At 37.4% G+C, this 72,089-nt stretch overlaps 4 pseudogenes; 3 read left to right on the top strand and 1 right to left on the bottom strand.

Moving 5' to 3' along the window:
• LOC143412035 (TRAF3-interacting protein 1 pseudogene) overlaps positions 1-8,806 on the bottom strand; it is an 11,104-nt pseudogene extending 2,298 nt beyond the window's left edge.
• A 189-nt stretch (positions 8,807-8,995) lies between these two features.
• LOC143412034 (phospholipid phosphatase 2 pseudogene) lies at positions 8,996-9,869 on the top strand (annotated as a pseudogene).
• Positions 9,870-50,495: 40,626 nt separating this feature from the next.
• LOC143412033 (melanoma inhibitory activity protein 2-like) lies at positions 50,496-52,073 on the top strand (annotated as a pseudogene).
• A 5,232-nt stretch (positions 52,074-57,305) lies between these two features.
• On the top strand, positions 57,306-59,008 carry LOC143412032 (protein lin-54 homolog pseudogene; annotated as a pseudogene).
• Positions 59,009-72,089: the final 13,081 nt, after the last annotated feature.

Below are 72,089 nucleotides of genomic sequence, written 5' to 3'. Positions count from 1 at the left end.
AATTTGCAAATTTCAAGAGACAGATGATATCCATCCTATACAGATGACATAGTGTACTGATATAATGGTATCAGAAAACACTTTGGACACATGATTGATCTAGTGTGGATATGCAACTGTTTCAATCATTAGGTAGAAAAATCAGTTATTACAAGGACCACTTTTTAATGTAGTTCAAACCTCATCAAGCATCTAAGTCTTCATTATTTCTCTCTGTAAAAGGGAATTAAATCAGTCTAGCACAAAAACAACTTGAAGAGTAATTCCAACCTGTAACTCTCGATTACAAATTACATGCACAACTTCTAAAAGCACATTTCTTTATCCTTCATTTAAAAAAATACAATTATCTAAGCAGCATTTTGTATTGTGTTCTACTGTCCTCCCTCAATGTATATACATTTTGTAATTGTGTACTTGTAAACCCAGAAAGGAAATGAAAATGAAATATCAAATTACCAGAACAACAAAAGCAAAAGTACCTTATAAATCTACTGAAGAGGAAAACATTGCTCCAGATGACTTGGGCTGTGCATGATTCTTTGTGCTGAGATCTAGACAAGTTTGAGCCATCATTCATGTGGCTTTCATGGTGCATAATAGCCTGTAAGAAAGCAGAAGTGATACCTTCATTCCCTGTGTCCCCTTCCCAAGCCAGTGTCAACATCATGTGCTCTGAAATCACTGAGAGTAACAGCAAACAGAATCAAAAGGCAGGTAAGACATCCCAATGCCATTGTGTTCAAATTAAATAACACACACACACACACACACACACACACAGCTCCCTGTACAAACTAGCTTTCAATATATTCAGTTATTGTTTTACAAAATGATTCAATAAATATTGAATGAAATAAAACAAATAGCAGGGAATTTCAACATATTTATATTCAACAAATGATCTCTGGCCTCAGCAAACTGTGAACAAGCATCAAAAGGGGAGATTACACATTGCCTCCCATTACTGTAGCATCATAGGCTTCACAGCAGTTCTCGAGAGGCTGACCAATCACCAAGCACTGAGCAATGCTTCCAGAGCCTCGAAGTTCAAAACCAAATATTTTTATTAGCTCTTCGAATAGGTTCTATGTTTTAAACTTTGTACAAAATGGTAACATTAGGAGAGGTTAGTGCATGAATCTGAAGAGCATAGTTCAATGAATGTTACAGAGGGAACATACATCTAACCAACACCCAATCAGGAAGAAAAACATCAGGGAAATTTAAAGTCCTGCTCCATGCCCTGAGCTCCCTCCTGCCCCATCTTCAAAGCACTCTCCACTTTCCAGACTCCAGAGCAGTCACGCACTGTGAGTAGAATCACACAGCCTGTGAGCCTGAGAGTTTGCCCTCCTGCAGGGACACTTCCAACAAGGTAGCACAGAACACTTAATCAAGCACAAGAACTGAAAACTGAAATTAGTGATTACAACTAAAATTACATACTACCTAGAAAGCAAGTAAAGAGAAACTCCCAACACCAAACTGAATGAGACAAAGATAATTTGCAGTCAAAGGCAAGATTATAGCCAGGCAAGATGGTGCACACCTGTAATCCCAGCTACTTGGGAGGTTGAGGCAGGAAGATGGCAAGGTGGAGGCCAAACTCAGCAACTCAGTGAGACCTGGTCTCAAAATGAAAAGAAAAAAGAACTAGGTATGGAGCTTTTTGGTAGGGCACTTGCCTACCATGTGCAAGGTTTTGCATTTGATCACCAGCACCACACACACACACACACACACACACACACACACACACACACACAAGATTATACCATTCCATACCTTCATTAAGAAGAAATGACTAAAATTATAGAGCTCATTACTCATTTTAATACTTCAATAAAAAGAAGACTAGATAAAGTTAAAAAAATTGAAGTTAATGAATCTAAAAGGAGAACTAATGATCTAGAACTAAAGCACTAGAAAGGATGAATAAACACAAAATTTGATTCTCTGACAAGGTAATTTAACCTCTCTCTAACCAAGCTAAAAATAAAATAGGAAGCAAAATCAAAGATGAGAAATTTTTTAATAGATGAAAACAGACCAAAGAAAAATGACATTCATAGGGCATGAAAATGGTATGAAACACAAATGTAATTACCAATGAATAAAAATAATTTAATTTTCCTTATGAATGTATATTCAATAACTCTGAATAAAATGAATACATACAAATCTAGTAGCATTTCAATATAACAACACATTATGGTCAACTAGAGCTCATTCTATGAATGTAGGGATTTTTCAACAATTGAATATCTCTTAACTTATTATCAATGAAACAAGGACCTTAAAACATGATTTTTACCTCCTTTAATTTATCAAATTCAGCAATTATTACTATTTAAAAGCTAAGTAAAATCAGAATAGCAAAAGATTACTTATATATAAAAATAACATCCATTGTCCTAAGGTTGCAAAACTTGTGACTTCTATGAATCAGGAGTGAAAAGATCTCTCTGGCCAAAGAGGCAGGGGCTAATTTGGGAGGGAATGCTGGGCAACTATCCTGGACAACCTTAAGGAAAATGGATATGTCTCCCATGGAGGTATGTGTCTGGCACCAGTGCAACCATCTGTCAAAACTCTACAGCTAAGTAGGCATTGATGTTGAAATTACAGAAAGTTTATCCTTACTAAATGCAAATAAGGAACAGCCAGAAGCTACTATGAAGTGGCAGGAATATGGAAGTGCCACAGAAACAAAATGAGCATTGTTGATGGTGAACAATGGATTGTGCATCATGCTACTTCTCTGTTATCTTGGTTGCCTTTGATGTATTTAAATTTATTCAAATTCATTATCTCACTGCCTCTTCTCAAGCACCTTGGCTCTACATTCTGTTATGACTTGTTCAGTTAGTTAGTTAGATGCAGAATTGACATTAGAAGCCTTATCCTCTGTGAGATTCTGAATTTTGTACTCCTTTGATGAACAATACCCTGTGTCAAATAAACTGTGCTATGTATGTCCATCAGAAGATGCATAGGTTTACAGATTGTGGTTGATCACACAATGGAGCCTTAAAGAAAGAAAGAAGGCCTGCAGTTCATGACAAAACAAGGGAGTCATAGGGGGCCAAGAGAAGTGGGCCAGTTCCACAACAAACACTGTGGGACTCCACTCACATGAGGTCCATAGATGGTCCAACTCATAGACACAGAGAGTAGAAGGGGAGTTGCCAGGGGTGGAGGATGGGGACCTGTCAATCACCAGGTCTAAAATTTCAGGGATACAGATGAAGTAGTTCTAGAGAGCTGTGCTTGTGGATATCCAGGCCACACTGCTGTGACCTGGAACTTAGTGAAGGAGGCTGCTCCCCTCTTCAATATTCTTACCAAATTCTAACAAAAAATAAATAAATTGAAGTACAGTCACTTCCACAGAGGCCTTGGAATATTTTCTAAACAGAACCCAATATCTACTTCAGAAATTAAATTCATATGTGTATCCATAGGTGTTTAATATTTTCTCCAAATTTAACAAAGATGTTTGGTCATAAAAGATTGTTTTTACAAAAGTCATACTGTACATGATTTTAACTGGGACTTACATCATCCTGGGCAAAGCTTTCAACAAAGAGAGACCACCCATGCCTGATCATTCAGAGTGCGGGGACTACAGGGAGGGCAATGATTTGTTTGTGACCTTCCTGCCACACCTACCATCAAGGTCATTGAGTTCCCAGCCTGGGGACCAAGGCATGTAACGCACAGGAGTGTGATTTGGCCTGATTCGCTCAAGTGTCCATAAGCAGAGGTTTCTAGAATTTTCTGAAATGTTTTCTTGTTGCTCTGGAAGTTCAGTCTAGACCCACGTGGAGCTGGGATTGGTTACGCACTGATCCACCCCACCCAGCAAAACATGCTGTGCCATCACTGTTGGCAGCCCAGGATACAGCAGGTCCTCAAGTGTGAATCTCCCCTGTGCAGTCGCCATGACCAAAGGCAGTTGTTGTGCACGGCCTGACCACTTTGCATGTTTTTTCTCCATGTTTACAGTTTTGTGAAAGCAAGGATTGAGTTCAACTGATCTCAAATTCTAAGGGCCTAGAAAATTATCAGCCTGCAAGTGTGGCTCAATAGCAGTTTTGTTGATTTCTTCCTGAGCAGGACTTCAGCTCACTCTGAACAGAAGATACTGTAACATTGGGATGTGCTTGGCTGCAGTTATAGAACACCTAACAAACGCTTTTAGGATTTAAAAGATATCTTCTTGTCCCATATGAACATGACTCCTGGAGCCCTGAAGTCCTAGGGCTGGGATGGCATCAGTGTGATATCCTGTGGATACAGGGTCTTTCTGCAACTTTCTCAGCACATCAGGTCTTCATCTCTTGCCTGCATCCTCACAGTCACAACATGGATGCCAAGGTCCCACTCTTCAGTTCCTAGAAGGGACAGTGAGGCTTCTTAACTCTGTTCAACATGCAGGCTTGTCTCAATAACTTCACCAATGGAGACCAATCACCTTCCCTACCTAAAAATACCCCTCAGTCACCTGCCACCCTTTTACTGTCTAGCACAACTTCTGATTATGTCCTCCACAGCATGAATGTATCACAATGCAAAGTTACTCTTTTCAAAGTAAAAGAAATTACTAACCCAAAGGGATGCTCTGAAGGTGAGTCTTCAGCCTGTGACCTTTTAATGGAGAGGTGGGGGATCAGAGAGGCCCTTGTGCTATGCCCTCACATGCAGAAAAGGAAGGCTGGTAGAAACAAGGCCAAACCCAGTCCACAAAGTGAAACTGACCAGATGAACAAATTTAAGGAGAGATCTGTGTTCCAATTTTAGAAACTCTGGAGTTTGACCATGTTCAGTCCATATACCTATGCATGGTGGTAATCAGCTAAAGCTGAGTGGCAGATTCCTGCATCCTGGGCTCTCCAGTTTGCCACAATCCCCACCCTGCTCTACTACCCTGTGTGCCAACTCACCCCTCTGCTCATTCATGTTCCTGGCCTGGCCCTGGAGGTGGCTGGGCTTATGTTCCTGCTTTGGTGTACAAAGAATATTCTTCAAATTAATTTCCCCTCACTCTTGTGACCTGGACATAGTGAATAGATATGGTTTTCTAATGGGAGCTATGAGATTAGAGAGGTAGAGATGTGTCCAAGGTCAAGCAGGTCACTCCCCATTTGCAGGGGTCCTAAGCATGCACTTGAGGTTCCTGAAATTGCAGGCTACTCCCACTATATGGAAAGAGCCAGGAATCAGAGCCCAGGTGGGAGACAATATGGCTGTGCAGAAGGGGCCCAGTGGAAAGGAGCAAGGGGCTACAGGGCAAGACCAGGGTCAAAGCCAACTTGTAACAACTCCAACAGTTCCCAGCAGCTTCGGCTCCAGCTCCCAACACACTGATCCCTGTTTGTGGTGGTATGCGGAGCCCACAAAGGGACAGAAATAAGACACTTGAAAAGAGAGAGAGAGACAGAGAGAAGTGTAAGAGGAAGACAGACTTAAAGGGACATAAAAAGAGGCTGAGGGAGGGAGGGAACAGAACTTCAGAGAGCAAGGGGGAAAGAAGGGAAGGATGGAGTGGGAAAGAGTCCAAGAGCTTCAGAGAGCTAGGTGACATTAGGCTCCAGGGACCAGGACTCAAGACAAGAATCTACTTCCATGTCCCAGGAACTCATACAGCTTTTTCCTGGGTTCCTGACACTTGACTCACAGGACTGTGAGTGCTGTGAACATTGGACACCACAGACCTATGACTTCAATGGGTCCCGTCTGCCTAGTCCATCTTTGGCTTTGTCTCCCAGACTGTCAAGGGTCCCACTCATGGAGAGAAGAGACAGCCCTTCCTTCCCGCTCTCCCATGGGTAGAGGGAATCCCGTGAGGTTCTGGTGGGAGGTGCTCCCCCAATCCCTGCACAGGTTCTGGGTCCTGCAGTGTGGATTCAGAGCAGATGCCCTGCCCAGAAAGTGCAAGGGAATATATGTGCATCTTTTGTCTCCATGGAGACCTGCAAGCAGGGCAACTCCTTGGCAGCTGGGTAGTAAAGTTTTTATTTATTTATTTATTTATTTGGTAGTGGGGATTTAAATTGGGGGCATTCAACCACAAAACCACATCCCCAGACCTACTTTGAATTTTATTTAATTACAAGGTCTCATTGAGTTGCTCAGCACCTTGCCTTTGCTGAGGCTGTCTTTGCACTTCCAATCCTCCTGCCTCAGCCTCTTGAGCTGCTGGGATTACGGGTGTGCACAACTATAACTAGCTAAACTTTTGTCTTTGCCAAGTCTTTTGTGCAAACACTATAAGTAAATCTGCCAGGTATTCTGAGGGACAGAAGTTTTCCTCCTGGCCACATGGAGCCTGGTGATCCAGGAAACCCATTTGGAACCCTTCTACAGAGAAGTTTCAGAAAATATGCAAAAATTTAAAGTGCACCCTTACCTTTAGCCCCAGAATGCAAACTCAAATAATTTATGTATTGTTACTGTGGAAAAATTTTAAATTTTATCTTGAAATTGATCTTTGTAATCAAGGCCCCCACTGGCTGGGGCAGATCTCAGGTCCCTGGGGGAAAGTCAGTGGGCACCATTTCTCTGCTCAAACCCATGCCTATCCTGGGGGCTGCTTAGGCTCATAAAAAGCCAGATCTCCTTGCAGAAATGTCCTTAGCCCATGATTTCAGTGGATTATTAATTTTTTTGCTATTAACCTCTAGGATTTATATACATTTTGGAAATTAAGAGTTTGCAAATTTTTTTCCCGTGTTGAGGTTTTTTTCCACCCTGACATTTGTCCCCTTCTGCAATTTGGGTTAATGTTGTCTACTATCTGTTCTTGCTTTTGTTGCCTGTGCTATTGATGTTGTATCAAAAAAAAATCATTACCAAGACTAATGTGAATGATTATTGTGAATGACCGGCCAATGGAGGTTTTGACAATTTTGCATTGCAATTATCAGAGCATGACAATTCCATTTTCCAACACTGTCAATATTAAGTTTTCTCAGTCTATTTATTCTTTGTAATTGATAGGCAAACATACACATGTACTTTGTGTTTCCTTTGGATTTCTATACTGTTGACATGGAATGTCATCTCAAATGTTTGGCATGTCATTTTTATAAACAGCCTATATTTGGCATTTCACATTTTTAACGGGCTGTTTGTTTATTTTTATTGACTTGCATGAACTCCGTATGAGATTAAGCTCTGGTGAGCTGTGCAGACACCACAGGATCAGAATCAAAATATTGTTTTTAAGCAATTGGCAAGAGTTTTGCCTCATGCAGAGAGCCCTTTGCCAGCTCGGGAATTCTGCTCAGAATTCTGTGATCAGAGTTAGTTTACTTAGATTTCTGGTGGCTCCACAGCCACACAGAAGCACCTCAGAAAGAAGCATGCAGCAGTGCTCCTTAGAGGATTCTGGCTCCTATTCAATGACTCTAAGGTGTGAGTCAGGACAGGGTCAAGAAGTGAGGCAGCTTGGTGATTGGGCATCTTAACTACTTTTATCTCAGGGGTGGGAAGATTAATGGAGAGTCACAGTCCATGTTGGTAAAGAGGCAGCTGTCACTCATGTTACAGAAAGGATGGACACAGTGATTTCTGTGGCTTCAGAGTCAGTCTCGGCCTAATTTTTTATATGACCACCATGTAGTCCTGTCTGAGGTTTTCATTCTATTAGCATTGCTTGTGTTGACTTGAGGAGATCATGGACGAGCCATCTACGGGCAGGAAGATCATTTTTCCTTTCTCAGTTCCTCTCAGGGTCTAGATGTAAACAGCACTAATTTATTTTATCAATGGTCGTATTGCAGAAGGCCTTGACTTTTGGTGTGAGGAGGTTTATACCTAGTATGGTAGATGATATTTAGATAGGAGGTATTCCCCAAAAGCTCATGTGTGAGACAATGCAGAATTGTTCAGAGGTGAAATGATTATATCATGAGAGCTGTTACCTAATCAGCAGATTAATCCATTTGGTGGATTAATAATTTGAAGGGGTTAATGGGTGATAATTATAGGTGAATAGGATATAAGCAGGTCATTGGGGGTGAACCTTTGGGTTTATATTTTGTCCCTGGCCAATGAAGCTCTCTCTCTCCCTCTTTCTCCCAGGGGCCATGAGTTGAGAAACATTCCTCCATCTTCCACCATGTGTTCTGCCTCACCTCAGGCTCAGAGTGATAGAGTCAGCCTAGAATGGACTGATCTACTGAAACCATGAGCTGAAACAAGGTTTTCCTCCTCTAGGTTGTTTATTGTGTATTTTGGTGACAGTGACGGAAAGCCAACTCACAGGGTGGATAAGAGAGCCACCAGGACATTTGGGTGCTGGAGTGCTCAGCTGAGCCTCATGCTTGGGGTCTCAGCAGTCAGTCAGTCTTTGGAGAGATAGATGATCCGAGTCAGGTCTAGGAAGAGGCAGTTCCAGAGGTACTATTGGACTGAACTCGATTGTCAAACCAAACCAAGACGTATACAGATAAAAATAATCATTTTCTCAGTTTCCCTACGAAATTTTCCTTCACCTACAAAGATATATATTTACATTCATATTAATATAGACAAAAACAAATGGTGTTTGAATTATGAAATTGTATTATGTGGCACATTTTCCTGCAGCTTGCTTTAACACTTAACAGTTTCTCCTGGATGAGCCAAATGGCCCATACACAGATATATAACTCACTTTCTATTTAGAACCCCATAAACTGAGGTTCTAATTTAATTTGCATTGAAATGTGTTAAAACAGAAAAGGCTTTTATTTTTCATCTTTTTTTTTTATTTTTTTTATCAAACTACGTTTCTATCCAGTAACATGGCATACATGTTCGCTTACTGAGGTATTATTACGTCAAGAAAGTTTACAATATGCATATTTTAATTGTTGATTAAATGTCAGTTTTTATAGTTTTGTTTTTGTTTTTCCTATCACTGAAAGCATTCTGTGACCCTGTGGACCTGGGATGTGCTGTGGGTTGCGGGGAAGGCCGGGCAGTGACATGGAGCACAGCGACTCTATCCTGAGCCATCCTGACCCTGGTGAACGCCCCATACAAGCGAGGGTTCTACTGCGAAGATGACTCCATCTGATGCCTCTACCACTGGGACACCATGGACCATGGGCTCATGGCCAGGGTCACCATGATAGCCACCATCATCCTGGTCTCCGCAGGGAAAGCCTACCTGGTGTGCACCGACCGCCTCTACTCCTGCTCTCTTTCAATAAGACATGGCTGTCCTCTACAAGGTGCTGGACACCTTCCTGTTTGGGGCAGCCATGAGCCAATCCTTGACGGACCTGGCCAAGTACATGATCAGTTGTCTGCGCCCCAAATTCCTGGCCGTCTGCAACCCAACCTGGAGCTGGGTCAACTGGTCTGTCTACGTGCAGTTGGAGAGGGTGTGCAGGGGGAGCCCTGCTAATGTCATCGAGGCCAGGCTCTCCTCCTACTGTGGACACTCCTCCTCCGGGATGTAGTGTATGTTGTTCTTGGCGCTGTCCTTGCAGATGTGGCTCTGCGGGAAGTGGGCGCGGCTGCTGTGGCCCACTGTGCAGTTCTTCCTGGTGGCCTTCGCCCTGTACATAGGCTACACCCACTTGTCGGACCACAAGCACCACTGCCGCGATGTCCTCGTCTGCCTCCTGCCAAGGTCACTGGAAGCTGGCATCACTTTTCGGTATGTCTCAGACTTCTTCAAAGCCCGACCCCTTCATCCCTTCCTGGAGGAGGCAGCAGAGCGCAAGCCCAGCCTGTGATTGAAGTTGACTGTGGGCGAGGCTGCGCACAATCACGGTGGCTGCCAGGTCTTCCGAACCAGGACCACCAGGTGGTCATCTATGGGACCTGGTCAGCAGGAGGGATCAGAGAGGGCCCAGGTTACCAGCTAGCGACAGTGGCAAGCAGTGCCCCCATGGTCCAGGTGTCCTGTGGGCTGACCTCCTTGGTTCTTGAACCAAGAACCTCCTGGTTCTTGCCCAGGAGCCAGGCACCCCACTGCACGGTAGGTGCGCACATGGGTTTCTAGAAAAGCAAACGTTTGTTGAGGACCATGCCGCCAGAACAGCCCCCTGCTTCTCTCCGGCATGCACATGGAGTTATCTCATGCCCAAAATACCTGAGCAGCCGGCCTGCAGGTTATGGATCCCAGGGCTGTGACAGAAAAGAGGTCTGGTGGTGGAGGTAGTGGGCTGAGTGCACTGAGGGAAGGCAGCCCCTTGTTGCACAGCCAGGCACCTGAGCCTGCAGTGGCTTCAAAGACCAGCCAGATTCGCTCCATTTCCTGAGTCCTGCCCTCTCCCCTCCTCAACCCTCTGTATGCCCCCAAGGCCTCAGAGCCTCTCTATGTGTGATGAAGGTCCGTCCCTCTGAACTGCCTGTCCAGCAACCCCCCTCCCCTCTGCACAGACCAGGTTCCAGGCCCTGTAGGAAGCACTGTCCCTACATTCCCTGTGCCTCCATGGGACTCTGGCCTGAGCCCTGCGGTCCTGACCCTCTGCCAACACAGCTGGTTCTGAAGCTGTATGCTGGATTGGTGCCTCTCAGCCATTTCAGAACTTTCTGGGCTTGCCTTTCAGTGGGAGACTGAGTCAAAAATTTTGATTTTTACCAAAAAAAGAATTTGTTTTCCATTTATATATAACTGGTTATCATTTGAATGTTTGACTTTATTATTGGCCATTATCTCTTTTCTCCTTAGTAAGAAGACTATATATCCATGCTTGTTCAGTATAACTTGAGTTATTAGTCAACATTTTGTCACTCTAATGAAATACTGGAGGCAGGCTACTTATGAAGAAAAGAGGTTTATTTAGCTCACAGTTTTGGAGGTTCAAGAACATGGTGGAGCACCAGCTCTGTTCTGTACAGAAAAAGCAGCAGTCAAGATATCAGCATGTTTGGATCAGTTCCCTAAATCTCCATTCCTGCAGTGGTGATGTGAATGGGTCCAGATGTATGTCTGGACAAACAGTGGCCTGCATTACAGGAAAAGTACACTAGGCTCGAAATCCCATTATTTTGTCACATACAGTGAGCAATTCTGTTTGTTGCCTCATAAGTAGAAATTAACTCATCTCTTAAGGTTGCTCACTATAAAAACAACCCTGATAAAATGATGTGTAGGAAAAGATCAGGTTCTTGAATATTTAGCATATCTAGCAAGATGTGAGAATGTGAGAAACCCTTGTAGGAGTGACCTTCAACACTAAGCCTCAGCTTTCGTGTGATGTTAATAAGAAAGTTTGGCTATTGTAAATCACTGTGACATTTATAGTCCTTTGGTAATTCAACAAAGTTGCAGTAGTACAGAGGAAGTCCATTGATATTTGTATATTTATATTACATTTTGCCACTTTACCTAATTCTCTTATTTTAAAAAAGTGTTTTAATTTTTTTGTTTCTTGGGCTTCCTAGGTATTATAGCATCTGCAAATAATGCAAATTGCCTATGGTTTTTCAGTACTGAAAGTAACTCATTTACTGGAAAAGGAAACATTCCTTATTTTCATTGATTTTTTTCCTTCTGTATTAACACAAGTTTCCAAAAACAATTTTGAATAATAATGATGATAGTAAATATGCCATTTATGAGGTTATTATATCTTACCTCCAAACCTACCATTTGATACTAAGTTTGTGATACTTACTTTGGAAATTTGCAATTCAAATCACAATTTTGCTTTAGATTTTGGTTCCCCACTAAAGTCTGCAGATAGAGGCATTGCAAGGAGATCCCAGGCTCGGGGGTGACTTAAACATAAGGAAATAAAAATAAGTTTGTAGGGTATGTGACAGACCCAAGGAGTCTATTTCAGGGAGTCAAAATGGGAAATTGAGGGGATTTGTTTTTCTTTCAAAGTGAGTTTATTAAGACATACAAATTTTCACATTCACATTAATTATGTAATAAGTTTAAAATTCTATACAATTGACTTAAAGGAGAAGTATGATCAAACTTTTTCATCAGCCTTCTGGAATGATAATCAAAGGTTGAAAATATAAACTACACATCTATTGTTGACATATGTTAGGCAGCCTCCTCCTTGTGTAGTCTGTATAGTGTTTTTTTTTTTTTTGCATTTACTTTGAAAAATCTGATTTTCTCTTCTGAATCCAAAAAGAAGTGTATTTGTGTTAAATTTAGAATGTTTAGCTTTTCCATTTGTCTTTCAAAATACTTTCCAGACTGTGCTCAGAATTGTGTAAAAGTTACCATCCAATACCATGTTTTCTAAGAAAACTTTTCTTCAAGGCACTGGCAATTTAAAAATAAAAGAATTTAACTACTATTGGAAATCTCTGTGACAATGGGTCTCAAGAGCTTAATCAGATTTCTTTTAAGACAGAATTTAAAAAAGAATTTTGAGGGACTCATACCTGAAAACTCCAATTAAACATAAAACCTCCCAACATCCAAACTTTTTTTGCATCATTTCAATAGATAGAAAAATTATAAAATGGAATTTTATTTCATTTCATTTTATTTCACACATACATATAAATACACCATTTTAACCATCATGTTTGCTAGCAGAATCATGAAATAAAAACAAATTCTACATTCAAGGGAAAGAGTCCATCTTATTCTTTGTTGTTTTCTACCTCTGTATTTTAAAATCATGACCAAAGGCCAAGAGTCGATCCATTTATCTGAATTGAACAATCAGTAGGTTCTACTATTTCTACATATAGCACATGTGTCTTTTAACAAGCCTAGGACTCAAAATGTTGGAGCATTTCTAAAAAAAAAAACATATTTAGGAATACTTGAGAATTCCAAAGTGACTCTGAAAGCCGCATCCCAAAATCTAATAGACATTCATCATGGGCTATTCATGGGTACTGAAGTATGTCCAGCATGTACACAAAATTACTTGTTGAAACTGACATAAAACAAAGAGCAATACTTAATATTAACAGAAGCTGCATAATTAAGAATAACCTCCTTTTGTTGCTTATTTCATGAACTTTTAAATTTTCTCACCAAAAAAGAGACACTCAAGCCAATTTTTCTGATTTCAGTCATTGAAAAATTAATCCATTTCTTTCAAATCCATTATTAGTGAAGAATGTTTTGAAGGAAAAGGTTTCCCACAGAACATAATACAATTTCTCATTGTTTTTCAAATTTAGAAAGAACTCATGCCTGGATTTGATATTTTTTCAGATAGCAAACAATAGTGACAGGATTCATAAATAGGATTTTCTGACACACGCAGGAAAAGTCAGCTAACACTCACAACATTCCAACCACTCTTTTTTCAATCAAAAAGATGGCTGAGCATTAGTAATTATTAGTTGTCAGTACAAGCACACATTTAAATCTTTATTTTTGGGGCAACATTTTAAATAGACAAATTTTATTCCACTTCCAGGGCTCAAATCAAACAAACAAAAAATAAATGAAAATTACAACGGGTAACAAGGCCCATAGGCCAAAGTTATTTTTAACCAGTAACTGTAACCTACTGCCAGTAATTATTTACAGCAACATCTTTTCCATTTTGAAAATAAGTCTTTGCAGGAGCGTTTCCTATCTTGATTTCTGCTCAACAATGTTTATCATGTTCTGAATTCACCAGTAATTGGTGTGTGCTGAAGGCTCATTTATTTCTTACAAAATGTCATTAACTCGCTCCTGTCCTCTTCAGTTTGAAAGGGCTGCTACCCATGGGAGCTATTAAAATCTTCATAGAATTCTGGACTCTGTGTTTAATGTCTGACTATCAAGGGAACAAGGGAACAATGTGCTTTAATGCATGTTTTCTCTGTCCATATATAAGAAGCTAAAACTTTCATTTTGTTAATAAAACTTATGATTGAATAAAAATAAACACTGATTTTTAGTGACATTTGAAGCACTGTATTTAGTTTTGCGTGAATTACCATAGCAAAAGAGTCCAAATGAAATGTTAAAAAGCAAAGCAAAATTGGAAAAGGAAACATTCCTTAATTTTAAAATGGTTTATAATTCATTTGCTGATTATGTTTTCACAATTTATAATCTTTAAAACATTTATTTGAAAGGAAAGCAACAATTCCAACTTTCTCACTGAATGCTTCACTAATATATATGAAAATATGAACTTTGAAATCATCACTACATTCTTGAATTTTCAAAAACACAATGTTTTGTCACTTTACCTTGTGTTTGTATTGTTATATTATTGAGAATTGATTTTGTTTTTCTTTCTTTAGACTTTCTTGCAGAACAACAGTTGAATTTCTATAAAGTTAGATTTTTTTTAAGAGAGAGAAAGATTTTTTTTAATATTTTTTATTTATTTTTTTTTTAGTTTTGGTGGGCACAACATCTGTTTTTTTTTTTTTTTAATTTTTATGTGGTGTTGAGGATCCAACCCAGCGCCCCACGCATGCCAGGCCAGTGCGTTACCGCTTGAGCCACATCCTCTGCCCAAAGGTAGATTCTTACGTTTTGAAAAATGTTAAAAATTATTTTCATGTGGAAAATATTGGAATCCTGATGCTCTGCTCTAACCCCAGGGGTGACACCTTGTTTGCTGTGTTTCTAGCGGTCTCTTTCCCTATCTGTTGAATTTCCCAAGCCCAGGCACAGAATTTGAGCAAAACTCCTGTCAGAGCTATGCTGACAGGAGTGCCCACGCCCTGGAAGCCCATGGGCCTGAGGCAGCACCGGCCATCTGCGCCTGCGCCCAAGGACCGGGGCTCGGTGCCAAGGACTGGGAGGGGCGCTGAGGACCCACCTCTCTCCTGCTGTAGTGCAGGGGCAGAGCCGGAGGAGAGCGCCTGCGCCAGCCTGCCTGACCTCCTGACCTCCGGGATCGCCGCTGGTCTTCCCTCCGCCATGATGCGCCTGCTGTAGGAAAACTGGAAGTTTTCTCGGATTCTTGCTGCTTCCTAGTTTTCCTGTGCTCGCCGGCAGTCCCGTGGCCGTGTTGGCTGTGAGCGTTTGAATCTTGGAAGATCAGGGGAGACGCTGGACATGGCAAGGGACAGGTGCCTGTTCAGAACGGGAGTGTGGCCTTCTGGGAGGGAGGCACCAAGGTGCGGGAAGGCCAGGCCTGACCGGGTGGGGCAGGGTCCGCACCTTCTCCCCTAGACGCTTAGAGAGCCTGGAAGTCAGGGGGACATCCAAATGGACAGGCCTTTTAAAAATTCCTGGTGAAGGGATTTAGGTGTCTGTTTCTCTCCCCCCAGTACCTCAAGTGGACATGTGAAGTCTGGGATGTAGAGGGTCTTCAGAGACTGGGAATCCTTATGTCTGGGCTTCCTGTGACATCCCGCCAGGGCCCAAATCACTAAGGACAAGCTATCAGATAACCACCTGAAAGAATTCCTCCATGCAAGACACTTCGCAGGGAGAGTTCCACTTTTTTACAAAAGGCTGTGGGCTTATATACATCTAAGGAGAGATGGCGGGGCTTAGGTAAATGACGGGTCACTCGTTTATTGGTAAGTTCCTCCAGATGTCAGTTCTGGAGCCCATGAAATTAGTTCTTATTGGGGCTAAGGGTTCCTGCCAGCGAGATTTTGAAATTGGCGCCAGAAGGAAAGGGAGAAGCAGGAAGAGAAGCTCCTCAGGTGCCATGTTGGGGTTTTTGGGGTGTAGCTGCCATTATACCTTTTCCCAACACCACCTGCCCTCAGTTTCCTGTTCAAGCTAATTTTAAATCTCCTTCATTGCAAGAGTGCCAATATAAATATATGGACATTTTTTTCTTCCTATGTTTCAAAGCTGCTAGTATCAAGTTCCATTCTGAACCACCAATCTATAGAGAGATAAATATTCGAATTTCGTACTATGAATTTAGACCAGTAAAAAGATGATTTTGTCTTCTTCAACCCACTCTGGCGATATTTTCCAATATTTAGAGACATCTTTCGTTGTCACAACTGTGTGTGAGATATCTAGATGGTTAATGCCAGAAGCATCCAACAATTCATCCGACCACCTCCTAACAAAAAAAAAATTAACCAGTTGTAAAAGGTCAGTGCTGCTGATGTTGAGAAATTGTATAAATCTCTCTTATCACTTCATTTATTTCTTCCCTCCTTTACTCTCCTCTCCTGTCCACTCTGCTCACATCACTCTTTCTTTTTGTGTTATGCTTCTATCACTGGAACAGAATATCTGGGATTAAAATTAGGAAAGATTTATTTTGGCCTAGGATTTTGGTGTGGGTCAATCCATGACTACTTGGCCCATTGCTTTGGATCTGTAGTGGCACAGTACATCGTGATGGGGAGTGCATAGTGGCTGGGGAGCAGAGGGAGAGAGAGAAGGAGTGGAAGAAGGAGATGGGATACCAATAAAGCTTTAAAGGGCATGCTGCAATGACCAGACTTTCTTCCACTAGGCTTTATCACCTGAAGTTTCCAGCACCTACCAATAAAGCCACAGGCTGGCATCCAAATTTTTAGTACATGAACCTTTGGTGGACGTTCAAGATCAAAACCATTATTCTGCTCTGCTCTCCTCCTCTCTTTTCTTCCCCAAAATTTTCTGTGTTCTCTTTCTCTTTTTAATCTGTCTTTCTCTTGGCTGTCTCCCTCCTTCCCTCTTTATTCTTTCTGCTTTCCCCAATGGAGATGGTAGTTTTAAGTGACAAATGCCTGAACTGGAACAAAAGGTTTTGTTTTGCTGCTTTTAGTTTGTTGGATAGCTGGGCTAATTTGGTTCATTAATTGCACAGAAAATAATTCTTGAAACTAGTGACAATAACTTTAAATAGTTTTGGTTGGCATTGATCTAGAGCTTTTGTTATTTTTTTAACTATGAAAATTTTTTCTTATAAAATAAATGTAATTTGGACATTATACAGTCCTGCATTGTAACAGGTTTGCTAGTATAAATTTTCTTTAATTTTTTTGTACATGCTCTCTTACAGTTACTTGATTATAGTTCAAAGATCCTTTTTACATGAGTTTTTATATGTCATTGTCATAAAAACCCTGTAAAATATGTAGCACTATATTATCCTCATTATTTGATGGATAAAGAAACAGACATAGGTCAGAGGACTTTCCATATTGTTGAAGCAAGTCAGTGATAAGGAAGTCTAAGATTTGGAGGTAGGTCTTGATGCCTGGGACCCTTTTAAAGTCACCAATTATTTGTTAGCCCATTTAATCTTCCTGAAAACCCTTGAATTGAGTAATTGGTCCCACTTTATAGATAAGAAAGTTGGTTTAGGGAGATTACATTGTGTATTCAAGATCACCAAACTCATAATGTCATTTTAAAAAATATTTCATTTTAGTTGTAGGACACAATAACTTTATTTTATTTTTATTGGCACTGAGGATTGAACCCAGCACCCGCTGCATGTGCTCGGCGAGTACTTTACCCCTGAGCCACAACCCCAGCCCCTCATAATGTAACTTTTACTGTTTGCATTCAGCTGGGTTGCCTCTTCAAAAAATAAAATTGTAATTTTTTGTATAAATTCACCTAATCTTTGGTTACATGACTAAATAGGTCTCTTGACACATAGTGTAAATTGCCACTTGAATTGGTTGGTAAATTGAGTGTTTGTAATACTGCTCAAAGTTGAAACTCTGAAAGTTCACTGAGTTTTGTTTTATCATAAGGTAGCACTGTTTGCTATTTAGAATATATTTTTTGAGACCACTGAATCCATAAGTAGTCCAAGAGATAGCTCTCAGCTGTATTTTGAGCATAGTTAAGGCAGGTGGTTAGCATGGTAGGATTAATGTTGCCAGTCTGATACAGATGGATTTATGCAAGGGTTAAGCCTCCCATTTATCTCATTTTATAATTTGATCCTATAGATATACGATATATCTATAGGATATATCTATATATAGGATTTAGTTTTTCTCCAGAAAATATCCCCCAATTTCAACAATTTTCTTTGGAAATAATGTCATATTTCTATTTCTTCACAGTACTGCGAATTTTCTCTAAATTTCAATTACCTTTTTTAATAAAAGTTCTGTGTTACTTAAACAGGTCTATTTATTCATATTATTATAAGGTGTATATACTTACTCCTATAACTGTATAATATACAACAATTATCTGTTGTTCAGTGATTAACTTTGAGTAAATATAATATGTAGCCTAAGAATTTGGCAATACAAAAATCTAGATGTTGGTGTTCACTATGGCATTTCAAAAAATAAAATAAAATAAGATATAATAAAAAAGTTTAGAGTGCATTTTTTGCAATATATGCCCATCATTAAATGAGGCATATTTTGTACAGGTATATATATACATATACATATATATATATATATATGTATATGTATATATATACATATATATGATATAAATGATATAAATTGGGTAGCCATTGTTTATATTATGTTTGAGGCTGTTTCTTTCCACTGTAACCTAAACCTCAAACTGACTTGACTTTAACAATAGAGTAATGATAATAATATAGTTTTTATTTTCTTTCTGGAACATTCAGAGTTTATTCTACTCTAAATGAGCATGTCATTTTTGTGAGGTGATAGGAACTGGTGATAGTTATTTTATTTCCTAACTGGGGAATTTAAGACTTTGTTACTTTGCCCAAATAAATCCAAGATAGGATTTTGAATTTGGAGTTTCAGGTTTTACAGAACCAAGCTAGATAATCATTTTTATTAGGTTAAAAAGAATATATACTTAATAGTTAAGCTGTATTTAAAAGATTATTTGATGTTATTCAATTCTTCGTATAAGTTTTAGTGGTTGGATATTATAATATTTTATATAGTACATTCATTGGCTGTATTTGGGCCATTGATAATATGAAATTGTGGGTTTGGGAGGAAGGGAGAGAAGGAGTCTGACCTTTGCTACTGTGCATGTATATTGGACAAGAAGAATTGTACTTTTTTATAAAAGATGAAGATTCCAAATTTGCCATTATATTGGATTATTTTATATTTTTCTTACTTCAGTGAGGAAAAATACTAATGTCTAAATACTCATTTATTATAATAATGAGTGAGGAGATCACCATCAAATATTGCTGAAATAAAGCTGAATTGCATACCCTGAGCAATGGAGAACTCTGCTTGGAGATCACTGTTCTCCCAGCAGGCAAAAAAAAAAAATGTTCTTATGTGGAATTTGGAAAAGCTTGGAGTTTTAAGATTAGTGATTTTCAAAAGTTAGACAATTTAAGGATTGGTTAACATTAAGCTTGGAATTTTAGAGACTGACTGACTTTGAGGAGGTTACTAAATCCAGGAAGTTGCTGATTAGCTGATTTTCTAGACTGAATGGAAAAGTTGAGTCAACCTTAAAGATTGATTGGTCATGGCAAATTTAAAACTAGATTTGGAGTTAAGTTGTTTCTAGCTTGGGGCAAGATCAGAAAAATAATCTTTTTCTTTCATGAAGTTGAAGAATAGTTATTCTTTATTCTCTACATTTATATTAAACATATTCATGTTAACTATTGTGATAATATAGTTCTGATTTTGCTTTTGAACCTTTAAAAAAAGGGGGATATAACAAATAATACTTATTTTCAATCTACCAATTTCAGGATTATTTCATATTTGAGACTCAGGCTGCTTCAAGAATTATTAAGAATTATTAAATGTATTTTTTGGTAGAAGTACTGTAAAAATAATGGTGAAGACTGAGTTACTTTTATGTCTGTTATTCTCTGGTTGATCATGTGTTTGCCAAGATTAAAGTTAATAGATGATGAATTATAGATGTGAAAGTTTGTTGCTTTTTTGTTTTTATTAGAAATATAGATAAAATATATTACTTTTGGAAGGAAAGTTAACTAGCAATTGTTCCTGTTAACATTTTAGAAGGTTTGATGATTATATCATGTCTTTTATATGATAAGGTATGCTGAATCATTTTAGTATCTTTAAATCATTTTGCCACAATTATTATATCATAGCACTATTTATATAAATTAATTCAGTTATTTAATATTTATAATATATTCTTCAGAATGAAATAAAATGCTACCATTGAAATACCAATGAAATAAAATGACTACTGGAAGTGTAGCAAAGCATTTTTTAAAATTGATTTATAGTAATTTTATTTAAATTTATTTTTCTTGTATAGATGTTAAGATAAAATGGGGGCATTCTTTATCTTGGAAGTAAGAGAAGCCAAAATGAGTTTTTCATATAATTTCTTTGTTAAGTTCAAATTTTATTTTAAAGTACTATATTTACATATGTAATAAGTTCAGAGTAATTTTTAAAATAGTGGGTATTTTTTTTTTTTGAATCCTGTACTTCTTTTTCTTAACCTTGGATTTTTTGTCATACCTTGTACCTTCCAGATAGGTATTATCTATTAGTGAGGCTATAATTGTGATTCTGATAAAACAATATTATATGAAATCTCTTGAAAAAAATGTAAATCCTTACTCTTATTTTTATTTAGATGCCAAATTTCTTAACCTGTGATGATTAAATTACATTAATCTTAACCCAGCATTAAGATTGGTATTATAGTATTATTTATGAAAGAGCTATTGTTTATCTACCACATGATATTCAGTAATTTTATTCTTAACATTTAAACTTTAAAAATTTATACTTAGATTTTTGTGAACAAGGCGGCGGGCGCTGAGAGATCAATTCTGTGACCTCTTCAGCTGTGCGGGCAAAGGGAGTCCTAAACGACTGAATGCTCAGGATCACTTGGCAATGCTGGGCTGAAGTGGACCTAAGGCGAGCAGTTTGCTCCCCTCAGAGCCCACACCGAGCTCGGAGCAGGTGAATTCAGGCTGTCGGCGTGCAGTCTCTGGTTGATTGTCTGCATCTCGCCACCAAACCACTGTGACTCAGCACTACAAATGCTCCAATGGAATAGAGAAACAACTCTTCGGTTCCTCTGTGAAACTTTTGAGGTGATGCCAACTGAGCCTCCATAGGCATCGGGCCCAGAATTGAGGTGGGACCTGGGAGAGTCAGACCTGACCCACCCTTCGCATTGGACACCCCGGCAAAGAGAATGAATAGCCATCCTTTGCATTGGACACCATCATGGCAGAGAACTGACATCACCAGAATTTGGCAGAGGGGATAGCTTCATAGAAACCAGCAACTGCAGGTGTGTGACCCCCAGACCCCTCCTCTTCACACAGCAGGGAAATCTCAAGGCCCCCCCCCCAGCTCTCCCGTGAGTGCGATTGTCAGACCAAGAGAGTCAGGAGCTGCGCCTGACCCCAGGCTACTACTCCCACCAGCGCTGAAAACCAAAGTCTCTTGCTCCAACTCCCGGGGACGTGGCTACCGGAGGGAAGCAGGCAAAATAAGCTGACAGTCCCCAGCCCCACGCTCCCCAACTTTGGGGTCTGGGGGAATGGCAAACAGAGAGAGTGTGCCCAGTCGTTTAAGAAAATAGGGCTCCCGGGAGAGGCAGACTCAGTGTGTAGCCAGTTTTGTGGTGAACGCAGTGAGTGGGGCCTGGCTGGAGGAAAAGTGGCTAAATTGCTGGAGACCAGGAAAGGCCCTGGGTGCCCAGGATTGGAGAGCCGCCCAGTGGGGAAGGAGGAGCCGCCTCACAGGGATTGGTTCCTGTGTATGGAGAGGAGAAGCTTGGACTGGTGGGCACAGCTCCACCTACTGGAAGAGAAGTTAATCAAACTTTAAGACTGCATAATTTTTTGTTTTGTTTTTTTGTTTTTTGTCTTTTCATTTCTTTTCAATTTTCTTATTCCCCTTTTCTTGAATTCTACCTATATACCCTCATTCTCTTTAGTGACTTCTCTCCCCTTCTAATACCTTTCCTCCCAAGCATTACGACGCTGTTTATGTGTAATTTACTAAATGTGTATAGGTAAATGTTCCGAGGCATTATATAGTGCTACCAATTCTCTAGCTACCCCCAAATACTCTGGAACATTCTCCTGTTAATATCCCTTGTCAATAGAGCAATGTTCCAAGGTTGCCAAGATATACCAACCTCTATACCATCACAACACTCGACCTAAACATAAGTCCCAAGACCAAACCGCAGATTGCTATATGACATCAGAAACCGTATGCATTTTATGAAATGAATGAATCTGCTTTAAAGTGCAATAAAATTCATCATCTCTAGTCATAGTCTCCCATCACAAAGGAGAAACACCCCAGAGATGCACAAAACCAAAATAGGAGTAAACAGTAACTCAGCAGTCAAACAGAGCCGGAAGTAACATGAGCATCATGAAAAAGCAAGGAAGAAAAAGAGTACAAACAATGCAGGACAGCCTAAATCTACATGAAGAACCTAGAGGCATTAGAAAAATGGTCAAATAAAGAACTCAAGGAATACCTTATACAGAAGGAATGGAATCTTAAAGAGGAAACAAGACAGCAAATTCAAACAATGAAAGAACACATTGAAAATGAATTACATAAACAGATTCAAGAAGCAAATAAGCAACGTTACCAGGAGATAGAGATTATAAAAAAAATCAAACAATAATCCTAAAAATGAAGGAAACTATAAACCAAATTAAAAACTCAAACGAGAGTATCACTAGCAGAGTGGATCAAGTAGAAGTCAGAACATCAGACAATGAAGACAAAATATATCATCTTGAAAAGAGTCTAGCCAACTCAGAAAGGCTGGTAAGAAACCACAGGAAAAACATCCAAGAGATAAGGAATAACATTAAAAAAAACAAACTTAAGAGTCATCGGGATAGAGGAAGGTATAGAGGTCCAAACCAAGGGAAGGGTAATCTGTTGAATGAAATAATTTTAGAAAATATTTCAGATATAAAAAAGGAAACGGATGTACAAATTCAAGATGGATACAGGACACTGAGCATACAAAATCACAGTAGACCAACTCCAAGACACATTGTTATGAAGATATCCAATATACAGAACAAAGAGAATATTAAAAGCTACAAGAGAAAGGAGGCAGATTACATTCAGGGGTAAACCAATTAGGTTAACGGCTGATTTTTCATCATAGATGCTGAAAGCGAGAATATCCTGGAACAACATATTTCAAACACTGAAAGACAATGGATGACAACCAAGAATTTTGTATCCAGCAAAATTAAGCTTCAGGTTTGACAACGAAATAAAAATCTTTCACAATAAACAAAAGTTAAAAGAATTCACAGCCAGAAAACCAGCATTGCAAAGCATCTTGAGCAAAACACTACATGAGGAAGAAATGAAAAACAACAACCAAAACCAACAGTGGGAAGTACCTCAGTAAAGCGAGAGAGGGAAAAAAATTAATCACGGAGAAACAAACCAAATTTAAAAAAAAAGATAAATAATCAAACATGGCTGGAAGTAAAAACCATATATCAATAGTAACTCTAAACATTAATGGCTTAAACTCACCAATAAAGCGACATAGGCTGGTAACCTGGATTGAAAATATAGATCCAACAATATGCTGCCTTCAGGAGACACATCTGATTAGAAAAGACATACACAGGCTGAAAGTGAAAGGTTGGGAAAAATCATACCATGCACACGGTCCTCGTAAGCAAGCAGGGGTGGCCATCCTCATATCGAATAAAATCGACTTCAAGACTAAGTTAATCAAAACGGATAAGGAAGGACATTATACACTGTTAAAAGGAACCATTCAACAACAAGACATAACAATTATCAATATTTATGCACCAAATAATGGTGCTGCAACATTCATAAAACAAACTCTCCTCAAGTTCAAGAATCAAATAGACCACAACACAATAATTATGGGTGACTTCAACACACCTCTCTCACCATAGGACAGATCCTCCAAACAAAAGTTGAATAAAGAAACTATAGAACTCAATAATACAATCAATAACCTGAACTTAACCAACATATATAGAATATATCAACCATCTTCAAGTGGATATACTTTTTTCTCAGTAGCACATGGATCCTTCTCAAAAATAAACCAGATATTAGGCCATAGGGCAACCCTTAGTAAATATAAAGGTGTGGAGATAATACCATGCATCTTATCTGATCATAATGGAATGAAACTGGAAATCAATGATAAAAGAAGGAAGGAAAAATCCTACACACTTGGAAAATGAACAGTATGTTACTGAATGATCAATGGATTACAGAAGACATAAAGGAGGAAATCAAAAAATTATTAGAGATAAATGAAAATACAGACACAACATATCGGGATCTACGGGACACAATGAAAGCAGTTTTAAGAGGGAAATTCATTGCCTGGAGTTCATTCCTCAAAAAAATAAAAAACCAACAAATAAAGGAGCTCACACTTCATCTCAAAATCATAGAAAAGGAAGAACAAAATCAGCAAATGTAGCAGAAGGCAAGAAATAATTAAAATCAGAGTGGAAATCAATGAAATTGAAACAAAAGAAACTATTGAAAAAATTGACAAAACTAAAAGTTGGTTCTTCGTAAAAAATAAATAAGATCGACAGACCCTTAGCCATGCTAATGAAAAGAAGAAGAGAGAGAACTCAAATTACTAATATATGGGATGAAAAAGGCAATATCACAACAGACAATACAGAAGATAATTAGAAATTATTTTGAAACCCTATATTCCAATAAAATAGAAGATAGTGAAGACATCGATAAATTTCTTAAGTCATATGATTTGCCCAGATTGAGTCAGTAGGATGCACACAATTTAAGTAGACCAGTATCAATGGAGGAAATAGAAGAAGCCATCAAAAGACTACCAACCAAGAAAAGCCCAGGACCGGATGGGTATACAGTGGAGTTTTACAAAACCTTTAAAGAAGAATTAATACCAATACTTTTCAAGTAATTTCAGGAAATAGAAAAAGAGGGAGCTCTTCCAAATTCATTCTATGAGGCCAACATCACCCTGATTCCAAAAACAGACAAAGACACTTCAAAGAAAGAGAATTACAAACCAATATCTCTAATGAACCTAGATGCAAAAATCCTCAATAAAATTCTGGTGAATCGGATATAAAAATATATCAAAAAAATTGTGCACCATAATCAAGTAGGATTCATCCCTGGGATGCAAGGCTGGTTCAATATACGGAAATCAATAATGTTATTCACCACCTCAATAGACTTAAAGATGAGAACCATATGATCATCTCGATAGATGCAGAAAAAGCATTCAACAAAGTACAGCATCCCATTATGTTCAAAACACTAGAAAAACTAGGGATAACAAGAACTTACCTCAACATTGTAAAAGCTATCTATGCTAAGCTTCAGGCTAGCATCATTCTAAATGGAGAAAAATTGAAGACTTCCCTCTAAAATCTGGAACAAGACAGGGATGCCCTCTGTCACCACTTCTATTCAATATAGTTCTCAAAATACTGGCCAGAGCAATTTGACAGACAAAGGAAATTAAAGGCAAAAAGATAGGAAAAGAAGAACTTTAATTATCACTATTTGTAGTTGACATGATCCTATACCTAGAAGACCCAAACGGTTCTACAAAGAAACTACAAGAGCTAATAAATGAATTCAGCAAAGTGGCAGGATATAAAATCAACACGCATAAGTCAAAGGCATTCCTGTACATCAGTGACAAATCTTCTCAAATGGAAATGAGGATAACCACCCCATTCACAATATTCTCAAAAAAAAATAAATAAAATACAATGGAATCAACCTAACAAAAGAGGTGAAAGATTTATACAATGAAAACAACAGAACCCTAAAGAGAGAAATAGAAGAAGATCTTAGAAGATGGAAAAATATGCCCTGTTCATGGATAGGCAGAACTAACATCATCAAAATGGCGATATTACCAAAAGTTCTCTGTAGGTTTAATGCAATGCCAATCAAAATCCCAAAGGCATTTCTTGTAGAAATAGATAAAGCAATCATGAAATTCATCTGGAAAAATAAATGACCCAGAATAGCAAAAGCAATTCTAAGCAGAAAGAGTGAAACAGGTGGTCTAGCGATACCAAACTTCAAACTATACTACAGAGCAATAGTAACAAAAACAGCATGGTACTGGTACCAAAACAGGCAGTTGAACCAATGGTACAGAATAGAGGACACAGAGACCAATCCACAAAATTACAACTATCTTATATTTGACAAAGGTGCTAAAAGCATGCAATGGAGAAAGGATAGCATCTTCAACAAATGGTGCTGGGAAAACTGGAAATACATATGCAATAAAATGAATTTGAATCCCTTTCTCTCGCCATCCACAAAAGTTAACTCAAAATGGATCAAGGAGCTTGATATCAAAACAGAGATTCTGCGTCTCATAGAAGAAAAAGTTGGCTCTAATCTACATATTGAGGGGTCGGGTTCCAAATTCCTTAATAGGACACTATAGCACAAGAGTTAAAAACAAGAATCAACAAATGGGACTTACTCAAACTAAAAAGTTTTTTCTCAGCAAGAGAAACAATAAGAGAGGTAAATAGGGAGCCTACATCCTGGGAACAGATTTTTACTCCTCACACTTCAGATAGAGCCCTAATATCCAGAGTATACAAAGAACTCAAAAAATTAAACAATAAGAAAACAAATAACCCAATCAACAAATGGGCCAAGGACCTGAACAGACACTTCAGAGGAGGACATACAATCAATCAACAAGTACACAAAAAAATGCTCACTATCTCTAGCAGTCAGAGAAATGCAAATTAAAACCACCCTAAGATACTATCTCACTCCAGTAAGAATGGCAACCATTATGAATTCAAACAACAACAAGTGCTGGCGAGGATGTGGGGAAAAGGGTACACTTGTACATTGCTGGTGGGACTTCAAATTGGTGTGGCCAAGCAGTATGGAGATTCCTTGGAAAGTTGAGAATGGAACCACCATTTGACCCAGCTATTCCCCTTCTCAGACTATTCACCAAAGACCTTAAAAGAGCGTACTATAGGAATACAGTTACATCAATGTTCATAGCTGCACAATTCACAATAGCTAGACTGTGGAACCAACCTAGATGCCCTTCAATAGATGAATGGATAAAAAAAATGTGGCATTTATACACAATGGAGTATTACTCAGCACTAAAAAATTACAAAATCATGGCATTTGCAGGCAAGTGGATGGCATTAGAGCAGATTATGCTAAGTGAAGCTAGCCAATCCCTAAAAAACAAATGCCAAATGTCTTCTTTGATGTAAGGAGGGCAACTCAGAACAGAGCAGGGAGGAAGAGCATGAGAAGAAGATTACCATTAAACAGAGACAAGAGGTGGGAGGGAAAGGGAGAGAGAAGGGAAATTTCATGGAAATGGAAGGAGACCCTCATTGTTACACAAAATTATATATAAGAGGAAGTGAGGGTAAAGGGAAAAAAAACAAGAGAGAGAAATGAATTACAGTAGATGGGATAGAGAGAGAAAATGCGGGGGGAGGGGAGGGGAGGGGGGATAGTAGGGGATAGGAAAGGCAACAGAATACAACAGACACTAGTATGGCAATATGTAAAAACATGGATGTGTAACCGATGTGATTCTGCAATCTATATACAGGGTAAAAATGGGAGTTCATAACCCACTTGAATCAAATGTATGAAATATGTCAAGAGCTTTGTAATGTTTATATACATACATACATATATAGTATTTTGACATATTGAAAAGACAAAAAATAAATAAATTGTTTGATAAAAAAACTTTTGGGCTGGGGATGTGGCTCAAGCGGTAGCGCGCTCGCCTGGAATGCGTGCGGCCCGGGTTCGATCCTCAGCACCACATAGTACAAAGATGTTGTGCCCGCCGATAACTAAAAAATAAATGTTAAAATTCTCTCTCTCTCTCTCTCTCTCTCTCTCTCTCTCTCTCTCTCTCTGCCTCTCTCTACCTCTCTCTCTCTCTTAAAAAAAAGAAAAAAAAACATTTAAAAAAAAAAAAAAACTTTTATACTTAATTAGTACCTGTATTTAAAAGAAGAAAACTGTCATTGATTCCCAAATGTGGTTATTTGTTTATTTCTGTGCTATTTATGCTATAAAGTAATGGATTTTAGATGTGTCTCTTTGCATATCCAGAGACTAGTTGAGAATTTATTGCCTAGTTAACTGATTTTAAAAAGTATCTAGGTTAGGTGGTAGGTTGTCCTTTGTAATAAATTGGAAAAAAATAAGCAAGCATTGTATGCTTTTCAATAAAAGCTTTGTTTTCTAATCTTTGCTAATATAATAGGCAAAATGGTATTTTTGGTTTAATTTGCATTCTTTGATTTCTGGTAAAACTGAACTTCTTTTCATTCACTTGTTAGCTCTGTGGATTTTATCTACAATTGCCAAATGTATGAAATAAAAATAGAGGATGCCCTGTTAAATTTGAATTTCAGATAAACCACAAATAATATTTTTGTATGTGTCATGCAATATTGGGGATCTTTTTATGCTTGAACAAAAGTCAGTGTCTATCTGAATTTTTAATTTAATGGGGCATACTGAATTTTCTTGTAATGCTCATTTTTAAACATATTTATTTTTAGTTTTCCATGGACCTTTATTTTATTTATTTATATGTGTTGCTGAGAACTGAACCAAGTGCCTCACACATGCACTCTACCAGTAAGCTACAAGCCCAGCCCATGGTAACACTCATTCTACTTTCTGGTTTTTTTCCAAATTTTCAGTTGTATATCCTGTTTTTTACTGTTTTTGTAAGAGTATTTTGCGTAAACTGAATATTAGTCCTTTGTCTTTTTTAGATGCTGCAAACATATGCTTCTGGTGTTTTCTGTCTTTTAACTTTATATTGTCCTTTGTTGAAAAACAAGTCCATAATTTCAACAGAATCAGTTTCATCAAAATTTCACTTTGTTGCTTATACTTTTATTTTAGAAATCATTTACAGTTGCAAGTATATTATTCTACCTTTTTTTCTTCATTGGTCTTATAGCTTCATTGTTCATATATATATAGATTTTTAGTCTATTTGGTTTTATTTCATGTGAAGAGAGCACTGGTGGCTCCAATTAAAATGGCTAGACTTATAATGGTTTGATTCAAGGATTTTTCATCTTGAAAGCAATACATATTCAGTAGGACAGTATTTCAGATTTTGAATTTAATCTTTTGTTATGCTAGTTATATGCAGTATGATATTTATTTTGGGTGGAAAAGAAATTAGATCCAGTGGTTAACTATCACTGAGCTACATTTCCAGCTCTTTTTATTTTGAGACAGGTTCTTGCTAAACTACCCAAGCTGACCTGGAACTTGCAGTCCTCCTGCCTCAGCTTTGTGAGGAGCTGAGATTACAGGCATGTGCCATTATGCCTGCAGGATATTCTGTTTTTGATGCTGAGCAACAGCAGGGAGCTGAGGATCCCAGATCATGAAGCCACCAGATCATGAAGATAAATGACTGGTGCTCTAAAGTGTGCTGGGCTGCTAAGCTGTGATGTTTGGTAGGTCAGGTATATTAAACACATTCTTGAACTGTATTTTACATTATGATAGTTTTGAGATGTAACCCATTTAAATTGAAGAGCATCTTTATTAGGGATGAGGTTAGAGAGAATGGGGGAACAGAAGTGGGAAGACTTGTAAGCAATGGTGAGGACTTTGGATTTTATGCAAAGTGGATTTTCAACAAAGGTGTCATAATCTAAAAAATGCTTTTAAAAATAAGTTTTCTAATGACTATTGACGAAGAATTGTATGAGGATATGGCAGAGACAAGCTAATTCTTCTCCATTATCTAGTTCCTTCTCCTTTAATTCTAGAATTAGAAGCCCTGTGGTTTAGCTGGCAGCATGGCTACCAGTTAGACAATCTAGATTTCATCATCCTCTAATGTTAGTATTGGCTGTGTGCTTAGGTTTAGGCCAGTTATATATGAACAGTAGTGAAATATGCAGCTTCTGAATTGTCTTTTTAAAGGTGATTGTCCTGGATTTCATGTGCCCATCTTCTTTTCCTTTCCACTGAGTGCAGTGTCAACTGCCTTGAACTTATTTGGAATCCCTGTCCTGAGGGTATCAGTTCTGGACTACCTTGTGGAGAAAACCAGTACTGCTTGCTCTCCTGGCAGCCACCTGTGTAGCTCCATGTTGTTTCATGAAAAAGAATACATTTTTTTTCTTCTTTGAGCCAGTGTATTTTGGTATCACTTCATTACAACTATTTAACCCATACCCTATAAAATGCCAAAATTGAGTACCTGAAGTGAGGTATTTTATAATAATAAAGTTTAAATGCATGATATATGCTAAATCATTGGCTGACCTACTTTTAAAAAAACATTATAAACTAAAAAAAAAAAAAACAGTGACTCTCAATTATACAGTGGTACAATATTTGGTGAAACTGTCACCTCTGATAATTTTTATATGGCACAGTTTGCCACTGTGTTTCTGGCAGCTAGAACTGTTCCTGCACCCCCATTACCTACTGGGGCTTTCTGAGATCCCCCTATACCACTGGTTATGGGTTGGGTAGTGCTTTCCTGGGATAAACCATGTTTCCTGTACTCTTCAATGCTCTCATGCCGTATCATTTTTTTTTGCATTACAATTTTAATACACATATATACCATGATTTTTCATATCTCTGTTTGTATAAAAAGTATGTTGACACCCAATTCAAGTCTTCATCCATGTACTTTGGATATTGATGACCTTCACATTCCATCATCCTTGCTAATCCCCTTCCCTCTCCCTTTCCCTCCCACCCCTCTTCCCTATCTAGAATTAATCTAATCCTCCCTTGCTCTCCCTCCCTACCCCATTATGAGTCACCCCTCTTATATCAGAGAAAACATTCAGCATTTGTTTTTTGGGGATTGGCTGACTTCACTTTGCATTATCTTCTCTAACACCATACATTTGCTGGCAAATGCCATGATGTTTTTTTTTAATGCTGAGTAATATTCCATTGTGTATAAATGCCACATTTTTTATCCATTAATCCACTGAAGGACATCTAGGTTGGCTCCACAGTTTAGCTATTGTGAATTGTGCAGCTGTAAACATTGATGTGGCTGTGTCCCTGTAGTATGCTGTTTTTAAGCCCTTTGGGTATAGTCCAAGAAGAGGAATAGCTGGGTCAAATTGTAGTTCCTTTCCCAGCTTTCCAAGGAATCTCCATACTGCTTTCCAAATTGGCTGCACCAATTTGCAGTCCTACCAGCAATGTATGAGTGTACCTTTTTCCCTACATGGTCATCAACAATTGTTGTTGTCTGTCTTCATAATAGCTACATTCTGACTGGAATGAGATGATATCTTAGAGTATTTTTGATTTGCATTTCTCTGATTGCTAGAGATGATGAGCATATATTTGTTGATTGATTTTGTATCCTCTTCTGAGAAGTGTCTGTCAGGTCCTTGGCCCATTTATTGATTGGGTTATTTGTTTTTTTGTTGCTTAGCTTCTTGAGTTTTTTATATATTCTAGAGATTAGTGCTCTATCTGATGTGTGAGGGGTAACAATTTGCTTCCAGGATGTAGGCTCTCTGTTCACCTCACAGATTGTTTCTTTTGCTGAGGAAAAAAAACTTTTTAGTTTGAATCCATCCCATTTATTTATTCTTGTTTTTTAATTCTTGTGCTATAAGAGTCTTATTAAGGAAGTTGGGGCCTAATCCCACATGATAAAGATTAGGGCCTACTTTTTCTTCTATTAGACACAGAGTCTCTGGTTTAATTCCTATGTCCTTGATCCATTTTGAGTTAAGTTCTGTGCATGGGGAGAGACAGGGGTTTAAATTTATTTTGTTGCATTTGGATTTCCAGTTTTCCCAGCACCATTTGTTGAAGATGCTATCTTTTCTCCAATGCATGTTTTTGGCACCTTTGTCTAATATAAGATAATTGTAATTTTATAGGTTAGTCTTTGTGTCCTCTATTCTGTACTATTGGTCTACCCACCTGTTTTGGTGCCAATACCATGCTGTTTTTCTTACTATTGCTCTATAGTATAGTTTAAGTTCTGGTCTAGTGATATCACCTGCTTCACTCTTTCTGCTTAGAATTGCTTTAGCTATTGGGATTTTGATCAGAATTATATTAAATCTGTATAGTACTTTTGGTAGTATGGTCATTTTGATAATATTAATTCTGCTTATCCATGAGCAAGGTAGATCTTTCCAGCAAGGTAGATCTTTAGGATTCTGTAGTTTTCATTGTATAGATCTTTCACCTCTTTTGTTAAGTTGATTCCCAAGTATCTTATTTTGTAGGATATTGTGGATGGGGTAGTATTTCTCATTTCCTTCTCAGAGAATTTGTCACTGATATACAGAAATGCCTTTGATTTATGGATGTTGGTTTTATATCCTGCTACTTTGCTGAATTTATTTACTAGGCTAGAAGTTTTCTGGTGAGTTTTTGGGTCTTCTAGGTATATAATCATACCATCAGCAAATAGTGCTAGTTTAAGTTCTTCTTTTCCTATGCGTATTCCTTTAATTTCTTTCATCTGTCTAATTGCTCTGGCCAGTGTTTCAAGAACTGCGTTGAATAGAAGTGGTGAGAGAGAGCATCCCTGTCTTGTTCCAGATTTTAGAGGGAATGCCTTCAATTTTCCTCCATTTAGAATGATGTTGGCCTGAGGCTTAGCGTAGATAGCCTTTACAATGTTGAGATATGTTCCTGTTATCCCTAGTTTTTCTAGTGTTTTGAACATAAAGTGGTGCTGTATTTTGTCAAATGCTTTTTCTGCAGCTATCGATATGATCATATGGTCTTATCTTTAAGTATATTGATGTGATGAATTACATTTATTGATTTCCATATGTTGAACCAACCTTGCATTCCTGGCATGAATCCCACTTGATTATGGTGCACAATCTTTTTGATATGTTTTTGTATTCAATTTTCCAGAATTTTATTGAGGATTTTTGCATCTGTGTTCATTAGAGATATTGATATGAAGTTTTCTTTCTTTGAAGCATATTGTTGGATCTTTTTAAAATCCAATCTTCTTGCCTATGTCTTTTTATTGGTGAGCTTAAGCCATTAACATTTAGTGTTACTGTTGAGACAGTTTGTATTTCCAGCCATATTTGTTTATTTTTGTTACTTAACTTGATTGGTTTTCCTCTTTCATTAGTTTTTCTTTTAGTGTACTACCTCCTTCTGCTGGTTTTCAAGGTTGTTTTTTATTTTCTCTTCATGAAATATTTTTGCCAAGGATTTATAGCCGGTTTTCTAGCTGGAAGTTCTTTTAACTTTTGTTTATTTTGGAAGGTTTTTATTTCATCTTCAAATCTGAAGCTTAGTTTTTCTGGATTCAAGAATCTTGGTTGAAACCCATTATCTTTCAGAGTTTGAAATGTGTTGTTCCAGGATCTTCTAGCTATCAGGGTCTGTGTTGAAAAATCTGCCATTATCCTAGTTGGTTTTCCCCTATATGTAATCTGATTGCTTTCTCTTGTGGCTTTTAAAATTCTCTCCTTATTCTATATGTTGGGCATTTTCATTATAATGTGTCTTGGTGTGAATCTGTTGTGATTTTGCACATTTGGCATCCTGTAGGCTTCTTGGATTTGGATTTCCATTTCATTCTTCATGTCTGGAAAGTTTTCTGATATTATTTCATTGAACAGATTGCTCATTCCTTTGGTTTGGAGCTCTATGCCTTCCTCTATCCCAATAACTCTTAAATTTGGTCTTTTTATGCTATCCCATATATCTTGGATGTTCTGCTTGTGGTTTCTTCTCATTTTCGCTGTACTGTCTATGTTCTTTTCAAGATGATATACTTTGTCTTTGTTATCTGATGTCCTATCTTCTAAGTTGTCTACTCTGCTGGTGATGCAGTCTTTTGTGTTTTTAATTTGGTTTATTATTTCTTTCATTTCAAGGATTTCTGGGTTTTTGTGGGGTTTTTTTAATAACCTCTATCTCCCTATAGAGGTGATCTTTTGCTTCTTAGATTTGTTTATGTAGTTCATTGTCAAAGTGATCTTTCATTCTCTGTGTTGTCTAATGTCTTTGAGATTCCAAGACATTTGAATCATGTAAATCCTGAAATCTTTCTCTGTCGTTTTTTTCTACTGTTTCTGTTAATTCTTCTAATGATGTGTTGTCTTGAATTATTTGTGGTACTTTCTTCCCTTGTCTTTTCATGTTGCTGGTGTTTCTTTCCTGCTCTGTGGGACTGGTATGTTATTATTTTTACCCTGTAGATTTGTGGTGCTCTCATATAGTTCCAAGATCCCTCCTGTGTGGGGAAGGACAATGTTGACAGTTCCCAATATCAACAATACATCACCTATGAGTAAATTATTGTTATTAAGACATTTATGGTTAGTAACAATGTCTAGAAATGTTGTATTTAATTATTATTTAAAATATAATCAGTAGTTTCAAAAAGGTGTACAGATTCTGGTGGCAGACAGAGAACTGGAGATCAGGTGTATGACGCTATGTTAAGGGGGAAGATGTGAGGGTATGGGGTTAATATAACTTAGGAAATTTGGAGGAGAACTCTAATGAAGAGGGTTAGTAGCAGGGGAATAGACAGGAGGTAATTTAGGGTAGACAAGTATGTTGGAGAACTGTAGAATGCATAAAAACAAACACATATATGTATTTAGAAAATTTACAAGAAGTAAAAATTAGGAGGTTGAAAGAGGAAGAGAGGGAGGAAGAAAAATAAAAAGGAAAGAAAGAGGAAAAAGAGAAAGAAAAAATGGGGGTGACTTATGCAATTTCTCTATATTATATTATTCTGGTCACTCAGTTTTTAAAGTTCTATTTCATGCAAAGTTCTGTTCCGTGGCAGATCCAGGCTGGTAGCCACACCCACCAAAAGATGGCGAGAAAGGTTCTCCAAGATGGAGTCCATCTGTTTCCTTCATTGGGGTGTCTGGTGAGGTCCGGGGAGCTGGGATGTCCTCCTGCTGTGGCTGTAATGCAGTCTGGTGACCTGCGTGGGAGCAGAGCATAGTCTGGAGTTCTGTCGCTCTGCAGAGGTGCTGATTTGATGTTTCTGCTCCACAACTTGAGAGTCACCATGTGCTCAAACTGCAGGCTTTGAGACCAGGGTCTGGAGTCTTACCCGAACACAGAGGCTCTGAGTTATTCTCGGTGTTCACAGCTCTAATGGATTCTGTGAAAATCCGTTGTATGGGGTCCTGTTACATGCTCTGAGATGTATTATGTCAAGGTGAGACCCGTGGAGAAGCTGCCTGATAGTTTTCTTGGATTCATGCACAGAACAGCCAAAAATGGTATTTCATCTACTCTGCCATCTTGGATGTGCCCTGGTTGTATTATTTTTAATTGTCTCATAAAATTGTGGGTTTTTTCAAAGTTTTTTTTTTTAAAAAAAAAAAAAAACTTTTTTTCAAAGTTGCATTGTATGGTTGCTAAATTTGAAAACATTGAAAACTTTGAAAAAAAAATATTTTTTTCAATAGCTGCTTTTTCCATGAATTATGACTTAAAAATTTTAGAATAGGCTCTCTAATTATAAATGCTAAGGTAACTGTTCATTTCAAAGCAAATTCTACAAAATTGAGATTTTTCTAAAATTTTGATTTTTTAAATATAATTTCATCTGTAAACATTCCTGCCCATTTTATCTCACAGATATTTTCTCATATACTCCATTTAGAATACTTTTAGTTAAAAAAAATTTAGAAGACAAAGCTTATCACATAAGTTGTGTATATTTTATAGGTCTTGAGAATTTTACAAAATTTACATGCTGCTAATTTTTAGACATTCTTAGGTTCATTTAATTCTGCCATATATGATAAACTTGTCTTAAGTAAAAAAAATAGTCTCTTTTTAAACACTACATACTGAATTAAAAGATTTTTGTCTTAATTTGGGCTGCTATTATAAAATACCTTATATTGGATAACTGAAATAACAAGCATTTATTTCTCATATTTCTTGAGGCTGAGAGGTATTAAGACCAAAGTGCTGGCAGATTCATTGTCTGACAAGGGCCTGATTCCTGGTTACAGAGCTGCTTTGATCTTATGTCCTTATATGGCCCTTTCTTCCTGTTTGCTTATGTCCTGAGAGGAAGGAAGGAAGAGACAGAGGAAGATCTTGTCACATCCTTTTATAAAGGCATTAATATCATCATGAGGCTCCCAACTATATGACCTAATCTAACCTTAATCACCTCCCAAATGCCATACCTTCAAATATCATTGACATAAGAAATTTTTTTTGGGGGGGACACATTTTTAATCCATAGCTGTTACAGGTGACTTTGAACAAAATGAAACCAAGATTTAGAAAGTGGTTGAAAATCATAAATGATATTGATTTTGCCAATTGGATCTTAAAAGATTCAAAGAATTCTAAGTCAGGTAAACAAAAAGAAGACATGTACTACATGTACTGCTATGTTGAAGTATTTTTGAATGAAAATGAAAGCAATTTTTAAATGTATTTGAAAACTGGATTATCTATGATTATAATATTACTTTATATTTTATTATAGAATTAATTGAAAGAATATATTTTGTGACAATAAGATCTTTGAGAAATAGGTAAGTGACAAGGCTCTTTTGAAGAGCTATTTCTGGAATATTAAGTCATTTGTTCTTGGCAAATAGGCAATGAGTCATACCTTAGTGGCTGACTTTATTTTCTTTTAAATAATACATTAGAAATATCATGTCTACATGATTTTTCATGTAACTTTTCTTTAATACCCAATAATCATATTTTCCATGGAATTTCAGGTTTATTTTCTATAATAACCATAAGAAGGACATCATTAATAATACATAGGAGTATAGCATGTACCAAAAGTTATTACGTTAAAAAATAATATAAGTGCAATGAGATGCCTTGGATTGTTTCTAGAAACTGAAAAAAAAATTGTTAATAGAAAAACAGATAAAATCTAGTTTAGTTCAAAATAATAAATCAAATTTCCTAAATTTGACTACTATTGCTATAATTTTGTAAGATATGAACTTTAGGGGCAACTGGGTGAAGGGTGTACAGAAACTCTACTGTGTTTATAAATGTATTTTGTAAGTGTAAATTTATTCCAAAATAAACTTAAGGTATAAAAGCCAACATTTGTTGATTTGAGAATCAACAAATGGAAGTAGGTTTTCTGTGTAATGGCTTGGAATAAAATCAAAATTATTCATTACCTTTAAAAATCCAGACTCCATGAAATAGTGATGCATGGAAATAACATGTTCATAGGAAATGTGTGATTTTATTTTTTTTGAATATTAGCATGCTGTTTATGAACTTGTCCTACTAATTAGTTATAGGCTTTCTCTTTGATTCCTTTAAGGCATTTGTATATTCTTTGATCATTTAACACTTTCTTTTTTTAAACTTTTTTTACTTCTATATGGACACAATGACTATTTATTTTTATGTGGTGCTGAGGTACAAACCCAGTGCCTCACTTGTGCTGGGCAAGTGTTCTACCACCGAGCTACAACTCCAGCCCCAGCACTTTCTTTTAACACAAACATCCTTTAAATGGTTCCAGTATGCTGCCCACCTTCCATGCCCCCCACCATTATTTGTGTACTAGAGATAAAATGTCAATGATGTGACTCACTGGTTTGGAATTAAGACATTATTAAGTATAGTTTTGTTCAGTTACTTGAGGTATTAGGTCAAGTTCTAGACAGGGTTGACCTATTGTTAATTTGAATGAATAAAGATGAATATAACTTAAATAGTTTTTTTTAATTGAACTAAAGTAATTTAGAATTGATTACTGCCAGATAATAGAAATTATTCATTTCCAAAATGGACTCTAGCATTGACAACTCTTAAATTTCTATAAATATTAAAAGACTGTAGGAAGGGAACTCTGTAGTTTGCTGAAACTGTTATGTAACTTCTCATTAATAAAACAGCCATGCTAGTCTTATGTATGGCTTTCTGCTTCTGTTGCCAACTTTAATAATTTTAGTTTACATTCATAAAAGGACATAGAAATATGTCCATTAAAAGATATAGAAACTTAAAACCACAGGCCCAGGCCTGAATGAGTCTTGTAGAATAATTGTCAGGCTTAGATTTCTGTTTTGCTTAATAATCTTTACTCAGAATTGGATTATTAATCTTTTGTTAATAGAATTTAAACTCTACTTCTTTGTGGTATAGCAGTATTGTTCCAATTTTGGTAGGGGAGTTTGGGAAAAAAGGATAATTTTTTTCAGACCAAGTTTAAAATCTTTTGATCATTTAATATTTAAAAATATTACAAAACAAATTAATGAAATGAAACTTTTATTATTCTGTGCTAGAAGAGTATTAAAATTTCTGTTTTTAAGGACATTCTTAACATTTATCTGGTTGTCATTTGTGGCCATAAAAGTGAGAATAAAAGAGAATATATAATATATATTGTGCACTTCTTTTTTATATCTTTATTTTTATTTGTTTTTTTTTAATGTGGTGCTGGGGACTGAACCCAGGGCCTCACGCATGCAAGACAAGTGCTCTACCACTGAGCTATAACCCCAGCCCTATTGTGCACTTCTTAGGAACAGGCCCTTTACTTTTATTTAATCTTCATTAAACCTATTTGATAGATTGAAATTCCCTTTTTAAATGAGGCTGAGAGAGTAATAGGTATCTCCATGCTATTCCTGAGACTATGCGGCAGAAAGAACAAGAGCCCTTTGTATGCATTACACACAATTTGGTTCACATTTTTAGCAGCTTCCAGAAAATGCCAACACTTTTTCATGGACAGATAGTAAATTTCAGATTATTTCCACTTTTTCTGGGAAAGAGTACTAGATCACACTGGGTGACCTAGAGCAGATTATCTTGAGACCAGCCTGCATAAGTTCCCCTTGTCCTTGTTCTAGCCTTGATATGGCATTCTATAGAACCCTAACATGTCAGCTGTTCTCTGTTACCTGAATAATGTGTTAACTGATTAATTGCAGAACCCTCACATATTGTGTGCTTCGTTGATCATATGCCAGGAAATTTTGGCTGCCCTGGGGAACATGCTTACAACATGCCTTCGGTCATTAGGTAACTAAAAGTTCTTAGTTGGCATGGGATTCTATATTCTGTTAAATTCTTCCTAGTGTCCATCTGTCCTTCAGCACCATGCAGTCTTGATTTCTGTGGCTCATAAACCTTGAAATTGAATCAAGTGTTTCAGCTTCATTTCTCTTTTTAAAAATTGCTTTACATTGTAATTACTTTGCTTTTCCATATAAATTATAGAATATTCTCATCTATAGCTACAGAGAAAAAAATCATTGAAATTTTGGTAAGAACTGCAGTAACCTGTGTATCAATTTGGGGTGAAATGGCATCTTCACATCCATGAACCTTGTACCAGGTGGTTTTTGTTGGTCTGGCTCTGGCACCATGGAAGGTTCTTTTCTGATTGTACTCTTTTCAGTTCACAGTCTGTGTTTTATTCATCACTTTCTATTTATTTTCTCAAGCCAAGTGCTTTTAACCTGAAAACATTAATTTCACATCATTTTTCCTTGATGAGAATTAATCATCACATTGTACCAGAGTTTGTTATATAATTAGTCACACCATACAACTACTTCACCCACAAATTCAGCATTATTAGCCTGGATTTATCCAAAACTTTTAATTTTTTTTTGCTAAGAATTATACCTATTTTTAGGCCCCTTTGCTTTCTGGTCATGCTAGGCTCAGTCAACAGTGCTAGTACTTGGCTTTTTTTCTGGACCATTTTCCTCAGAGAATCAGTTTCATTTTTTGTGTTGGGGATTGAATCCAGAACTTGGTTTGGCTAAGCACATATGTTATTAGCAAACTACACCCCTACATCTCCTCCCCTGATTTTTAAATGCTTCTTTAAAATATGTATATATAGCATGGTAATCACAGTAAAGCCACCTGATCTGCAGAGACTGGGTGGTTGGCTGGGATATCTCACTTATCAATAGGCAAAATATATATCTTGGAAAATGAGTAAATGAGTTTTATGGGTCATGGACCTTTAGCATAGCTGGAGAACAGTTGAAATCTTTAAGTGGCAGTGTGCTGTTGAAGCTTTTCTTGAAGTATTTTTATTGTCGATGAACTTACTTATCTATCTATCCATATGCAGTGCTGAGAATTGCATCTGGTGCTTCACACATGCTAGGCAAGTGCTCGTCCACTGAGCCACAACCACAGTCCACTGTTGAAGCTTTTATTGTGATATCTGAGAGGATCGTGTTGGCCGTCCACCTGTCTTATGGCTGTAGATCTCTTTGCAGTCCTGTGTGTCACTGGTGGGTGGGTGTTCTCTCATTTTAGGGATTTAAAACTTCTTTACATTTGTTAATTTAGTCTCATCACCCTGTATCTCTTCTTATTACATTTTCCTTGGGTTTGGGTATGGGAATCTCTTTAAGAAACTCTTTAGTCTGTTTTGATCTGAGCAAGATCCAAATGAATATTTGTTCACTAAAATTCATTTTTCCTTTGAGCATTAAATGGTTTCATGTACTCTATTTTGTAACTTTTGAGGTATAAGATGAATTTCTGGTTACTGTTTTTAGATTATCCTGTACTGTGGCCTTTAACTGACATTTTCTTTCAGGGTGCTCCTAGATGGGGAAAAATGCTTTCAACAGAGACATTGACTTGAGGTAGAGTCTCCTGCATCTCTAGGCCTTAGGTCTAATCGCAACAGCTACAGGAGGCCTCACTTTTTCAGGAGGGAGGCTGTCAAGGAAAGTCCAGCAATGGATGATAAAATAGTTTTCAGAACATTATGGTCTCTAATTTTTAAAAAATAGAATTCAAGTCTGTTTTCACAGATTTGCTCTGGAGGAGGTTGGTGACTGCATTCTGGGTCCTAGAAGAATACTGTCATGAATGGCAGCTTATCCCAGTTATGCACTCTTTATTGATAACCTGGCTGCATTTGTGGTGGTAAGACTAAGAGAAGTACTGGAGCAAACCTCTCCAAGGTTAAGCAGCAGAGGCTAAAAAGAATAATTTTAAGAGGGTATTTTTATATGTGTATTCTGACCAATAATTTGCCTTCTTTAGAAATTGAATAGTTTTAATGTTAATGATATCTAGTATAAGTAATTCATTTCAAAAGAGGCACAACAAATAGGATATTTATAGCTTACCTGGTAGGTACAGAGAGGACTTTTGTACTAGATTTAATTATTATTTTTTTAGATTTTTTTAAGTTGTTGATGGACTTTTATTTTTTATTCATTTATATGTGATGCCTAGAATTGAACCCAGTACCTCACACATGCTAGGCAAGTGCTCTACTACCGAGCTACAACCCCCCTATGGACTTAATTATTAATATCTATCATTCAAATGACTAAAAGTATTCATGAAAATCAGGAATGTTTATGTAACATTTAACTTAAGAGAGAGTTTTTCCCAAGGACAATGCTTGATATTTTTAATCAGCCGGGGCTGCTGCCTTTCACAGTCTTTTTGAACCTAAGAGAAGTAGACATTATCAGGATTGACCAATCTCCTCCCATTTTGGCAAAGCCCTTTTTTCCGTATGCAATGTCAGGCAGGAGTGTGGACACTTCTTTATGATGTTGTATTTTCAAAGTTATTTTCTTCAGCTCTTTTTATTAGGTCATTTCTCCAGAAATATATTTTACTTCATTGTTCTTCACTGTAATATTGGTGTTCCCTGACCTGTGCACTTTATTGGAAAGTTTTTCTAAAAACTTTGACACTTGAAATGAAATGCACATAAGATGTGGCATGACATTACTGGACCTTTTCCTTTCTTCTACCCCAAATGCTATTTTCTATTGTTCATCATGAACTCATTCATATAGCATTAATAACAAACTCACAACTCACAATGATATAAACTCATTTACATAAGCCCATCATATTATTTTAAACTCATCGATGGGCCAATTAAACCACTAGGGGGTGGTTTTACATTTTATGTTTGCATTTAACTTTTTCCTTCTCCTTCCTCAGTTTTTCTTTTTCATGCTGACTGAAGCAGAATTGGTAGCATTTTATGTGCACCCAACACTCAGCAGCTGTTGGAAACAGTGCCTTGGAAGTGGTGGGAAAGGGTCCCTGCTCCCTGGGATCTTAGGATGGAGAACTGGGACAGTATTGGTGCCCTGTCAGTGGTGTGGGGTGTGAGCCATGCTGGGAAGTGGTGCAGCCTTTGGGGTCAGGCAGAGCCTGGCTATCTCACTGCTCAAGGTTGGGGTGGACTTCCTGGAATCTAGTGGGGGCAGAGAGGAGGAAGAGACAGGCAAGGAAGTACCCAAGCAGACGTCTGAGGCTAGAAGTCATGATCTGTGGCAACCCAAAGACCCACAGTCCTTAGAGTGTCTCTCATGACTGTATTCTAGGTCAGCATTGCCAGAGGTTTTATGGAGGATCAGTTTTAAAACGGCTTGCCATCACACAAAGTGTTCTTAGACTTGTACCTAATCTTTAAAAAAAGAAATGGTAGGGAACCTGGCATGGTGATACACTCCCATAATCCCAGTGAATTGGGAGGCTGAGGCAGGAGGACTACAAGTTTGAGGCCAGCCAGCCTCAGCAACTTAGTGAGACCTTGTATCAAAAAAAAAAAAAAGACTGGGAGTGAATGAAGCTCAGTGGTTAAATATCCTTAGGTTCAATCCCCACCAGCAAAAAGAGAGAGAGAGAAAGAGAAAGAAAGAGAGAGAGAGAGAGAGAGAGAGAGAGAGAGAGAAATGGTATGGGGTTATTGGCCTTCTCTTTCATTGTATGTTGAAACATTTTAATATACAAAGATCAATAAGTATTCCCGCTTCTGTAGGAGGAGGTAGCACATTTATCTGGTAACCCATTTCTACCTTCACCCCATCATACACTGGGAATAGACATTTTGGGACTTAGAGTACAGGATTCACAAAGAGGATCTTTGTAAACATAAACATGTAAAGTCTAACCTGAGACCTGTTTCAAGTAATATGGATTTAATCCTAGAGTCTTTATTTGATTGCCTGTTTAAGAACTTTGATTGAATGGGGTTAGTATTTGGAATACAAATAGGTGGGACCTTTCTTTGAGAAAGCAAGTTGAATGTGATTGGGTAGATGGATCCAGCTATAAGCAGAATGGGGAGGGAGAGTGGGTGAGGCTGAAGACAAGCCTTATAATTACATAAGTGTACTTATTAACTCAAATAGTCACAGAAGACTGTGTGTTAGTCAACTTTCTATTACTGTAATGAAGTACCTGAGATAAGCAGCTCATAAAGTAAAAACTGAACCTCACATTTTCTGAGGTTCAGTTGTTTCTGTTGCTTTGGGTCTGTGGTACCTCATGGTGGGAATGTGTTGTGGGGCAAGACCATCCACTTTATTTCCAAGAAGAAAAAATAAAATAAAGAAGGGTCCATGTCCCATATTCCTCCACAAGGGCACACCTCCCATTACCCAATGACTTAAAGACCTCCTCCCCCAGGCTCCACCTCTGAAAGGCTTTAACATCTCCTACTAGCGCCACTTGGGGATTAAGTCTTCTACAAGTGGACACTTTAGGGGCACTCATCTACACTATAGCACAGTGTGAATCATATATTACTGTTATCCCCATTATAACTGAGGCAAAGAGAGTTCAAGGAACAAAATGGGTCATTTTGAGCCAGGAATCAAAGCCTGTGCCAGAGCAGTTTGCTGACTGCTACCCCATACTACCTTCTCAGAGGTCCTTGAGATGAGGATCCACTTCTGCTTGACTCACCCTTCAGAGGCTATAGATAGCTGTCAGCAGTTACACTTTTCAAAATTTACTTGTTTGGGGGTTGGAGAACTGGAGGGGAAAAGCAGTGGAATTGCTTTGTTTGGGGTTAGTTAGTAATACAATTCCTCCCACCAGGTGGAAATTTTCTGGTGAATTTGATGTTTAGATGAAGGCAGATGGGAAGTCATCACCCAGGGAAAAGTCCTGGGGATCCTAGGATCCAGGATGTGCCCAGCAGTGCCCATGCAGTACTCTTCTCAGGCCTCTCATGAGCTTACAGCCTTGAACTTGATAATCTTATCTGAGATAGAAAACAGAACCTAACAGGTGGAAGAACCACACTCTTTTCTTGATAAATTATAGATGCGTCACATTCCAGAACCATCCCTTTGCTGCTCTTGTCCCATTAATGTGAGCGGTTCCCAGATGGGTCAGTAGGAATGAGAATGTGGCAGGGATCAAAAGGGGGCCAGTATGCAGTGCACAAACAGGCAGATCTCCCACGCCCAAAATGACAAAATGTCCTTTATTCTGCTTCTCCATTTTCCTGCCCCCAAATGCTAGATGCAGTGATGGTTCACTTACGGCCTCACTGTACCATTTCCTATGTCTGTCTAGAACTCAACATCTGGAGTGCATTTTGTACTGAGCACATCTCAGTGTAGACCAGTCACACTTGAAGTCCCTGGTGGCCACAGGTGGTGAGTGGCTGCCATGTCCATAGCCTGGCCCTAAATGGTGGTTCTTGATCACCCACCCTTGTTCTCCTGCAGCTTCTCATGGTTCTCCCACTGCTCAAGTAAAACCACCTCCAGAGAGTAGTCCTCTGCCCTCCCTCACTGCCCACACATTGTCTCCTTGGAGACAGCATTCACAAGCACACCACCAGCCCAGCGCCTCAACTCCATCTAACTACCTCAAATTCTGCTTCTCCAAAAGTTCCTCATCTAAGGCTGGCTTCTCTGCTTCCTTCCCTGCTTTGTCCTACCCCCACTGGTTTCTAGTGTTTACTGTAATTTTGTAAAGCAGTTAAGAAGTCCGTCTATGTAGGCAAAAAGCTTTGAACACCAAGAACCCATGAGCTGAGAGTCTGTGGAAGTTGAACAGCACTTGTAAGAAAGCCCAGCATATTTAACAGTGTGCAGAATTCTTACAGTCAGCTAGGTGATTATGTTTCTACAGCTAATCATGAACATCACACTTTTTGTTGCTTTTATTCATGGGCAGAGCAAGCATTTTCATAGCAAATGGAAAGGTAGGGGAGGGGCAACCCATGCTCAGAGAAGCTGGAGGTTTGCTTCCTCTGCCCTCCCTGCAGTTTCTTGGTACCTTCACTGTTCAAAGTTTTCCTGCCTTGGGAATAGTGCTTTGGTTTGTATGGGACATCTCCTGATGTGTACTGGTCAGTTCTCTAGAAGAAGAATGAAAAACTGATTTAGGGCTCCATATAAGATAAAGCTAGCTGCTGATTTCACCCTCTGCACCCATGCAGAAAACATGGAACAAGCCTGTCAGAAGGGCCCTGGCCCTCTTGGACCATGGCTCCCAAGCAGGAATGATTTTTGCAAGAGAGCTGGATGCCCCAGTAGTTAATAGAAGAGCCTGGAATTCACATGGCCCTTTTGTATGCATTACTTTTGTTTTAGTCAGCTTTTTTTGTCATTGAGGCAAAAAGACCCAAGAACAACAACATAGAGGAGGAAACATTTATTTGGCATTCATGGTTTCAGAAGCCTCAGCCCATAGAGGGTCAACTCTCTGGATGAGGCAGAACAGCATGGCAGAAGAATGTGGTAGAGGAAAGTGGCTCAGGACATAGCAAGCAGGAAACAGAGAGCTCCACTTACTAGGTACAAAATGTATACTTGAAAGGCACATCCTCTGTGACCCATCTCCTCCAGCCACAATCTACCCACCCATGGTCACCATCCACTTGATCCATTCAAGTAGATCAAGGCACTGATTAGGTCAATGGCCTCATAACACAATTGTTTCACCTCTACCATTTCTTGCATTGTCTCACATGTGAGTTTTTAGGGAGTATTTCATACCTAAAACATGTTAATTTTATATTTTAAAAGTAGATATTTCATTGAGTTATCTTTTCATAAAAATACCTCAAGGATGCTGTTACCATTTATGTACAATCAGCATGATTTGTGGAATTGGAAGCTCAATAGTTTATAAATTTGTTTCTGCATAGGTGTCATAGTAGAGAGCATATAATTCATATCAATTTAAAAGTGATCTCTAGAGATATTAAGATAATGTTTACAATGGCTTTTTTCTTAATTGGAATGTTTTATAAAAATTCGGCCATCTCAGCTACAGTGAAGAAACTAGCTTGCTGGGAAGAACAGGAACTCTAGAGTCAGAAGTATCTATGATCAATTCTTGATTTCACTGTTGGGGAAGTTACTTTAATCTTTCTGAGTCCCTTCCCTTTTACATAAAATAAAATTGACTTCATCAAATAAAATTTTATTCTTGCTCAGTAAGTGTCAGTTTTCTTCCTGCTATTCCTGAAGGCTGGAGATGAAGAGACACAGTGAAGAAGAGCAATGTGAGGAAGAGCAATGAACTGATGCACAAGGTCTCCTGGATACTGCTGTTGTTGACCTTGAAGTGGGCATTCAGGGCAGAACGTTCTCCAAGAGACTATGGAAGCTAGCTTCCACCTGAATCACCATTCTAGAATAGTTTTCCTTTCTCATGCAGAGGTCTTATTCTTCAAATAAACTTTTGTGAAGAATTTGTGTGGATGCTAACCCACAACAAGGGAGGCTGGGGAGGGGAAGAATAGAAGTCTTTTGATTAGACAAAGGGGAATGAAAGGAAGAGAGGTGGGAGAGGAATAGGAAGGACAGTAGAATGAATCAGACTTAACTTTCCTATCCTCGTATTTGAATATATGACCAGGGTAACTCTTCATCATGTACAACCAAAATAATAGAATCCTAATTATAATAAGTTACACTTCATGTATGCATAATATGGCAAAAATATATTCTACTGTCATGTAACTAAAAAGAACAAATAAAAAAATATATGTGAAAGAAAAAAAAGAATTGGACTTATAAATGATCACTGGAAGATGGTGAAAGTCTTGGCCCCCAGATCCTGGACATTATTTTGTGTTCTCATAGACTCATGTTGTCCTGGGTTTATGGGACAGAGGAATAAATACTGGATTTCCCCATCTCTTCCTTCAACAGAAGGGACTTGCATTTAGTTTGTGACATTAAGCAATGTCCTGCTTCCAGTGCTTCCCAGGCAGTGAGTGTGCCCTTTGCTGTCCCATTGCTCATCTGGGAAATCACCTCCTGGGCCTGTTCTGCTTGGGGCTGAAATCACCTGGAGCTCTTTTCTTTAATTTCTGTTCTTATTCTTGGGGTATGTTACTAGTCCTCCCTCTTATTATTAAACTGGGGATCTTCCCTTCTGTTTTGTTGTTGTTGTTGTTTGTTTGTTTTGTTTTTATGCCCCTTAAAAAATATGTGTCTACTTCTAGTTTATTGTTCCTGTGAAAATAGTACTTAGCAGCAATGTGGGGAGGGTGGCAGTAGTTGCAAGTTGAAGTTCAGGGTCCACACTGTTTTCAGTTCTTTTCCTTAGTGGCGTTGCCTTCAGCAAGGGAATGCATGTTGGCCTCTTAGTTTTCTGACTCTAGTGACAGTATCTGTGAGGACTATTGACTTTTATACCCATTATTCAACCATCTATAATATACTTCAGAAAAAATACTGGGAGATTTTTAACTATAAAAGATTTTACCACCTGGACAAGGGATGGCAGTTTCAAAATAGCAGAAATGGAGCTACTCTAGCATGTGTCTGGGATCTGTCTCTGCCCTTGACCCCTGAGGTCCATGACCCATGTCTCCTCTAAGTCTGTGGGGTGTATTGCCCAAAGCCTTTCTGCTGGGTGCTGTTGAGTCAGGAATCCTACACCTGGAGCAGTGAGAACATGTCCTCAGGGGGCAGTGCCACCCCTTACCCAGGTGGTTTCAGTCTATTTTAATCTCTCCTCTTGTTTCAAACTCTTACTAAAATTGGGGTTGACTATTGGCCTTCTTAAAGTTGGATTGATTTAGTTTGAATATGTATTTTCCTTCTCGGCCTCTGGATGGCTCATGTCCCAAGTCATGTGATTCAAGTGTTCCAGAGCAGGGAAAGATCCAAGCTGTGTTCCTTAGGTGGATAAATAAACAGAGGGCGTTTCGAAGGTGTCAGGCTAACCTTTTCCATCAGTGCTAAACTCTCCCAAAAAAGGGTACAGAGATTCATACAATTTAGAGTTAAGCAGAAGGATAAATGGTCACCTTTTAGGGTCTTCTCTAAATTTTTTAGGGGCATTCTAAGTGCTGCACTGTGTACTTTAATAAACTGGAGTATTTCCAGGAATAGAACCAAAATTGTTCTTTTTTCATTAATGATCTCTGTATTGCTATTATTGTTGAATTATTATTCTAGTTGAGATCAGAAAAGAGGTTAATAATACATGGTTCCAAAAAATGAATGATTAATTGTGTTGTAACATATAGTTTTGCACCATCCATGTATAAATCTTATAGCTCTATAGTTTAAAAAATTTTAGCATCACAGCTTAGGACTTTAATCAAGTGGTGAATGAATTCTAAATTAAATTTTAATGTGCATAATTTGATAAAAACCTACTATAGGAAAAAGATGTATTTCATGGAGCTGGATCTTACTTTCAGATGCTAGTATTTCTTATGAAGAAAACACTGTCAAGTAGCTCATGGGGAAAGTGTATAAGATTTTAGGGGTGAGAAAGATTCTTATTTAAGCAATTTTGATGATACCAAGGAGTGATGTTCAAAATAATTTTACAACTGCTTTGGCATAAGTACCGGTGAATCTGAGTGGCTTCCAGCCAGAGTTCTGGAGGCTGGGTGGTCTGAGTCATGCATCTGTGGTGTTCGTGGAGGACCCCTAGGGAGGTCCAGTGATGTTTACCAAGAGGGATAGTTATTTTCCACTGTAACAATTATTTTAATCATGAGAACATTTACTGGTTATATTTGATCCATGGATGCTGTTGGGACTCCTAAGAATCATCTTTCAGACTCCCTAGATGCCCATATCATCTCTCATTTGGTCTTCTGTCCTTAAAACTCTTTATGATACTATGATAGTGAATCCTTTTGTCAAGCAAATTGACATCTCTCAGTTAATAAATTATGCACAGTAGCTTCTCTGAAAATGAAGATTCCCCATTTCTTAGGGTAACGTGTCTGAAAAGAAACACTAATCTTTTTTTTCTTTTTTTTTTTGGAAGAGGGTTACCAGGAATTGAAGGGCATTCAACCACTGAGTCACATCCCCAGCCCTAGTTTGTATTTTATTTAGAGACAAGGTCTCACTGAGTTGCTCAGCACCTTGCTTTTTGCTGAAGCTGGCTTTGAACTCACAATCCTTCTGTTTCAGCCTTCTGAGCTACTGGGATTAGAGGCATGCACCACCACACTTAGGTTACTATTTTTAAATATACAATGCTACTGATTTCCTACAACACAATGCTTGCATTTTACAAAGAAAAATTGTTCAGTACTAGAATTTTCATAGGAAATGAAATTACAAATTGTGGGAAAGTGCACGGATAACTGTTTCTGTACTTTGGAAATGTTTTGGAAGCACATGGGGTACTGCATCTGTCATCATTATCTCTGGTGCTCTAGATAATGATAACATGAATGGTGCAAAACTTTCTCACATTTAATAAGTGATCAGACCAGATGCCCATGTCGCAGAGTGGAAAGTCTCAAAGGTAATTGCCCCATACTTCACTTTTTAGCTTGGTGTGGTTCAATATCTTATTATTACTTGATATGCTATCAAATTTTCTTTTACTTTTGGCTATTCCCTCCACAACCATACCATGCCATTTCAAAATCCAATAGGTTTCAAACATTAGATCTGGCTTATTAACAATTAAGAATAACTCGGAAGAAAAAATTTGGATGTCCTTTATTTACATCAAGCAATGAACTATTTATCTGAACAAAAACATAATTCACCTTCAGAAGCTAAATCCATTTCAAAGAGTCATATCATATCCTTCTGTTTTCTATACATTTATAACAACCAGGCTACTTAGAAATTTTTACATTCTATGAGAAGTCAAAAGAAAATAACATCTGAAAAAAGATTTTGAAGACTCTTAAATAGTAGTCTAGAAAAACTGACATGAAAACCATCTGAAGTTTTAAGCTTCTTCTTTTTAGAAACATTACATATACTGTACTTTTTAAAAGTAACTTGTTATAACTGTTTGTGCCCATGTTAGAAACTCTTCTAAAATTACTGTTAAAATAGTCTAACAGGTTAGTTTTTCCTATAGAAATAATTCATATTACAGTCTACCACTGTAGACTATTTTCTACAGTGGTAGAAAGCTTGCCTAGCATGTAGACGGCCTTAGAGTTTAACTCCCAACACTGGAAGAAAAGGTAAAGAGAGAAGAAAGGAAGGAAGGGAAAAGAGAGGGGACAGGAGGGGAGAGAAAGGAATGAGTCATTAAAACAAAAGAGCAAGTGGTACAAATATAAATATATGACATACTAGCCCTTTAAAATTTTTACAGAGCTTTAGAATTTTAGTTACATCAAACTGGGTGATATTATGAGTGTATAGAATGGCACATAATAAGTTCTGCCTTGGCCTGGCCTAAACCAAACCAACCAGTGGGTGACCTGGAAAGGACTCCTCTCTGGCTTGATTGGGACAGGCTTGAACCTGTGCTGCTTCAGGATGCACAGCATAGTGAAGGGGCCACGACTTCCCTGACAGGCAGTGTGACTATGCTAAGTCACTGGGAGCCCATGACCAGGGCTCCCCATGCCCATGCTCAAAGCCCCTTCCCCCACACCTGCTGGTTCACAATGGTCTGCTCTGTTGCCTGGTGCAGGTCTGTTCCTGACCAAAGGCCTGAGAGTCCAGTCTGTTTTGGCATGTCTGGGCATGGTGTGGTTGTGGAGGGAATAGCCAAAGTAACCTTAGTGTGATGGAGGTGCAATGGCTGCCCCTCATCCCTACATGGGGGTGGTCCTGGAAGAAGTAAGCAGGGTTGTGGTGTGCATTGTCTGAAGACATGGAAACACACCTTAGTCTTTATGGCTGTCTGTGGGAGTTGGTAATACAGCTATTGTATTTTTTGTTGTTCTCTTGTTTTTGTGGAGAAGTTCAGTCTGTGAGAAGCAGGCATTACATGAGAAGAGAAGAAAAGCTTGCTCTAAAACTTTCTGGACTAATTGAAGAAAAATGTGAACTACTTGAAAAAGTTAGCCTTGTTCAAAAAGACTATGAAGGCTTAGAGTCATATTTAAAGGATGCCATTTTGGTGAAGGATTCAATAGAAGCAGAAAATTTGGAAGCAATATATGAAAACCTGGATAGGTCCATATCTAAACTTGAGGATGAGATACTCCTTCTAGAAAAAGAGATAAAAGAAGATAAAACTAAACATTCTCAACAGAATGAATTGATGGTGGATATATCAAAAAGGATTAAGTCCCTAGAAGATGAATCAAAATCCCTCAAATCACAAATACCTGAAGCTAAAACAGTCTTGAGAATATTTCAAATGAATGAAGAAGTTACAGTAGCAATAAAAGTGGCTTTGAATGAAAATTCCCAACTTCAGGAAAGTCAGAAACAGCTTTTATATGAAGCTGAAGTATTGAAAGAAAAAGTGAAGGGCCTTAATAAACAGAAAACAACACTTGAAGACTCCAAAGTCCATGCAGAACAAGTTCTAAGAGATAAAGAAAATCACATTAAGTCTCTGACTGAACACTTGCTGCAGATGAAAGATTGGGCTTCTGTGTTTGAAGAAGTCTTTACAGATGATGGTAACTTGGAATTGGAAATGAAGAGTGTTGGACAAGGAGAAAGAGATCAAATTTTTACTTTATTTTCTGAATTAATTGAAACAAGGAAGACCTTATAGAACATATTAAATATCTTAAGACAGAACAAGCATCTTTGCAGTCAAAAAATACACAATTTAAAAGTGAGAATCAGAATCTTCAGCAGAAACTCAAAGTCATGACTGAACTACATCAAGAAAATGTAATGAAACTCCAAAGGAAATTAATAGGAAAGGAAAATTTCCGGGTAGAGAGAGAAGAGAAACTTTACAAAATGGAGAAAAACATCAGCCATGCAACTGAACAGCTGGAGACCTATAGAAAGCAAGTCAAAGACCTTGAAGAAGAATTGGAGAGAACTATTCATTCTTATCAGGGGCCGATTATGTACTATGAGAAGAAAGCACATGGTAATGAATTGGCAGCTCAGAGTGCTGAAAGATACCTCAATTATTTAAGGAAACAAAATGCCCATGACAGACAAAAATTAACTGAAAATGAGTTTGAATATAAACTAGTAGAAAAAGATCCTTCTGCAATCAGAGGTCCATTGTTTCCAGTGGATCCAAGGCGTCAGTTCATGAGAAGAGGACCTTCTTTTCCTCTACCTCCTCCAAGAAACACGTATGGAGCATCTGGAGAATATTTTCCACCGGGGCCCACCACGCCCTCCATTCCCAATGGGACCGTGGTGTTTTCCTCATTATCTTCCCCCAAGAGCTGAATTTTCCCCCTTCTTTCTCCCCTGCATTCTGAAAGTAGAAGTGAGTTCCCTTCAGGGTTGATTCCACCTTCAAATGAGCCTGCTACTGAACATCCAGAAGCACAACAAGAAACCTGACAATAGTTTTTATCTGCCTTCAAAAGTAATATATCTCTGCTTTTACTCAAATGATTATACTTTTGCTCCAATTGAAGCTTAACAGAATTACAATTCTTAGAATAGTATTTTGTAAATAAAGATGGTTTAAATATGAATCTTATGAGTAAATTATTTCCATTTTATTTTATTCTAGATAGTTACTTAATTCCATTAATTTACTATTACATAAGAAACAGTGGGAATATTATATACATAATCTTGCAGTCAGGGATATTTTAAAATCTAAACAGAGCTTGTGCCTTGATACAATTAAATGTACTTATTATGATTGTAGCAAATGTGAAAATAACTTTATGCTTAATGAAAGATTTTAATTGATTTAAAGTCTTATTTGGCATTGATGATAATAAAAAAATCATATTTTCCATAAAAGAAGAATAAATAGAGCATATTAAGAGTAAAAAAGAAAACACAACTATGTAAACAGGAGATTTCAAATATAAAATAAATCTAGTTCTCGGAAAACTTTTCAAAATTGAAAACCACATTTTAAGTTCACTCAGTCTCCATTGTCCCTTTATAGCCTTTATATCCTTTATTTTATGCCTATTTTTAAAAAATTAAGAGTTGTATTCTGCTTTGGGATAGGTCCCCTTTTTTATTTTTGTATTAAGAGGCATGTCTTGAGGGTATGATGTGCTCATTCAATGAAGACGTGTGGTAGAATGGGGAATTCCATGGGTTAAATTATATTCCAATGAGTACAAAATTGTGCAAAAGCACAGGTTATATATTCAGGGACTTATCTGTCTTTAAATACGTAGGCTTGCCCATAGTGTCAAAGCAGAGTAATAAAGGAGAAATGTAAGCAGATATGTTTTTAGATCAATAGGTGGTAGTAAACCCAGAATGAGTATCAGTGGAAATATGAAGAAAGAAGTAAGGATGAAAATGAGGGTAATTGGTAACATGCATTTGCCAAAGTGCATTAGAATGTAGGCCTCATGGATTTTCAGATTCCCACATAAGGGCCCAGAAGGGTGTTCAGTGAGAACAGTTAATGACAATGGCATGAGCTTGTTGGGAAGAAATGAAAAATCTTCTTTAGTGATTGTGCATTTTGATGAAAAATCCATGAGATTTTACAGCATCTGAAAATAAAGGATAAAGGGATCTCACAGTGTATCCGTGTGGGTGTTATTCTCTGTCAGAGGTCCAGGAATCTTGTTGTGGCTGTACATATGAGCAAGGAAGATGTGGGACATATGATGCAGTGAAAGAGTTTGAAGGGTTAAAAAAAGAGAGAGTAAATTGGAATCCAAAAGAGGGGATAACACAGCTACATAAATATAAGGGACAGGTTTTAGCCGTATATTATGAATCTGTAACAATGTTTAAAGTAGTAGATATTAATCCCAGTGCCAGGATAATGGAGTTAATTCAGCTTGCTATGGAGAGATTTGGGGCAGTATCCTGTTGTTTAACAATTGGAAAGAAAAAGGAGAAAGTAATTGGGTGTCAGTTGTAATTTCTAATTTATTTAAGAAACCATATTGATGATGATTTATCCCAATTATTTTAAATTTAATTTACTTATTTTAATCATAAAATAAGAATATCAGAAAAATGTGATTAGCAATATTAATTATCTCTTCTCTGTTGAAAAATTTTAGAAGCAAGGGATGTTATATTACATTTTAGACATTTTTTAGAAATAAATATTTTATTGTCTGGCCATCTAGAAAAATTTGTGAGTTAGAATTTTAAAGATATCTATATTTTTATGTAATTAATTGATTTGAATTGAATTATTTGGCTCCATTTACTTGTTTAAATTTTAATTAATGAGTGCTAATTTGTTTAAATGCCAGTTTGCTACCAAGTACATAATATATAGACGACAGGCCTGTATAATTGAAAATGCCAGGTATAAAATCTAATAGCCATGATGGACACTTAAATCAAAAGGTTTTATTTGTCCTTGATGGTTACCAGATTTATTCCCATCATCGCCATGTTTATATTCTCCTAAGCATTTATTAAAAGAAATTTTTTGAATATATTTGAGGGTTAACCCTGGATAAATTGGCCTTTGGACAAAGAATGTATAAACCTTTAGAGTTAGATAAAATAAGACTGATCAGAAAAATACATTAACTAACACAGAATATTAAAAAAAAAAAAAACTTAAATAGCCACAATACTAACTTCTTCATCAGGTCAGAGTGTACTTTTAGCTCAGATATAAGTCAGTTCATATATAAACAATGTGGAAACCTGTGAAATTCTCAAAAAAAAATTTTTTTAAAGAAAGCTTATATATTTGGTATCTATTTTTGTCTTTCTTTCCTGTAACATTAGGGAGGAACTAGTCAAGAAAGCCAGCTGAAAACAGATACGATAGCCAGCCAAGTAGTTTGGATTTAAAAAGACACTTCTTCTTCTCTTATTGTTTTGGGGAGCCACCTCAGAAAAGATGTTAAGTCCTAATTCAAACAAAAGAGAGCTTTATTTACCTGTCCAGGGACTGTCTCCCACCCATAGAGACAGATGCTCTGTTGGAGAATCACAATTTCCTGGCCTGTGTCTTGGGAATTTAATGATGAAAAAAAAAAAAAAAAAAAACTCAGGGGCTTTTCTCAGCATCATGCAAGCAAGCAAGTTACAGAGGCTAAAGAAAGCATTTAGCTTAATCACATCTTGGATCTGAACAAGTGTTGGACAACCATATCCTAAGTTTTAGCTGAGTGGGGGTGATAATCTATTTTAAAGTCATGTAGACCCATGAATGTACTCAAACCCAGGATGTAGCTCACCACGACCACTGCCATATCCTGAGTTGGGTACATTCTGTGGAGTATAGGAAAACAATTTTTGAAAGAAGACATCTTTCATTTCAGTTTCTCAGAAACAGCTTTTGTAACAGTTTTATATATATATATGGCAGCAAAATGGAGTCAAAAATCTTACATCTATAATCTATAATTTTTTACTAATCTATAACCTATAACTTATACTCTTACTGACTTTTTTGATTAGTTTACACCCCAACATTGTCTTAACTGGTTTTTTATAAGCCTAGTAAATCTTGTGGGACCTGTAATTTATGTTTTGAATGTAAGACTAAGTGAGCTAGAGATCCAGCAGAAGCTAAGAAGTAAGGAAAACTGCTGTAACCATTTTTATAAGATTATTTTCTTATTAAAAAATTTTTTTGTTGAGTTGGACACAACACCTTTATTTTATTTACTTATTTTTATGTGGTGCTAAGGATCCAACCCAGCGCCTCATACATGCTAGGTGAGCGCTCAACTGCTGAGCCATATCCCCAGCCCCGTAAGATTATTCTCTTAAAGCATGGTGTTGTAATTTATATTCTTTGAGGAGTTTTCTCCTTTTCTCTGTTTTTGTCTTAAATCTTTGTAAATATGTTTTGAGGATTATTGAAATTAGTATTTTCAGTTGATTTTTCCCAATGGTCATGCCACCGGGAAAATTATTATTAATAATAATTATTATTATTATTAATAATAATTATTATTATTATTATTAATAATAATCCCATCATTATTCATGACTGATAATCCCCTTTATATTTACTGTGATGCCTTTTAAATTGTACAGTAAATTCACTCCCCTTCTCACGCTGATATTGTGCACTAAGTATTCTGTCACACAAGCGTGTCTGTTATTGTCAACTGCTGTATTTTAATGATCTGACATTTTAGAAATGTTCCAATGTTTAGTAATAAGATGGTCCTCCCTCATTGCTTTTTTTCCTTCTAGAAGTTGTTCATCCTTTTCCTGACTATTGATTCCCTTCATATGAAATTACTTGTGGTATTTGATTGTATTTATTAATTCTCATAAGTAGCCTACATGGGAGAGAGCTACTATATTATTAGTATCCATCCACTTGAATTTGTTAACTTGGAAATTTATGCATGAACCATTTTAGCATATTCTGTGCTTTGAGGAATTATTAGTTACAGTGAATTATGAGTATACATGTTTTCCTGAGTGTTTGGGCAAATTCAGATAGCATTTAATTAGTATTCTAAGAGCTGTCCTGTTCTAAAACAGGAATTATTTAGAAAGTGGTAGATCATAGTCCTTTGTTGTCTTGCTTAAACTTTTTAAAAAATAATCATATTTGCAAATAAAACTTATAAGGTCTTTCCTTGAATCAGGTCCACATGTGTTAGTGTGGAAGAGTGCTAAGATTACTCTACTAAATCTGCTTCGTTGTTCATCATCTGAGAAACAAGGGAGTTTTACCTGGTTAATTTTTTAAAAAGCCACAGTAAAGCCAGAAAATAGGGCCAATGTCTTAATAAATTACTGAACTTCCATTTGTGACTTCATTTGCTTAATTAAATTTATGGTAAATTTCTCAAAGTGATAACAGGAAGGATTTTGCAGTCTCATGCAGTTTAAAATAGAAAGCAAAATCAATATTCCAGTACACAGAGATGCTACTTAATTATTTATAATTTCTCTTATATCATTGCTGTACCAGTGTACTAATTTATTTAGTACTTTTGAATTTTCCATTTTAAAATTACTCAGCCTATACCTGAGAGCACTTAGGAGACTACTCTGTTGGAGGTCCAGTGAGTCTATAGTTCTGCAATTTGAAAACACATGTAAGGGACTGGGGCAGTAACTCAGTGGTAAAGTGCTTGTCTAGCACATGTGAGGCGCTGGGTTCAGTCCTCAGCACCACATAAAGATAAATAAAATAAAGGCATGTTGTCCAGCTACAACCATAAAAAAATTAAAGAAATAAAATACATGTAAAGATGAAAAATGGTAAATAAAGGAAAAGTAGCATGTTAACTAATGAGAATACTGGTTATTAGACAGAAAGCAATACAAGTAACCATTGCAAAGCCTATGTGAGTAGGTATAAATGTTGGTTTATAGTTTAACAAATTCTAGTTAAATGTTTCTTTCCCTTTCCACTTTCAAGGTTTAAACTGATTGCCTGTTAAAATATAATTGATTTACCCCCATGCAAATGTTTTAATGAAAGTGCACAGTGTGGCTTTCATTTAATTCTTTGTTAACTGGCAGTTGGTTTACTTCTTTAACAAACTGTCTTTCTCCAAAATATCCATATATTACAGGAGAATGATCATAGAGGAGGTGCCAGATGAAATTGCTAAGAAGCCTGGAACACCAACCTGTGGTCCAGTAATCATGAAGTTGATCTTTGCAAAACCAATTAAAAGTAAAGCAGTTATAGAACAGACAACTCCTATCACATCAGTCATTGCAGGTAGGATTCTTTCACAGTCTACCCCTGGAACTCCATCAGAGACCATAACAATATCTGAAAGTGATGTTATTGCATCAACTTTTAATTCTACAATGCAGATGCCAAATAAAATAGCCATCTCACCTTTGAAATCACCATATAAGGCAATGAAATCAGCTGTTCAGACCATCACTGTTGGAGAAGTGAGCACATCAGAATTTAAGACAAGTATTCCAGAGCTGAGATTGTGGCTAAGGTAGAGCACTCACCTAGCACACACGGGGCCCTGGGTTCTAGCCTCAGCACCACATACAAATAAATAAATAAAAACAAAGGTATTGTGTCTGACTACAACTAAAAAATATATATATTTTTTTTAAAAAAAAAACAAGTATTCCTCTGTAAACTGCTCCCAATCCCTCTGGAAATGCTGGCAAATGCCCAGCAGATTCAAGTACCTGGAAGGAAGTTTCATTATGTCTGATTGGTTACTGCCACAACAGTCAGTATCTTAACCCAGTCAGAATCCCAGTACAAGCATTAAGCCTCTTTAGGAAGCAAAGCCAGTGGTTGTTAATACAATCTCAGTGCGGATGTCAGTTCCATCAACCCAGCTTCATAAATAGTAACTAACAGCCAACCACAGCAATGGCTTATTATGCCTTCCAGCCCACTGCCACAGATCCAGCACAACCTCCCTAACCTGCCACCAGGTACTGTCCTGGCACCAGCTCCAGGAACAGGGATTGTGGGTTATGCAGTGCTTCCAGTTCAGTACATTTCTCAGCCACAGCAATTTTCATATGTGTGTATAGCAGTCAGCTTTAATTTTACTGGAACATATGGTATCCACACCCAGGCAAGTCTTCCATTCAATGGCATAATCCCATCAGTATCTGCCAGTTGGCCCAGAAAGCCCTGTAATTGTACAAGATCACTGTTTGAAATTATACTGTGATTGCTTTGTAAATGGCTAATTTTATAACAATTGCAGTTGTACTAATTGTTATAACAATTTGGAACATGAAAATGAAAGGCAAAAAGCAATAAAGGCATGTCTTGACAGAAATACGGAAGATTTTAAGCCTAAGATAGGGAAAGGAAAGGAGGAGAAGCATATCGATGTCGTAGCAAGGGATGTAATTGCCAATGTCAGGATGTCTTAAAAACTACTGAGTGCTATGAGGCAAAAATAATGTGTTCCTCAATATGTAAATGTGTTGGCTGTAAGAATTTTGAAGAAAGCCCAGAAAGAAAGGCATGGATGCATTTGGCAGGTGAAGCTGAAGTAAGAGTGCAGCAAACAGCAGGAAGACTAAATTATCTTCTCGGATTATTTCAGACTTGCTTACTAGGCCAACACTGGCTTTGAATAGTGGAGGAGGAAATTTGCCATTTACGTTTATAACTAAGAAAGTAGGAATTGGCTTCACACCAAGGCAGAGCAGGCAGACAAGAAAAGAGAATCAAAGGCAGCAACAGAGTGGATGATTCTTGAGGAATTGGGACGATGTTTGATGTGCACATCAACTCTGCAGGAAAAGCAAAAAGTGATCCCCGAACCATGAATTGCTAATTCTTGCACAAGACTGATAAATGGACCTGTACAGAAATGTTAAGGATGCTTGACTTTCTGGAATATAGTTTAACAATTACTGTATTATAATTCAGTCCTTTTTAAAAGAAACCTGAAATTATAATATTGAAAGAGAAGAAATTTTAAATGAGGAAATGAGACATTTTAAATCTTAGTTAATTCTATGCCCCTTCTAAATTGAAATTTTTTTAAATTTTTTCTTTACTGTATTATATAGATTCTTAATTTCCTTAAGTGTCTTAAAAATCAAATGCCCTATTCTTCTGATTCTATTGACAAAGAACATTTATAAATTAATATAATTTTTAAAGTATAGCGTAGTATGACTTTGTTCGGTAGAAACAGCCAAAGCAGTATTGGTATTGCCCAGTCATTCTTTGGTTCTAGATTTAGAATAAACACAGATTGTCTACATAAATAAATTATGGAACATATTTAAATGACATCTTGTGTTTAGAAAAGCAATATCTTTTTTAAGAAAAATTAGCTTTTTTAGGGTGAATTCAGGAATATGCTATTTTTACTTTGGAAAATCAGAAGGGGAAGAAATCCCCAGGCACATTTTTAAAATTAAGAGGTTATATTTTCAAAAACACACAAAATATTAAGGTACAGTAAGTTATCTTCAGAGGAGGGGAAGTTTTTCTTTAATGAGGAATGGCTAACATGCTTAGGGATCTCTCCATTGTCTTTCAGAGGTGGTATGTGTTTAAAATAATAAATTGTTGAAGTGATTACTGGGTATTGTTAAAATGAAGTATGTGTGAATAGAATTAAACATTATGTAGTGGTAACATAGATCTTCACATAACTATCAAGTATAAAATTTGACTTGGATGGAGAAATAAGGAATATAAAAGATGTAACAGATGAGTTTAGGGAAAGACTTTTCATCAATACAGTTCTCTTTGTAGACTTTTGAACTAAAAAGTTTCAAACCAATACATGAGTCTTACTTTTTTACTCAAATGGACTGCCTAACAAAGCATTCAAAATTGTAGTGGGATTTGTTTTTATAAGGGATTTTTAATATGCCATTATTTTTAGCCAGTGATTTGGTAAGCTAAAGGTATCTGTGTTTTTATATAACTGCTAAAACAACCTAAATCATTTTCAGTAATTTAAAAATTGTGAATTTAAGAGCCTTTTTTAAAATAGTACTCCAATTTTATGACAAGAAAGAAGACATGATGGTATTCAAGCATTCTGTTAGGTACTTTAATCCTCAGTAATTATTACTCTATGATCATTACTTTCCTACAAGGACTCCATGGTTGTATGTATTAAGTGTATATATACGCTCATATGAAAATGCAAGATATAGGTAATGGCAATTAAGTAATCCAGAAGAGGATTCCATTATTTATTAAAGTACCCTTCTTTTGAAATTTGGATTTATAAAATTATAGTGTAGTCTCTTTAAATGTAGATACTGCAGACACTCTTACCAGCTGAATCTAGTATGTGTAATTAAAATTTGTATAAATGTAAGTTAGCACAGAGATTAAATAATATCTAATCAAGTTTTTTTTCAAAAGATTGCAATTAAGTTTTTGATCTAAATCTAAACTTTGTTCATTTTGTATGTATTCTGTATTAATGCTAATTTCATCATTGTGATGTGTATTTATATACAGTGTGCAAAAAATGTGAAACTGAATATAATTGTAGAGTGTGTATGATGGCATTACTTAAGAATGTCTTGTTTGTAATCAAATGCTTCTAGTTTTTTATTTTCAAGAAGCTATCTACTAAGCCTTTTTCTTCCCATTTAGTACTCACTAAAAAACCTTTATATATTTAGGTATTTGCATCAAATTGCTGAACAAGATTAATAGTCACATTAATTCAACAATTTTAAAAGACTATTTGGGGAGGTTTAGGCATATAATTTTCTAGCTCTGTTTATGTCCCAAAGTACAAATATTATATTTACTAGAGCTGTTCAGATATACTTTTCTATATTGTAAAAACAGGACAGCAAAGTCAATCACACAGAAAATAAACATTTATACTATTATACTATTCTGTGTGTGTGTGTGTGTGTGTGTATATATATATACACACACACACACACACACACACACACACACACACATACACATAAACACACACACACACACTTACACACACCAGGCTGGGTGTAGGTTAGCATAGAGTGCTTCCCTAACCTGTGGGAGGCCTGGGTTTGAGCCATTCCCAGCACAGAAGGAGGAGACAAACTCATGAATTTTTCACTTGAGTAAACACCATTAACAATTGTGTGCTGTTTTCCAGAAGCATACCTTGAGATTGTATCCCGGAAAGGGCAAAAGTAATAGGTTGGCAAAGTTGTACGTATGACCAAGTTCCATGGAAAAGACACTGAATACATTTATATTAGTACCTGAAAAAGAAATCATGGTGAGAAGTATTGCTAGAAATGAAAATGGACATTTCATTATGATGAAATTGGGGAGTTTATAACAAAACTAAAATAATTATGAATTTATATGTATCTAATGGCATGGCTTTTAAATTTGTAAAGCCCAAAATGGAAAATAAGTATAAGGAAAAATAAACCAATTTACAATGTAACCATACATATCTCAAATATTACAATAAGCAATCGTATCAGTCAATGAGGATGCAGAATCTGAACAGTATGATTGATAAATGTACAGAATACTGCACCAGCTATTGACAAAGTACACAACTGTTTCAAGTGCAGATGGATCATTTGCCAAAATTGGTCATGGTCCAAGTATAAATTTCAAAGTTTTGAAATAATTTAGTAGTATATTCTGACCATTATGAAATTAAACTAGAAACCAATAACAAAAGATAAATAAAAACCCATAAATCTATGAAAAATGAGTTAATTACAATGGAAATTTATAGAATATTTTAAAATGAATAATAATGGCAAAATGAGACATATCTAAAATTACAGATGCATTAAATATTTTTTATACTGTTTTGGGCCCTAAACACAGAAGAATGACTGAATAATTGACAAAGTATTTCAAGAAGATAGCAGAAAGTAAATATTAAACACCCAAAAGTGTAGAAAGAAGAAATAATAAAGAAAACAATTTAATGAACTTCAAAGAGACATAAGGTATCAAAATCATTCCACTGATACTGAAATTTCCTGGAAAAAAATAGTTTATTCTCTCTTCAGAAGAAGTGGGAAACATGAACTGTTTATTAAATAAAATTAAATGGTAATTAAAAGCATTACTGTCACAAAGAAGTCAGGCCCAGGTAACGCCTGGACAGTTCTACTGAATAGTTAAGGAAACACTAATACCAATCTTAAACTCTGAGGACGAAGTTTCAGCTGATTTTATGATGTCCACTTTGAACCCTGATTCTAAAACATACAAAGACTTCACAAGAAAAGAAAAAGTTATAATATTCATCATGGAAGTAGATGCACAAACACTCCTGAAAATAAGAGCAAATCAAATCCATAAATATATCAAATATTACAATGAGGTTGGTATTCAAAAATCAATTATATATTTACAAAACCAATTATTATGTGTCACCATGTTCAGAGAGGAATTAAAAAATGTTACCATAAAATGTTTTTAAAAATATAACACCCATTCACTGTAATACTAGTATGTCAGTAAATTAAGAAAATTTGATTAAACAGAAAGAAATATCAGCAGAATGGAAAACCAATGAAATCTTGAATTCTCTCAATACAATGTTGAAAACAAGTAATAAAAGTGAACACTTTTAGAGCTGGGGTTGTGGCTCAATGGTATAGCACTCGTCTAGCATTCATGAGGCACTGGGTTCGATCCCCAGCACCACATAAAAACTAAATAAAGGTATTGTATCCATCTACAACTTAAAAATATTTTTTTTAAAAAATGGACACTTTTAGAATTAAAAAATGATGGAGCTGGGGTTGTAGCTCAGTGGTGGAGTGCCTGCCTGATGTGTAAGGCACTGGGTTTTATCCTCAGCACCTCATATAAATAAATAAAATAAAAATATTAAGTCCATCTACAACTACAAAACTATTTTTTTAAAAGTTAGTAAAGCAAAAACATTGCTCAACATAAATTACCATTACCTTTTTATATGTTAGCAAAAGGTAATTATAAAATAAAATTTTTTAAATGAATCCACTTAAGTTGTATAATAAAACATCATATATCTGGAAATAATTCCAATGAAAGATGTGCAAATCTTTACACAGAAAATTGAAAGCATTTTGAGAGAAATAATGATGATTTTAAATATTGGAGAAATGCCATCTATGTTCATGTATCAAGAGGCTTGGCATTACAAAGATAGCACTTCTTTCCAAATTAACCTATAGATGACTGCAGTTTCAATCTAAATTTCAGTGGGCTTTCTCTCGTATGTGAAAATTGACATTTGGATTTATAAAATTATAGTGTAGTCTCTTTAAATGTAGATATGATTGTGGGCATCACAGGAAATGAGGAAGTGTACTATTACAAATATAATATTGAAAAACAAATTTGGAATCTTTGTCTACCAGATGTTGAGACTTTCTTTAATGTTAGAATAAGACAGTTTTATGTTATCACAGAGATAGAAAAATAGACCCACTAGAACAGAATTTTGAAGCGGATCCTTGAGTTAGTTTCTTGACACATCAGTGGCTGACCTTGCAGGGAAGTGGATTCTCAGTTTGGAATTAGTGCAGGGTCAGCTGGACAGCTACCCAGGGTGGAGAGACAACCCTTGGCTCCTTCCTCCCATCCCACACAGAGATCAATACAGGTGAGTTCTGGTTCTCAGGTGAAATGTAAAACAATGACCTTTCTAAAAACAAAACTGCAGGAGAAACTCCTGATGGAATACCACCACAATAATCAAGGAAAGGATTGGTGAATTGTACCCTGCTTAAGATGGTATGTTCATCCAAGTTGCTATTAGGAGACTAAGAAGGTGAGACTCAGGCTAGAGTAGACATTAGCAGTGTACATACAGGACAGGGCATCAACAACTGATAAATTGGGGCAAATGGAGTGGTGACCAGGGTAGGTCAGAGTGCCTGTGTCAAGCAGGACCTGTAACAGTTGGAGCTTTCCATGCAGATTGGGGGTCCTTAGGTGTTGTGAGTCAAGTTACGCTGAACTGTCACCCTTCTGTGGCCAGGCTTGGGCATGGTACTAACTCCTATTGCCAAACCCCACTCCATGCAACTCTGCAGCCCCATCCCAGGACCTCAGCCTCCTGTTTCTTGGACCAGCAGGAGAAAATAGAAGTGGGATAGAACTGAATGGAGACTCCAAAAGTTGACCAATAGCATCCTATAGTACATCCAAGCCTTCTTTAGCTTGAGTTTCAAACCAGTAACATTGGTACTTCTTCCAAATCCTAATTAGCATAAATATGGACCAATGGCAGTGAATCAAGTGCTATATAAGCCCTGAGACTAACAAACTTAGGTTTCTATACTGCTCACAGCAAGACTTCTGTTCTTGCTCTTGCTCTTGCTCTTGCTCCTGCTCCTGCTTCTGCTTGTAGTGAGAACAGGTAAATGCTTTTTATTCTTGAAAAGACCAGAGTACAGGTAAGGGAAAACACAAATTACTGCAATCAGATATCCATAGGCTCAAAGAGCCCATGGAATATAACTTAGGCACTGGCATGCCATCCCCCTGGCCTGTGAACACCAGCCAGGTTGATGTAAGAGCATTGGAGTGATTTCTCTTTTTAAATAATGCACCCCTTGGTGGTTGTCACATGTCAATTAAAATCCTTCAGTAGTTCCCATCAACACTCTATTTTTTTTTTACTTTGCTCATTAATTCTCCCAAAAACCTAAGTACTCACTAAGAAAAAAAATCTCAGATTTACCTAAAGAGGGCTGTGGAAATAGGTATTTTAGGAAACACCTATTTATATTGTTTTATCTTATTTGCTTATGAGGCAGTGTTATGACCCTGCACGTTGCTTCTTGTTTCCATGTCTCTGATTTTTTTTAAAATTTTAGGTATTGTTGCCTCCTCACATAGAGAGGATAAGAGAAAAACTAGCAGATAATATCCATAAATTGTGGGTTATGAATAAAATTGAAGTTGGCTGGCAGTATAGTCAGGTACATGATTTTAAAATACATTTTCAGATTCTGTTAATTCATCTTAATATAAAACTCTTTTTCTCTCTTTCTGCTGTAAGGTGACATGAATCAATTGAATTGATTTTTTTCCAGCATATTAATTTTTGCATAGGTTTTACTTTAATATTCTAGATGGACTGAGATTATTTGTAGGCTCATTGAAGGATGGATTAGTTGCCTAATTCATTGAAAGTTATCTGTCTTTGGGCTGAACGTTACATTTTAAAATCAAGATTAACAGACAATGGGCAGAGATTTCTAAGCCACTTAAATAACACTTCAAGCCTGAAGTAAAAGAAGTAAGTCAATTTTCTTTCCTGTGTCTAATCTTCCTCTCCTTTTAGTTCCAGCTGTACATAGCAGTCCAAGATCTGTGATTAAATGATTCCAAATGCTGATTTTCTAAAGGTCTTAAGTTTAGAATTTTTCAATAAATTGAAAGACCTGTTTTTAGTAGGATCTTGCTAATATTCTCATTTTTATAATATTTTATTTTAAATATCCCAAAGGTTGTGTTTCTTTATTATACTTAATTAAGCATAGAAATTATTCCTCCAAGTAATTGTCAATTGCTTCGAGGTCTAAATGAAGAGGATTTATTACTAGTGTGAGTTGTACCAACAGCTACTCTATACCACTCTGTAGTGTTCCTCCACAGAAGGCTTTGCATTCTCAAAGAATATCAGGTTGAGTAGTAATTACAGTGCATGCTGGGTTATGTGTTGTTATTTGTTTATCTGAAGATATAGCTGAGGCTCTTTGCAGAGTTGTTAAATGCCTTTGAAGAAGTCCTATAGCTAGTGAGTAGCATCTCTAGTGCTGCAACCCAGGTTTTCCAACTTACAGTTTTGAGAACTGGTTTTCACTACAAAATTTGTCACAGCATGTCCAGAAATGAGATTCTTGCATTAACTAAACAACGGTTAGATGTTTGTTACATCAGAAAACACTCATTTGGTATCTAGTTTGGTGTTGCGTGCATTGACTCTTAAAAATTGAGAAAGTGGATAAATGCTTAATAAAAAGAGCCACCAGTTAAAATCAGTAGGAGAGAGATTGTAAATGTGTACATTGTTAATTGCCAGAGGAATCAGACAATATTCACCAAAAGTTTCAAGATTAAGGAAAGATGATCAAAGGGTAAGAAGATTGAAAAAGAGCTCATGCAGAAAAATAAAAGAACAACTCCCATGCCCCAATGATAAGAGCAGCCATCTTTCCAGGCTGTGCTCAGTGAAGACACTGTCCTTTGCAAGCTCATAAATTACCTCAATAGTTATGCTTTGCTGTGAAGTGTTATGTATCTTCTTCAAAAACTGAAGGAAAGTTCCCATGACTGTTACTCTGGTTGACTCTGGTTCAGTTCCATTCAATGTCATCAGGGCTCTTCCTGCTGTATTCAAAGCACTCTGAGTTTCCAGATTCTGAAGTGGAACAGTTGCCCAAACACATGCACATATACACATAGCCCAATGCCTCAAGTTACCCTTTCTTGGTGCAAGATGCTTTGAAGGAACTTGAGCCTCATGTGGCTCCAGGAAGAGATTGAGCCCTGGGTCTCTGAAGTCCTGCTACCATCTGCCCTTTCATGGGCCGTGTTCCATAAATACTTCCTTGTGGTTTCCCAGGACCCATTCTGGGCAACTACTTCTCTGGGTCCCCCATCATCTGCTTGGGTGAGTCTTGAAGTCACAGGTGAGATTTTGCACTCTCCTTTCATGGAACATGTGACTAGTACCCAGCTTGTCTTCAAGACCTTTTCTGAAACTCCTTTCAGTTATAGAGTTAGAAACCCAGATCTTAAGATCTTTCTTATTCTAGAGTAAGGTATTGGCCTGTGATTAGGCTAATTCACAAGTTTGTTATCATTGTAAATGATGTTTCAAAGTATGCAAATGTATGGGTGTGTTTAGGAATTTATGCTTAGCTGTCTGGTGTGTTGAATTCTTAGTTTTCTGTATAGATTTTGCAGTTGATCTGGGATATATTTCATAGGAGCATCATGTATGTTATGGAATAACACCAGGCATATCCACTCTGTTATTTATCTGTCCCTTTAACATTTATTGCTTGCCTTCTACTAGCGTGGCTGTTCTTGGTACTAGGGACCCAAATTCAGAAAGATCTTGGCTTGAAGGTTCTGTTTACTTTTTGGGAGCTTCCTGATTAGTTCAGTAAAGACACACAAATAATCACAGAGGGAAAAATGAGACATAGGACTTTTCTGAGAAACTGAGAGACTTCCAGGAGATAAATGTTATCCCTGAGTTCAGTACCAGTTGGCAGCAGTCAGAGCAGGATCAGATTCTGGGCAGAGGAACCAGCATTTGTAATGTGAGGAGGGGGAAAAATTGGGCATTTGCACTGGCTTTTAAGTAGCACAGCACAAGAGCCGCCGGGAGCCTGCAAGGTAGGCAGACCTGCGACTCACCAGCAGATCAGGCCCAGTGACCCGCTGAGCGGCAGAGCCACCCCCGCGCCTGCAAGGTAGGCGCACCTGCCACCCACCGGCAGGTCAGGCCAAGCAACCCGAAGAGGGGCACAGCTGCTCCACGCGCCTGCAAGGTAGGCGGAACCGTGACCACCGACAAAACAGGCCCAGTGGCCCGCCAGACACATCGCCCTGGTTGGGGGAGGGGCAGAGCCGCCGGGCGCCTGCAAGGTAGGCGGACCTGCGACCCACCAGCAGAACAGGCACAGCAATCCGCAGAGCGGCAGAGCCACCCCCCCCTGAGCCTGCAAGGTAGACAGACCTGCGACCCACCGGCAGGTCAGGCCCAACAACCTGCGGAGGGGCACAGCTGCCCCACACGCCTGCTAGGTAGGCAGAACCGTGACCACCAACAGAACAGGCCCAGCGGCCGGCCAGACACATCGCCCCGCCCCGGTTGGGGGAGGGGCAGAGCCGCTGGGCGCCTGCAAGGTAGGCAGACCTGCGAGCCACCAGCAGGTCAGGCCCAGAAACCTGTGGAGGGGCACAGCTGCCCCACGCACCTGCAAGGCAGGCGGAACCGTGACCACTGACAAAACAGGCCCAGTGGCCCGCCACACACATCGCCCCGGTTGGGGAGGGGCAGAGCCACCACCAGCGCCTGCTAGGTAGACAACCTGCAACCAACAGACAGAACAGGCCTAGCGGCCAGCGGAGGGACAGAGCCGCTGCTCATGCCTGCAAGGTAGGCGGACCTGTGACCACCGAAAGAACAGGCACACTGAAAGTACAGGTCCAGCGGCCTGCTGGCGTGGTAGGCACATTGCCCCAATTGGAGGAGGGACAGAACCACCGCCAAAGACTGCGAGGGAGACTTTGCAACTATACAAGAGCAATATAAATATATAGGGGGAAAAATCAATAACACAACAGTTTCACCAAGCAGAAAGAAACGCGATCAGTATGAAAAGACAAGGAAAGAAAGGACCACAAGCAATGCAGGTCAACTCAACTTTAGAAGAGGTAATATCTGCAGCAGATGGAATGTCAGATAAAGAATTCAGGATATACATGCTTCAGATGATCTGGAGTCTCAAGGAAGACATTAGATAGCAAAATCAGACAATGAAAGACCACTTCGACCACTTCGACAATGAATTACATAAACAAATCCAAGAAGCAAAAGATCAATTATACAGGGAGATAGAGGTTATAAAAAACAAACAAACAGAAATCCTAGAAATGCAGGAAGCAATAAACCAACTTAAAAACTCAATTGAGAATACTACCAGCAGAGTAGAACACTTAGAAGATAGAACATCAGACAATGAAGACAAAGTATTTCAACTGGAGAAGAACATAGACAGCTCAGCAAAACTGTTAAGAAACCATGAGCAGAACATTCAAGAAATATGGGATAACATAAAGAGACCAAACTTAAGAGTCATTGGGATACAGGAAGGTATAGAGGTCCAAACCAAAGGAATGAGCAATCTATTCAATGAAATAATACAAGAAAACTTCCCAGACTTAAAGAATGAGACAGAATCCCAAATTCTAGAAGCCTACAGGACGCCAAATGTGCAAAATCATAAGAGATCCACACCTAGACACATTATAATGAAGATGCCCAACATACAGAATAAGGAGAGAATTTTAAAAGCTACAAGAGAAAGGAAGCAGATTACATTTAGGGGTAAACCAATCATGATAACAGCTGATCTTTCAACACAGACTCTGAAAGCTAGAAGATCCTGGAATAACATATTTCAAACACTGAAAGAAAATGGGTTCCAACCAAGAATTGTGTATCCAGCGAAATTAAGCTTCAGGATGGAAGATGAAATTAAAACCTTCCATGATAAACAAAAGTTAAAAGAATTTGCAGCTAGAAAACCATCTCTTCAAAACATACTCGGCAAAATATTACAGGATGAGGAAATGGAAAATATCAATGAAAACCAACAGTGGGAAGTAGTACAGTAAAGGGGGGGGGGAATAATCAAAGAGGAAAACAAACCATGTTTAGTAACATAAATAAACAAATATGGCTGGAAGAACAACCCATATCTCAATAATAACCCTAAATGTTAATGGCTTAAACTCACCAATTAAGAGACACAGGCTAGTAGAATGGATCACAAAACAAGAACCAACAATATGCTGCCTTCAGGAGACGCATTTGATAGGAAAAGACATACATAGACTGAAGGTGAAAGGTTGGGAAAAATCATATCACTCATATGGACTTCGGAAACAAGCAGGAGTGTTCATACTCATATCAAATAAAATAGATTTCAAGCCAAAGTTAATCAAAAGGGATAAAGAGGGACACTACATACTGCTCAAGGGAACCATACACCAACAAGACATAACAATCATAAATATATATGCCCCAAACAATGATGCAGCTATGTTCAAACTCTTCTCAAGTTCAAGAGTCTAATAGACCACCATACAATAATCATGGGAGACTTCAACACACCTCTCTCACCACTGGACAGATCTTCCAAACAAAAGTTGAATAAGGAAACTATAGAACTCAATAACATAATTAATAACCTAGACTTAATTGACATATATAGAATATACCACCCAAGATCAAGCAGTTACACTTTTTTCTCAGCAGCACATAGATCCTTCTCAAAAATAGATCATATATTATGTCACAGGGCAACTCCTAGACAATATAAAGGAGTAGAGATAATACCATGCATCTTATCTGATCATAATGGAATGAAATTGAAAATCAACGATAAAAGAAGTAAGGAAAAATCATGCATCACTTGGAGAATGAACAATAGGTTACTGAATGATCAATGGGTTATAGAAGACATCAAGGAGGAAATTAAAACATTCTTAGAGATAAATGAAAACACAGACACAACATATCGGAATTTATGGGACACATTGAAAGCAGTTCTAAGAGGAAAATTTATTGCTTGGAGTTCATTCCTTAAAAAAAAGAAAAAAACAACAAATAAATGATCTAATACTTCAACTCAAAATCCTAGAAAAAGAAGAGCAAAACAACAGCAAAAGAAGTAGAAGACAAGAAATAATTAAAATCAGAGCTGAAATTAATGAAATCGAAACAAAAGAAACAATTGAAAAAAATTGACAAAACTAAAAGTTGGTTCTTTGAAAAAATAAATAAAATCGACAGACCCTTAGCCACGCTAACGAAGAGAAGAAGAGAGAGAACTCAAACTACTAGCACACGGGATGAAAAAGGCAATATCACAACAGACAATTCAGAAATACAGAAGATTATCAGAAATTATTTTGAATCCTTATACTCCAATAAAATAGAAGATAGTGAAGGCATACATAAATTTCTTAAGTCATATGATCTGCCCAGATTGAGTCAGGAGGATATTGACAACCTAAACAGACCAATATCAATTGAGGAAATAGAAGAAACCATCAAAAGACTACCAACTAAGAAAAGCCCAGGACCAGATGGGTATACAGCAGAGTTTTACAAAACCTTTAAAGAGGAACTAATACCAACATCACCCTGATTCCTAAACCAGACAAAGACACTTCAAAGAAAGAAAACTACAGACCAATATCTCTAATGAACCTAGATGCAAAAATCCTCAATAAACTTCTGGCGAACCGGATACAAAAACATATCATAAAAATTGTGCACCATGATCAGGTAGGATTTATCCCTGGGATGCAAGGTTGGTTCAATATACGGAAATCAATAAATGTTATTCACCACATCAATAGGCTTAAAAATAAGAACCATATGATCATCTCGATAGATGCGGAAGAAGCATTCGACAAAGTACAGCATCCCTTTATGTTTAAAACTCTAGAAAAACTAGGGATAACAGGAACATACCTCAATATTGTAAAAGCAATCTATGCTAAGCCTCAGGCTGGCATCATTCTGAATGGAGAAAAACTGAAGGCATTCCCTCTAAAATCTGGAACAAGACAGGGATGCCCTCTCTCACCACTTCTGTTCAACATAGTTCTTGAATCACTGGCCAGAGCAATTAGACAGACGAAAGAAATTAAAGGCATAAAAATAGGAAAAGAAGAACTCAAATTATCACTATTTGCAGATGACATGATCCTATACCTAGCAGACCCAAAAGGGTCTACAAAGAAACTAATAGAGCTAATAAATGAATTCAGCAAAGTGGCAGGATATAAAATCAACACGCATAAATCAAAAGCATTCCTGTATATCAGTGACAATCCTCTGAAATGGAAATGAGGACAACCACCCCATTCACAATATCCTCAAAAAAAATAAAATACTTGGGAATCAACCTAACAAAAGAGGTGAAAGACTTATACAATGAAAACTACAGAACCCTAAAGAGACAAATAGAAGAAGATCTTAGAAGATGGAAAAATATACCCTGTTCATGGATAGGTAGAACTAACATCTTCAAAATGGCGATATTACCAAAAGTTCTCTATAGGTTTAATGCAATGCCAATCAAAATCCCAATGGCATTTCTTGTAGAAATAGAGAAAGCAATCATGAAATTCATATGGAAAAATAAAAG

Source organism: Callospermophilus lateralis, chromosome 13, assembly GCF_048772815.1.
Source record: "Callospermophilus lateralis isolate mCalLat2 chromosome 13, mCalLat2.hap1, whole genome shotgun sequence".
NCBI classification, from domain to species: Eukaryota; Metazoa; Chordata; class Mammalia; order Rodentia; family Sciuridae; genus Callospermophilus; species Callospermophilus lateralis.
This window is presented reverse-complemented; position numbering and strand designations above follow the sequence as displayed.